Source organism: Ochotona princeps, chromosome 3 (genome assembly GCF_030435755.1).
Source record: "Ochotona princeps isolate mOchPri1 chromosome 3, mOchPri1.hap1, whole genome shotgun sequence".
Classification (NCBI taxonomy): Eukaryota; Metazoa; Chordata; class Mammalia; order Lagomorpha; family Ochotonidae; genus Ochotona; species Ochotona princeps.
Window position 1 is genome coordinate 115,683,798 of NC_080834.1, and position 72,089 is coordinate 115,755,886.

Genomic DNA, 72,089 nt, shown 5'->3' on the forward strand with positions numbered 1-72,089 from the left:
CAAGAACCACAATAGGGAGCAGCCCAGACCAAGCCAGGGAAACGTGCCCACTGGCATATATCTGGTGGTGAACTAGGCTGGGCCAATTCATATCATCCAATGGCAAACCTGAGCACCAGAATGAAGTGTGGGTCAAGCTGGGTTGAGCCTCAACACAAGCCGGGACTGGAGGCCAGCTGGGTTGGAGGCCACCAGTGCGAGCTGGAATTGGGGGTGGGCCAGGCCCAGCCAGGATACAGCACCTACTGGCAAATGCCAAGGTGAGAAGGGCTGTGCCAAACTGAGCCACAGCGCCCAACCAGCACACGTGAGATGCAAGGGGGAGGGGGAAAACCTGGTGGGGGGGTTGTGTAGGGCTCCCTGCTGGACAACTACTCCCACTGGTGAGCACAAGAACTGGGAAGGAGGCAGACCAGGCCAGGTTGGGCTACATGTGAGTTGGATCAGGGGAAAGCCAGGCTGGGTTGACTGTTCCTACTGGTGCAAGCTAAGCCAGAATGGGTGGGGTTGGTTGGGCTTTGCTGCAGAATCGGTGAGCAGATGCTGGCATAGGGAACAAATTCTGTCAAGCTAAACTGTAGAACCACCTGGAGAATGCAGGATCCAGGAGTGGGAGTGGGCCCAGTTGGGAAATAGTGGGCACTTCCCTCTTGGGTTGCCACTGCAACTGGTGAGCATGAGAACCAGGACTGGGGCAGGTGTGGCTAGACAGAGAATGGCACCCATCATCAGGTTTGTGGGCTGGATAGTGGATCTGGTTGGGTTGAACTAGGCTTCAATGCCCATTGACATGTATGAGAGCTGAGTGGGATGTGGGACAGATTGGACCAGTCTGCATATTGGCATGGGAACCAGGACAGGGGGTGGGCCTGGTAAGTGTAATTATGGGTCACTCCAACTAGGCTACAGCTCCCACTGGTTTGCATGAGGGACGAGTGTGTGTTTGGCAGGATCAGGCTGGGCTCCAACACCCTTGTGTAGAAGACAGTGCTGGAGACAGAATTGACCCACCAGTTGCAACCACCGGCATGTGCATAAGCTGAAGGGGGCAACAGACTGTGCCAGACCCTGTATTGGCAGGCACACAGAAGAACCAGGTCTGGGGGCCCAGTGCAATGGCCTAGTGGCCAAAGTCCTTGCCTTGCTTATGCTCTGATCCCATATGAGTGCCAGTTCCAATCCTGGCGGCCCCACTCCCCATCCAGCTCCCTGCTTGTGGCCTGGGAAAACAGTCGAGAATGGCCCAAAACCTTGGGACCCTGCACCCACGGTGGAGACCCGGATGGAGCTCCAGGCTCCTGGCTTCAGATTGGCTCCTGGCTTCGGCCATTGCAGCCACTTGGAAAGTGAATCAACAGACGAAAGATCTTTCTGCCCCTCCTCCTCTTTGTATATATGACTTAGCAATAATAAATAAATAAATAAATCTTAAAAAAAGAATCAGGTCTGGGATCACCTCAGATGAAGTTTCTTTGGGGATCCCTTCAACTGTGTCACTAGACTCAGAACCCCAACCATGGCAAAAATTGCAAGTTTCATGTTCTGATCATGGAATGCATACATCAGAGCTGGCCTCCTCAGTGACTTAGATGGAGCAGTGAACAGCATATCCAAATACACATGGAAGATACAGCAGTACATTGCAGTCTGCAGAGGACACCTGGTACCCAAACAGAGGACAGAACAAATTGATCAACTATCCCATCCAAGTGTTGGCAGTGAATATCAGGGGAAAAGGAGACTCTAAGGTGGACTATGTCAACCAGCGGATTCTGGAGAGATTTCATCATGCTTGAAGTGGTGAGATTGGCAGTAATTCAGAACTGTTGAACTATCAAAACCACTTAAGCAGGACCGTTAGAGCACTACATTGGGGACCCTGGCATGGTGTCGGGTGGATGTCCTTCACCCCAGAGTACAGAGACATTTGGGAGGCTGGGTGTGGCTTCTCAACTTATCCTCCCCTTCCCCCAGATACATGAAGAAAAAAAAAAAAAAACGAATGTAGAAATAATGGTCTCACCCATCTTTGTTGGGGTCCATGCAGTGGATGTGGGGGACACGAAGGTGTGAAGAGTATTGTTCCATTGCAGGCAGGGACGCAAGGAACTTCCCGCTGTATGGCAGGGCCCAGCGGATATCTCTACAACCACCTGAACACAGCTCCACCTTCCTTTGCATGGACACCGGACCATCCTGTGGAAGAATTCTAATCCATTCAGGCATTGTTTGCTACTGTGGAGCTGGCCTTTTACTCAATGTGAGCTTGGAGGTTAATGTCAATAATAACGTCTTGCAAAAGGGCCTTCTATTATTCGTATTGTCTTGGCTGTCCCCATTGACCTTATGCTAATCAAGGGAACTATATTCAGGGTTTCATTCTTTCCTCCATCTTTAGGTTCTCCTTTTCTTTGTGATATAAGATTAAGTTGTAGAGTAAGAATTGTAGTAGGAACTTCTATTGTTTTTAGGTAAAACAATGGCAGAATTATCCTTAGAATTATCCTTAGAAACACCCACTTGACCATGACTCTGAGCCAGAGTTTGACTGTTTCTGTATAAATAAGGCGGACAGCTTTCTCGAATTGTCCATTGTGATCATGAAATTGTAGTGGTCCATGTCTTTCCTCTTTACGCCTCATCCACGCACCCTTCTCGCGTTTCGAACTCAGCTGGAGCTGGACTCTGGCACCCACCCCCACTACAAATCCCCCAGCCAGATCCAGGTCCAAGCATGACCACCTCAGCCACTATAGCTTCTCCAGTGGAAGGAAAAGACATCCAGAGGAACTTAAGCTTTGCCACCAAAGATACCACAACATGCCAGCACTGAAGAGTTCTACAGCAGGAGTCCCCAAAGATCTCTTCAATTTTCATCAATGACAGCCTTAGCTGACAAAGCTACAGGCTACAGACTCACCAGCCGTAGCTGGTGCCGGGACTGCTACACCTTCAAACCACTTCAGAGGGGCTGGCTGGCATTGTGGTGTTGCAGCTTAAACCACTAGCGTGTGACACCAGCATCCTGTATGGGTGTCGGTTGAATCCTACCTGCTCCACTTCTAATCCAGCTCCCTGCTAAAGCACCTGGAAAAGCACTGGAAGATGCTTCAAGTACTTAGGCCCCTACTACCAACATGGGAAACCTGAAAGGAGTTCCCCAAGCTCACGGCTTCAGTCTAGCCCAGCCACAGCCATTATGGCCACTTGAGGAGTAAACCAGCTGATAAAAGTGCTCTCTCTCTCTCGGATTTAAATAAATAAATCCCATAGGATAAGGCGCTTCCGTTTAAAAAAAAAAAAAAAACTAGTCCATAAAGTTTCCAAGAAGTGATAGATATACCAAAAGCATACATGTGAACATTAGGCAACAGAAAACCATTAAGGTCAAAAAAATACACCACCACCACCACAGAAACAACAACCTCCCAGGAACTGACAAAATAGAAATACATGAGCTGCTTGATAAAAAAAAAAATTCAAAATAATGGTTTAGAGAAGTTTAGGAAACTTGGAGAGAATACAGAGCAACAATTCAGCGGAATCAGGAAAACAATAAATGACTAAAATAATACATTTTGCAGAAATCATAAATTTATTTATTTTTTTTAATTATTTATTATTTAACTTCATTAATTACATTGTATTATGTGACACAGTTACATAGATACTTGGGTTCTCCCCACCCCTCCCCAAACCCTCCCACCATGGTGGATTCCTCCACCTTGTTGCATAACCACAGCTCAAGTTCAGTTGAGATTCCCCCATTGCAAGCGTATACCAAACATAGAGTCCAACATCTTATTGTCCAGTCAAGTTCAACGGCTTCTTAGGTATACCCTCTCTGGTCTGAAGACAGAGCCAGCAGAGTATCATCCCAGTCAATTGAAAGCTCCAACATACCATCAGCAAAAATTTACATCATTATGGAATTAATTGACATAGTAATGAGTAACCAACATGTTGAAAGTAAATGCGAGTTCCCAGCCACCTTCTGTGACCACCTCACCTATACTTCAATTTTAGTTTATACACAACATATAACATTCAAAACATAACATGTTATACATGACATCATATCATCTTAAATTAAGGCAAACATGTGGTATTTAACCTTTTGGGATTGGCTCATTTCCCTTAGCATTATGGTTTCCAGTTTGGCCCATTTGGCCACAAAGAACTGCATTTTGCTTTTTTTAATAGCTGAGTAGTATTCCATGGAGTAGATGAACCATAGCTTTCTTATCCAATCCTCTGTTGATGGGCATTTTGGTTGCTTCCATGTTTTTGCAATTACTGATTGTGCTGCTATGAGCATAGGAGTGCATGTTGATTTCTCATAAAACAATTGTTCTGGATATATTCCTAGGAGTGCTATTGCTGGATCATACGGTATGTTGAATTTGAGTTGTTTGAATATTCTCCATACTGATTTCCATAGAGGCTGTACCAGCCTGCAGCCCCACCAGCAGTGGAGTAGGGATCCCTTTTCCCCGCAACCTCGCCAACAAGTGTTGTTGGTGCTTTTATTCATGTGGGCCAGTCTTACTGGCGTTAGGTGGTACCTCATTGATGTTTTAATTTGGATTTCCCTTATTGCCAGGGAACTTGAGCATTTTTTCATATGTTTATTTGCCATTTGGGTTTGTTCCTTTGTGAAATGTTTGCCCATTTCCCGTGCCCATTTCTTGAGTGGCTTGTTTGTTTTGACATTTTGGTTGTTTTGTAGCTCTTTATATATTCTGGAGATCAGCCCTCTATCACCTATGTCGTGTGCAAAGATCTTCTCCCATTCTGTGGGTTGCCTTTTTACTTTGTTGATTGTTTCTCTAGCTGTACAGAAGCTTCTTAGTTTGATGAGGTCCCAATTGTTTATTTTGGTCTCGATTTCTACTGCGTTTGGAGTCTTTTTTAGGAAGTGAGGGCCTACCCCTAAGTGTTCCAGTGTGTTTCCAACATTTTCTTCCAAAAGTTTGAAGGTTTCTGGATGTAGGTTTAGATCTGTTATCCATTTAGATCTGATCTTAGTGTATGGTGAGAGATGTGGATCTATTTTTTTGTTTCTGCAGGCTATTAACCAGTTGTCCCAACAGCATTTATTGAACAGACCTTCCCATTTGCCTGGATTGTCGTTTGTCTTTTTGTCAAAGATTATTTGGCTGTATCTGTGTGGGTTTCCTTCTGGTGTTTCTATTCTGCTCCATTGATCTTCCTCTCTATCTTTGTGCCAGTACCACGCTGTTTTGATAACCACTGCCCTATAGTATGTCCAGAGGTCCGGAACTGTGATTCCCCCTGCTAACTTCCTGTTCTTCAGGATGGTTCTAGCCATCCATGGTTTTTTGTGCTTCCAGATGAACCTTTGGATCATTGTTTCCAGTTCCATGAAGAATGTTTTGGGCAATTTGACTGGGATTGCGTTGAATATATATATTGCTTTTGGCAGTATAGACATTTTAATGATATTGATTTTACCTATCCAGGAGCATGGGATGTTACTCCATCTTTTGAGGTCTTGTTCAATTTCTTTTTTAAGTAGTTTGTAGTTTTCTTCAAATAAGTCTCCTACATTTTTGGTTAGATTTATTCCCAGATATTTCATACTTTTCTCTGTTATTTTGAATGGCATCTTGCTGGTTAAGTCTTTTTCCATCTTGGGGCTGTTCGCATACACTATGGCTGTTGATTTTTGTTCATTTATTTTGTACCCTGCCACTCTACCAAACTCTCGTACAAGTTCTAGCAGTCTCTGTATTGAGTCTCTTGGCTCTTCTACATAAAGAATCATATCATCTGCATATAGTGAGAGTTTGACTTCTTCGTTTCCCATTTGGATTCCTCTGATTTCTTTTTCTTGTCTTATGGCCTCAGCGAGTACCTCTAGGACTATGTTGAATAGTAGTGGAGAAAGTGGACATCCCTGTCTTGTTCCAGATCTCAGTGGGAAGGGTTCCAGCTTTTCTCCATTCAGTATGATGCTGGTGTTGGGCTTTTCATATATGGCTTTAATTATGTTGTGGATTTTTCCATCTATGCCTACCTTGGTTAGGGTTTTTAGTAGGAAGTGGTGTTGGATTTTGTCGAAAGCTTTTTCTGCATCTATTGATACTATCATGTGATTCTTGTTTTTCAGTTTTTGGATGTAGTGTATCACATTTATGGATTTGCGAATGTTGAACCATCCCTGCATTCCAGGGATGAATCCTACTTGATCTGGATGAACGATCTGTCTGATGTGTTTTTGAATTCTGTTGGCTAGGATTTTGTTGAGAATCTTAGCATCAATGTTCATCAAAGAGATAGGTCTGTAGTTTTCCTTCTCTGTTAGTTCTCTGGTTTTGGGATTAAGGTAATGTTGGCTTCATAGAATGAGTTTGGAAGGGTTGCCTCTTTTTCTATTGTTTTGAAGAGTTTGTAGAGGATTGGGGTCAGTTCTGTTCGGAATGTTTTGTAGAATTCTGGAGTGAAGCCGTCTGGGCCTGGGCTTTTCTTTGTTGGGAGGTCTTTAATCACTGATTCAATCTCTACTTCAGTTATGGGTTTGTTCAGGTCGTTTGTTGCCTCTGGGCTAAGTTTTGGCAGGTGGTAGAAGTCTAAGAACTTTTCCATTTCTTGGTGATCTTCTGATTTGTTGGAGTACAGTGCTTTGTAGTAATTTCTAATTATGGCCTTAATGGATGCGGTGTCTGTTGTTATGTTGCCTTTTTCATCTTTGATGCTGTTAATTCTTGCCTTCTCTTGTTTTTTCTTTGTCAGTCGGGCCAGTGGGGTGTCTATCTTGTTTATCTTCTCAAAAAACCAGCTTTTTGATTCATTGATTTTGTGTATGTTTTTTTTTATTTCTATCTGGTTGATTTCCTCCCTTGTTTTGATGATTTCTTGTTTCCTATTGTGTGTGGGGCTCTTCTGCTGTTGTTTTTCCAATTTTTGGAGTTGTGTGTTTAGTTCCTGTATTTGGCGCCTCTCTTGGGCCTTGACATGAGCTCCAATTGCGATGAGTTTACCCCGTAGCACTGCTTTGGCAGTGTCCCACAAATTTTGGAATGTTGTGTCAGAGTTTTCATTGGTTTCCATAAATTTTTTGATCTCATCTTTAATTTCTTCTCTGATCCATTGTTCGTTTAATAGCATATTGTTCAGCCTCCAAGAGTTTCTGTATTTCCTGGGGCATTTTGAATTGCTGATTTCCAGCTTCATTCCGTGGTGGTCTGAGAGGGTACATGGTATGATTCCTATCTTTTTGAAGTTATTTAGGTTTGCTTTGTGTCCTATCATGTGGTCGATCCTGGAGAAGGTGCCATGCACTGCTGAAAAAAATGTATAATCTGTGGCCTTAGGGTAAAAAATTCTATAAATGTCAACCAAGTCCAGTTGTTCTATTGTTTGTATGAGCTCTGTTGTTTCTTTGTTGAGTTTTTGTTTTGTTGATCTGTCTATTGTTGTTAGTGGGGTGTTAAGATCACCCACTATTATTGTGTGCATATCTATGTCTCCCCTTAAGTCCGTGAGTAATTGCTTCACGTAGCTAGGTGCGTTTGAATTTGGTGCATATATGTTCACAATGGTAATTACTTCCTGATGGATCAGTCCCTTCACCAATATATAATGTCCTTCCCTGTCATTTTTGATGTGTGTCAGATTGAAGTCCACATCATCTGAAATTAAGACAGCTACCCCAGCCTTTTTTTCTCGTCATAAATTTATTTTAAAAATTCCAGGGGCCCATGTTGTGGCATACTGAGTGAAGCCACCACAAGCAGTGTTGTAACCCAAAGCAGGCTTACATCGTAAGTTCTGGCTGCTCCACTTTCAATCCAGCTCCCTGCTGGTACACCTGGAATAGCAATGGAAAATGGCATGGGTGCTTGGGCTCCTGGCATGCACGTGGGAGACCCCAACCAAGTTCCTGGCTGCTGGCCTTAGCCTGGTCCACTCCTTGCCACTGTGGCCAGTTCAGGAATGAGCCAAGCAATGGAAGATCGATCTGTGTGTGTGTGTGTGTGTGTGTGTGTGTGTGTGGTGTGGTGTGTCTCTGTCTCTCTCTGTAACTCTTCTGAATAAATAAGTCTTCAAAAAAAGAAAATCTGAAAAATACAACAAAGTCCAAAACTGATCAAGAAAAGAATGAATCTGTGAACGTGAAGACAAGTTATTTGAAAACATACAATCATGGGCCCGGCACAATAGTGTAGTGGCTAAAGCCCTCACCTTGAACGTGCTGGGATCCCACATAGGCGCCGGTTCTAATCCTGGCAGCCCCAGTTCCCATCCCTGCTTGTGGCCTGGGAAAGCAGTCGAGAAAGGCCCAAAGCCTTGGGACCCTGCACCTGCGTGGGAGACCCAAAAGAGCTCCTGGCTCCTGGCTTCAGATTGGCTCAGCCCTGGCCGTCACGGACACTTGGGGAGTGAACCATTGGACGGAAGATGATCTTCTCTATCTCTCCTCCTCTCTGTATATCTTCCTTTCCAATAAAAATTCAAAAAAAAATCAGAAAAAAAGAATAAAAAAGGTAGGCAGGAAACCTAGAGGATTTATGAAGCAGCGCCAAAGGAGCAGCTACATGGCTCAATGGCGTTCAAGCAGCAGAGAGGCCCACGCTGGCAGCTGCCCACATGGGCAGGCAGCGGGAGCTCAATGAGTAAATGAGGTGGGGCTGAGCCCAGCCGTGGGCCCGAAGGGGTTGGGTCGCAGATGGAGGACGGGCTGTCCAGTGAGTGAAGTGAACCAAAAGAAGATGGCCCTGAGGCTGTCTGCTTGGAGGAGGACCGTGGCCACAATCTGTAGCGGACCACGGCCAACACCATCCCGTCCACCATAGTCATTGCCAAGCCCACCAGAAATGTACAGACACAGGACTCCTCCCAGGGAGGATGCCAGGCCACTGCTGGTACTGCCAAGCAGCAGGACCAGCTGTCTCGGAGCCTGTCCCGCATCATCCAGAAGCCCTGGGCTGATGCCTCTGGCTGGAGGGACCACATCTCCACCTGGCAGGATGTGGAGACCAAGAGGAAAGCAGCTGCGCTTCACTTTCAAACCCTGCTATGTGATGCTAGGCGATAGAAATCAGTGCCAGTGGAGGATACACTGCCCCAGGGCCTCAGAGCCCTAGGGCGTAGCCTGGGGTGCCCAGGACCCAGCGCAAGCTGAAAGAGCTGAGAGCGCGCGCGCGCGGAGCTGTTGCTCAGCAACTGTTGTCATGTGATTGCTGGACACGTCCATCTCTTCCTCTTCCTCCTCCTCAAGAAGCACCTGCTGAGCGGTAGCCTGCAGTCAGCTGTGTCAGAGCGTCACAAAGTCGCCAAGGAGATCCATACATCCGGAAGGGCCCCCACCGACGCCAAGAACTTGCCACTCTCGTGTGATGCCATCACTGATGTCACTAGGACATCCTGAAGGACTGCGGACTCTTCTGAGGGGCAGCGGGTCTGGTACAAATGGCCACCAGGACCCTGCTCCCCGGCGCCCCTGACCCCTGAGGACATTGGTGGGGCCAAGAAGACCATGTTCCCCAACCCAGGTACCTTTCTGCTCGTCTTTCTCTCTTCTCAGCTCCTCCATGTCTGTCCACAGCTCCAGACGTGGGGGAGGGCCTGCCAGAGGTCTCCTCATTTGAAGCTGGCTCTCCTGTGAGGTGCCCACAGTGGCCACAGGACCCCTTTCTAGGCAATAGCTCTAGCTTCTTCTCCGTTGCTTTATTCTGTGGTGAAGAGGTCAAAACTGAGTCCCCCCGAAAACCTGTGTCTGCAGCTGTGCCCACTTATCCAGCCTGGACCCCTGGGTCCACCCAGCATCTGCCCCTGACCAAGCCCATGTCCAAATAGTACGAGGATTGTCCTGTCCTCACTGCTTAAAGGTCCCAAAGGAAAAAACACAGGAGGTCTGAGATGTCATTCCTCGAGGCCACAGTGAGCCTGCTCATTCTAGAAGCCTTTCCCGGGGTAGGGTGAGCAGAGTTGGAAGTAAAAGAAAATGGTGAGCCTAGAGAGGACTTGAAACTGACCAGTCCTGGCCAGCACCACACATGCCCCTGCAGTGACCCCGTGCCTTGAGTGTCTACCTGCTCACACCTGACTCTCTGCTGGGTGCCTCCAGTGTTGAGGGTCCCTCACCCCCACCCTACCCTCCACAGATCTGAGCACCCAGACAACTGCCAATCACCCAAAGCCCGCCCACCATCCCTGGGCCCAGGCTCCACTAACCTAAACACAGCTCTTTTAACACTATCTAATTAACTACTGATGTATGTTGGAGGACCCAGCCCCATAAACCTCCTGCATTTCAGTGTTCAATACTTCCTTTTTTTTTTTAACATGTTTTATAGGATTTGTTTCACCTGTTTTGAAATAATCGAATGTAGAAAAATAAAAAAGAAGGGAGTCAAGGAAGATAAAAGGATAAGAAGATTGTTTTCTTTAAAATGATAGAACATCTTCCAAACCTGGAGAGAAATAAAAATACTTAGATACTGGAGGGTCAGTCTTGAATCAGGTTCAGTCCAAATAAGACTACCCATGACATAATCAAAGCGACCAAGATCAAAGACAAAGAGGATTCTCAAAGCAGTCAGAGCAAAGAAACAAATCACAGGTCTTGGAGCAGACTCTCAGCAGAAACCTCAACACCAGGAAAGTCAGGGAAAGGAAGACAACCGCCAACCAAGAACGTTTCACTCAGCAAAGCTGTGCTTAGGAAGCAGAGATGAAGACTTCCCAGACAAAATGCCAAGGAGTTCCTGGTCATCAGACCAAATTCCAGAAAATGCCAAGGTTCTTCAAGCCAACAGAAAAGGACTATAATGAATAATACTAAAAACACATAAAAGTATAAAACTCACAGGAAAAAGTGAATTCAGTCAAATTCAAAATACTGTACTACTATAAAGATGGTGTGTAAATCACATCAGGTTATCAAAGCTAAAAGACAAAAATATTAAAAATAACAGTTATGAAACTTTGGTATATACACCATAGGGAAATAAGTAAATAATGAAATCAGAAAAGTATATGGGAGGAGTAAAGGTTGCAGTTATTTTATGAGACTAAGGCTAAATCATTATCAGGTCAAAATACGTTGTAACTGCATGACATAAGCCTCATATAACCATAAATCAAAAATTACTATGGACATTAATCAGGAACCAAAGCATATCCTTTGAAAAAATCACCTAGAAATAAAACAAGGGAGGAAGAAAGGAACAAAGAAGCTACAAAACAAAGAATAACTAATAAAATGACAACAAACCCTTATCAACAATTACCTTGTATTTAAACACTGTAAGTTCTACAATCAAAAGACATACATATTGAAGTGCCCAGGTTCAGTGTCTGGCTCTGACTTTCCACTCCAGCTTCCTGCTAAGGCATACACCAAGAACCAGCACTCACAGCTTTGCTGATTGAACTCCTGCCACTCCATGAGAATTCCTGGTTCCCAGCCCAGCCCAGAGTCTAGGTATTTGGGTTGCAAACCAGCAAATGGGAAGCATTTTTTTTGTCTCTCAAATCAATTATTTTTAAACTAAAAACCTCTCAATAAAAATATCAAGATCCCACTATGTGACATTTTCAACCTTCTGGAAAGATTCCATGCACATAGAAACCACGTAGAGATCTATACTTTTATAGAAAAAAACTGTAAATGCAAGGATTATTTACTATATAATGATAAAGGGTTAATAAAAAGATACATAATTGTAAATATTTGTGCACTCAATATTAAATACCTAATGCAAATATTAATAAACCTGAAGACAACGACTGCAATAGAGATTAATTAGCAACTTCAGTGCCCCACTTGCAATAATGAACAGGCCATCCACACAAAATTAATAAGGGAGCATCACAGTTGAGCAACACTTTAGACCAAATACTTGTAACACTAATATATAGAAGATTCTACTTGAAAGCAGAGTACCCATTCTTCTTAAGAGGTCATGGAACATTCTTCAGCATAGATCATTTGTGAGACCACAAAACAAGTTTTAATAAGTTTAAGAAGACTGGAATCAAGTGTCTTTTCTGACCATAATTGTATGACATCAGAAATTAACAATAGCAGAAATTTTAGAAAACTCACAATAGACAGAATCAAGCAACATACTCCTGAACAACCAATGGGTCAAAGAAAAACTTTAAAAGGAATTTTACAACTGCCTTGAGGCAAACAAAAAGGAAAACATAGCATGCCAAAACGTACAGTAATCAGCCAAACTGGCGCTAGGAGGAAGCTTATAGTAATGAACACAGACATAAAAAAATAAATAAATAAATAAATAAATAAATAAAACCAGCTCATACTCAACCTAATATTATGCCTCAAGGAACTAGGAAAAGGACAAACTGAGCCCAAAGTTAGCAAGAGTGAAAATAATAAACATCAGAGCAGGGGGGAAAAAAAGAAAATAGGGATGAGAAAAATAATATGAAATAATTCACAAAATTAAGAATTGTTTTTTTGAAATGATCAACACAATCAACAACACATTAGCTAGACTAAGGGGAAGTGGGGATATTCACAAAAATAAAAGCAGACATAAAAAATACATTGCAACTGATACAACAAAAATACAAGAATCTGGGGCCTGCACTACAGCATAGCAAGCAAAGCCACAGTGCCGGCATCCCATATGGGCTTAGGTTCAAGTCCTGGCTGCTCGGCTTCCCATCCAGCTCCCTGTTAATGCACCTGAAAAAGCAGCCAAGGATGACCCAGATACTCGGGGCCATGAACTCATGTGGGAGACCCAGATGGAGACTCCTGGTTCCACTGCAATCTGGCCCAGCCCTGGCTGTTGTGGCCATCTGGGAAGTGAACCAGTGAATGGAAGGCATCTCTGTAACTCTTCCAAATAAATAAATAAATAAATCTCTTTAATAAAAATTCTCAGATACCTATAACCAATTAAGGTGAAATTCTCAAGTTATAGAAAATCTGAACAGACCAATGAGTAAGGAGACTAAATCAATTTAAAAATCTTTCATCAAAGATAAGGCCAGGGGCTAGAAGAGTAGCATCGCACACAGGCCTTGGCCTGTGGCAGCAACATCTCATACGGTGCAGGTTCAAGTCCCATCTGCTCCACTTTTGATACAGTTCCCTGGTCATGGCTCAGGAAAGCAGCAGCTGATGGCTCACTTGCCTGGTCCCCTGCACCCAGGTTGGAGACCCAGAAGAAGCTTGTGACTCCTGGCTTCAACCTAGCCCAGCCCTGGCCATTGCAGCCATTTGCAGAGAGAACCATGGATAGAAAATCTCTGTCTCTCCTTTTCTCTCAGTAACTCTAGTTTTCAAATAAAAATGAATCAATCTCAAAAAAAAAAAAAAAGAGGCCAGAATCTGATGGCTTTACTCTTGAATATGAGTAAATATTGGCAGCATAATACCAATCCATCTCACACTCTTTGTACTGACTTTGAATCTATATTAACCAAAACAGTGTGGTACTAGCATAAAAACACCAATGAACAGTGAAATAGACAGAGGTCCTGGGAGTAAATTCATGCATTTAGTCATTTGATTTTCAACAAAGATGCAAAGAACACATTGATGGGGGAAGGGCAGGCTTTGATGTCTGGACAAGCAGGCACACACATGCTGAAAATCAGTATGACCCTTTCTGGACAGCACATAACTACCAACAACCCAAGAGGAATTATATCCTTGACTATAAAACCTGAAACCATTAAACTACTAAACGAAAGTGCAGGAAAGCCATGGTCTGAGTCATGATTTCTTTAAATATGGACCAAAAATACCAGCAACAAAAGCAGAAATAGGCAAATGTGAATCATGAAGCTAAAAAGCCTTAACACATCCAAGCAAAGAACAACAGAGTAGACAACCTGTGAAATGGGAGCAATGACTTGCAAACCACACCCTGATATAGGATTACTACCCAAAATATGAATGGAACTCAACTCAAAAGTATGAAAACAACCAACCACTAAAAGGTACACAACTAAATGGCTTCAACTTGTGAAGTCTACCAAAAACTTAAGGAATATCAATCCTTAACTACTTCTTCCAAAAAATTTAACTCTTTCTATGAGGCTATGGTTTCCACAATCGCAAGGTCAGAGAATTCGACAAGATGTTTACTTAACCATTCCTATCTTCACATAATATTAGAAAGTATATGGGGCCAGCATGGTGGCTCAACAGATTAATCCTCCACCTGCAAGCATTGGCATCCCATATGGGTGCCAGTTCACATCGTGGCTGCTCCATGTGTGCTTCAGCACTCTGTGACCTGAGGGAGTAGTGGGAAGTGAACTAACAGATGGAAGTTCTGTCTCTTTCTCTATGTAAGTCTGACTTTCAAATATTATAACAAAATAAAATCTTTTTTTTAATGGATGAATTTCAAAGATTCAAACTTGTTTTCAAAATATACTACAAAGCTACAGTCGTTTGTGTGTACTAGCACAGGACAGATTCAAATGGAATAAAATAGAAAGCCCAAAAATAAACTCTCACACATACAACCAATGGTTCCACCAACAGTGCCAAAACCATTGAATGGGGACAGTCTTTTCAATAAATAATGCTGGGTAAGCTGGGTATCATACGTGAAACACTAATGTAGACTTTACCTCATACCATACACTAAACTTAAGTCAAAAATCTACAATGTTTAAGAGCTAAAAATGTTTAACTCTTAATAGAAACTTAAAAACTTCATGACATAGGATTTGGCAATGATTTCCTGGATACGACTCCAAAACCACAGGCAACATAAGGAAAAATAAATTGGATTATATCAAAATTTAAAACTTCCATGCACCAGAAGGCACTGATTATGAAGGGTAAAACGGCAAACTGCAGAATGAGAGAAAATATTCTGATATGTGCAGTATTCAGAACATTTTAAAAACTTGTAACAAAAAAAAACAATTTTTAAAATTGGCAGTGTACTTGAATATTTCTCTGAAGTACATACAGGAATAAAACAGCCAATGAGCACACAGAAAGGTGTTTACTTTCACATCACAAACACAATGAAGTAAACACTAGTGAACACTCATTAGGACCGTCATTTCCAGTAAGACACACTGAAGAGTAACATGTTTGTGAGGACGTGGGAAATGAACCTTTGTACATTTCTGGTGGGAATGTAAATTACAGCACCCATGAAACACAGCAGTCTTCAAAAGTATAAATGCAGAATTAGCATATGACTCTGCAAGTTACGCCTAGGAATCTACCCCCAAAGAACTGAAAGCAGAAATCTGAATATTGTAAGTCGCCATAATCCAGCATTCACAGCGTTATTCACAGTAAGTATAAAGCTGCATAGACTACGTGGCCATAAAAATGGAACTCAAGCATGTCAATGCTGTTTGGAAATACACTAGGTCAGGTCCAGTGCAATGGCTCAACAGCTAGATCCACAACTTTGCAAGTGCCAACATCCCATACAGGAACTGGTTTGTGTTCTGGTTGCTCCACTTCCCATCCAACTTCCTGCTTCCGGGCTGGGAAGGCAATTGAGGATAGCCCAAAGCCTGAGTCCTGCACCTGCGTGTAGACCCAGAAGAAACTCGTGACTCTTCAGATCAGCTTGGCTCCAGCCGTTACGGCTGTTGTGGGAGTGAACCAGCGAAACAGAGGATCTTTCTCTGTCCTCACCATAAATCTGATCTGCCTTTCCAATATGTATATTGAATATATATATATATATATATGATGAAATATATATATATATATGGTGAAATAAGCTAGACACAGGGACAAATGTTTTGATCCTGTTTAGATACTCTCCAGAATTGGCAAATTCATAGAATAGAGGTTATCCCAGGGTAAAGGGGAAAGGAAACAGTGAGTTGTTGAAGAGGTACTGAGCTTCTATCAGACAAAAAACCTCTTGAAATAAGAAGTTGTGGAACACTGCGAATGATGCAATTAATGCCATACATCCACACTTTAAAACTGATTTAAATGGTAAGTATGTTACCACACACACAAAAAATTAAAGTTTACAGGCTATTATAGCCAGACTCTAAGTTGACCTCTATGGTCTCCACATTCTGATATTCATACTTCACATAATTGTCTCCTGTGGCACGTGAGCTGGGGTAGTCGCTCTCTTCTAATAAACAGAATGAGGCAGAAATCCCCGTGTGACCTAAGCATCTAGGTCATAAAGATACTGCGGCATCACAGAGTGGGCTTAGTTGTAGATAACCCTGGTGATAGGTCCACACCATGACAACAGCCACAGGACAACTTAGAAGCAGATCTTGCAACTCAGATGCTCATATGACTTTGTGCTGGCCATATCCTAATTACACTCTTGGAAGACTGAAATTCTGAACACCAGTAACCTGAGCAAGGTATTTGTTTTAGATTGCTAAATTTTGGGTAACTGTACTATGCAACAGAAGGCAACACATTCAGTGTGGAAGTAAACAGGACTCCAAGTATCAGGAAAAAGAACAGTATCAGGAAAAGAACACCTTCCAAGTATCAGAAAAAAGATGCTGCTATTGCTATTACCTGGAATTTTACATAAAATTTCACATCTTATAAACGGTTTTTCAAATAATGAAATAGTTTGTAATGAGTAACAGCCATTGAAGGAATGAAAGGATAAAAATATCGATTATAGGTCAAGAGAAAGTTAACCTCACACAGGATATTGAGATGAATCAAATATCATTGACATTGAAAGTTTTTATTTGGAATCTGATCCACAATCTATACAAGTTATTTACAAGCCATGAAAATGGAAAACAGCACAAAATACAGTTGAGGTATAAGCTAAGAGCACAGTATGTCATGTTTCAATAAATATAATTCCAAATTTATAAACTAAATGACCAGATAATGAGTCTTATTTTTTAGTAAAATCATATAAAATATTTATTTCACGTGAGGTAGAGGACAGTTTTGTGTGTCATGTAATGCAACCAACCACAGCAATTTTATTCATAAAACTGTACATCATTGGCAAAATTCTTAATTGAGTCGTGGTCAATAGTTAACAACTTGCACAACAGTTGCAGAATCTCACAGATTAAGTATGGAAATGTTGGCTTAAAATTATCAAGATAAACAAATAGTACTATCAGGAAGGCTTAAAGCAAGAATATTTTAATTCTCACAAACTCTAAATCTGCAAAAAAATGTCCTAGGTTTAGCAATTCTTTTAGTAAGATGTTTTTACCAGTACTACTACTTTCAATAGGCTGTGCTTTTTTTTCAAGTGAGGTATCTATACTGAAGAAAAAAAAAAAAACCTGATAAATTTCTTTTATATTAAACTAACAATATACTATTTTGTTTTATGGGCTTAATTTTTAGATTGTTTTTACATTTGATCATTTTCTAGCTCAAAAACAGTAGCGCTACAGAAGATTCCATGGTTATACGAAGCAGGCTCCAAATTGTATTAGTTTAGAAGCCATTCAAATGAAAAGATTCTACCAAAGAGAGGGAGAGAAAGAGAGGAAGATATTTTTTAATCAAGATGCAATATAAAATACCCATACACTTTTCTTCCAATACTGAAAGGGTCCTATAATAGAACGAAATATTTAGGCTGTTTAAATAATTCAATTCCACAACATATATTACAGCAGTTCAATGTCCCTTATTGCTGAGAATTGCCACATGAATGAACAAGTAGTTCTAAGCACATACACAGATGTACAGTATAAGCACAATTTTTCATTACATTAACTGTTAATGTCCTGCCATATGCATACTGAATCCATAGAGGGCAAAGAAAAATGAGGATTCTCCCTAAATAATCCAAGCACAAGTCTTAACTTGAGAAGAAAATTTCTGTTGATTAAAAAGCTTCATAGCAGTTTCAGTTTTAGAGAAGTATCTTCAGCATGTTCCGTGGTACTTGAATTTCCTTATCATCTACTCTCCTTATTGGTGTATAAACAAACTGGTTGTTCCGTCATTCTAAGATAGGAACAACTTCTAAGTATAGTACTCAATACATTTTACCTACTTTAGTAACTGTTTTATAATTCAATATATACAAATGATTTTATATCTAAATGGGGAATACATTAGATGTCAGAAAATTAGTCCAAGAAGCATAAAACATACTAGTTTCCATGACACAGAAATTCAAACAAAAGAATATGCTTCACAAAATCTAAGCATAAGCCAAACTTAAATTGTAGGTCAAATCTTTTCATAGTGGTACAAGTTGAAGAAATGAAGGTGTTTTAACAGTTTCCTCAATGATAGCAGAAAGTTTTACATGGACTACTTTCAAAGATTTGGTACATTTTTCTCATAAAGTATCGACTATATAACTATCACCAACCAAATTAAACCACCTAGTATGCTACTTTCCTTTCTTCCTTCTACAAAATGGGCATACAAATAAATGTTACTAGAGTAAGACATTTTAGCAGAGGCCATTTTAAAGTATTAAAAACTCTACATTGTTTTTAAGCTGTGTGTTACAATATAACTTCAAGTTACTTTTAACAGTAATAGATGTAATATCTATAATCCATTGAAAAATTATTCCCCACAAAGTCAGAAAGCTATGGCACATTAATGTACCTTCCAGAAATGAAAAGTACCACATAGCAAGTTTCATTAAGTGAAGAACTACAAAAATAGTCTGTAATAATTTGATGGTTTTTAGACATAGCTTACAATTTTACAATAATATATTTCAAAGATTAAGCAATTTATTTCAGAAGCTTTGAGTTGACACAAGTAAATTTATCACTTAATAAGTAACATGAATGATAAGCCAGCTTATCATTTAATAAGTAAATAAGCAGAACTTATCATTTAATAAGTAACATAAGCGAATCAGAAAACTAAATGAAATTATAGGTGCTTGAGCTTGCCTTCTAAAAAACTGAGTTACTGTACAAGTTCATCAGTGAAGTAGATAAATATCATAAATGCCTGCGATTTTTGTTTTGCCAGGTCTAATAAATTTTATCAGGGAATACACATTCATTCCATGTTGAGGACTTTCCAATAAATCAACAAATTAAATTACAGGGTAACCATAGTAAACTGAAAAAAAAAATAGAAAAAAAAACAATTTCAGACCACACCCTATTAAACAATCTGAAAATAACTGGTTAAATGATAAACTAAGTGATTTTTTTAACTTCTACAACATAAAGTATCTACCTTTTACACTGGACACAGTATGTAACTTTGATTCTAGCTCACTTGTTTTAAAAATAAACTTAACTCTGTTCAACAATTTCATATAGAACATTGTAAGAATGCATGGAAAACAAAATCCATGGGGTAAACTAATGGTGATTTCATGAAATTTCCTTTAAAAAATGGCATACTAATATCTTTTCATTTATCTTTTAAGCCAAAAATAGGAAAAGAAAATTTGTCTTTGAAGAATGAAACTTTTCTGTGCAAAAAATTTTTTAAAAAGTGCAGAAAATGTTGCCTGGCCCCAAAGTATGATTCCTTCGTCAACTAAAACTCATCTAAAAGCCTTTGTAGCAGGTAACTAAACTCCGAATCTATCACACACTATCAGCTGACTGCAAAGTCCCGGTTTTGACACTAAGTAGTAATGGAAAATGGTCCATTCGTGCAAATTTTTGGTAAGACTTAACATCTAAACATACAAAAGTCCAAAAGAACCTCCAAGATGTTTAATATCTTACAATTTAAAGAAAACAAATCCATTATACAAATTTCATTCAGATCCATTAGCTACATACAAAGCCTGTACAGAAGGATTGTGGACTGAATACAAACCGATTTACATTTGTAAAAGTTCTTCTCAAGAACATTATTGTTTTCACACCACTATCAACAACATAAACAAAAGTTCAGAAATCATTTTTCTAAAGTTGCTGCATAAAAAAAATTGTCTAAATATAACCACATTTAAACTGAAAAACAAATTACAACCACTTCTTTATGTTTAGCAGCACTGCACAACAAAGCATGTTACTCTTTCCAATTACATCCATAGGTTATGCCACTCCTTCATTCGCAAAATCCCTCCCAAGAGACATTTAGAAAAGCACTGTGGACGGAGGAAACTCATTCCACAATCTAAACATGAAAGCATTTATGTATAATAATAAAAACACTACACCATCCTACAAAGGAGATTGTGTTAATGAGAAAAACGGAGATTCAACTCCTTGAGTAGTTCTATATTATATATGTGAAAGACAATGCCACCATAGTATCTAAAATTGAATCTGAAATATGGATAACAAAACTGTCCACAGCTATTTTCCACCATATAATGCAGCTTTTACAAAGTGTACAATTGCTAAGTTTACATAAGAAATATAGGAGGATGTCTACTACTTAAAATTCTGTATTGTTACTAAACTGAAGGAAAAAAAAGTACAAAGAAACATACATTTTCATTCATTTGGAAAATGTAAAAAAAATGTGTACTGATATATCATCTCTTCACTTTCTGCAATCTACAAATGAACAGAATGCCTAGCTACTGTCATGCAGAAAAGTTGCACAGAATTCAATTACTAAATCAAGCAATAAACAGACAAAAGCCCCGTCAGTAATACACAGACGACCTCTTTAACAGCTTCTATTCTTTAGCAGCCTTCGATGATTTCAAAATTTGCAGCTTCAGCTCTTTGATCATCATCTCTAACTTCTGTCTCGCCTCCCGCTCCTGTCTGAGTTCGTCTTGGAGTTCTTGCCTATCAGCCTCAGCAAGGTCCAGTCGCTGTCTCAGTTCGGCCAACTGTGTGATTTAAAAGGTTCGGTCAGTTTGCATTCCATTTTGTTTTTTCCATGAATCTCATACTATCAGCAAACACCTACTTTCAAATTACATTTTACAAAAAAGAACTATTTCATGCATGTCACAATCCCCTAAGTGTGTAATACCATTACTCTAGCATTGGACAAGGCATTCAACTGAGTTAAAGCTAAGGATAAAGAAAAACACACCTATAGCACTTTCATTATTTTCTATACATTACTAGACATCCTGTAACAGCCTGTTCATGCTAGTTTTGTGTCTCTTCCCTCAACTGTGAGCAACTATCAGTGTAAGGAATTTGCTTATTTTTGATTCAGTACTTTTCAACGTCAGGCAACAGTTACTACTGGTTATTATGTTGATGTGAAAGCCCTTATTAAAATCTTCAATCATCAGAGAGATAGACTGGCAATTTAGGTCACTAAATTACAGGCACTCGATAAAAATTTAAGGCAATAAAGGCCAGAAAATCATCTTCAACAAAATAATACAAGCTCGGTTTAACAATATTATCCATCTTGAAATCTAGCCTAGTGAATGAGCTTTAACACAGCAGTAATATTTTCCATTTCCATGTTGAAAGGGTACATTATACAAACTGAGTAATTCTTACCTGTGCTGCATATTCGGCCTCTTTGTCTTTCTCTAAATTTGAGTCACAGGTACATTTCTGCTTCATGACCTGCTCTAATTTTTTCTCTAAGTCCTTCTGCTCAACATAGAACTCTTCCATTCTCTGAGCATGTTCACTCTGTAACGACTCCAGTTCCTTCTGCAGATTCTGCTGTTCTTCAGTGAGTTCCCTCATCGCTTTTGAACTACTCAACATTTCCACTTCCTGTAAGGAAAAAAAAATCACAATACAGTTTTTACTTCATTTCCATCACGTTAAAAATTTCAGTTCAGAAAAAATAAGTCAGAAAATATCTAAAATTCAGCTGTTCTTTTTTGTTTATAAAATTACAGAGTATATTAAAAATACATGGAAATCGTTTTTAAAATTTACTGTATGGGTGAAATTTGCTATATATGGGTTTTGTTCAAGGAAGAAACAAAAAATGACAATGAAAAAGAATGAGGCTGGACTGCACATTGTATATAAATTCGATTACTGTTTCCAGTTGTCATCTATATTCCTTGTAAACCAGACTTTTTCCGCATTTAACTTGTCAAACCTTTTATCCAATGAAGTATTTAATGTTTTTACTATAAATTCAAAATATATCATCATAACAAAAAAGAAAGAAGGAGGTGGAAGGGAGAAAGGGAGAGACGGGAACCAAAGAATTATAGCTATAACTTCAACTACAAATTAGACTGAGTCTGTGAACTAATTAAAAATTAAAATAAAGTTTTTAAGTACATTACAATTGGCTATCAGTATGACACTGAATAATGAATAAGCATTTGCAATATATCAACTTGACTTCTCTTACAAGGAATATCTAAAAGTATCTTTTCATAATGAACCATCATTTAAATAACAATTTACCATCTGAAGTTGTTGCTTCTTTTGCAAAATTGAGTTCAGTTTTTCCTGTTGTTTTACATAAGTTCTCATTACTTCTTCCATGATTTTTCCTTTATCATCTTCACAAGTGACATCTTTGACAAGAAGCAGGGATGAGGCTGTAGCATCACGGTCAACTCCCACGTTGCTTGTGTCTCTGACTAAGTTGCAAGTGGCAGAGTCAGATTTCTTCTTATTCGGAGAACTATTTAAGATTGATCGATCTTTGGGGGGCAATCAAGTACAACATATGAATACCACTGTTAAAAATTCATTAGAATACTACAGCAATGACATTAACAAGACAATTCAGTTCACACAGTAAACAATAAATACAATACTTGGATAATATTATCCCCCAAATTGATACACATGTTCAGTTCAATCTCTACGAAAATCCCAACTGGATTTTTGGTAGGTATTGATAAACTGATTCTAAAACTCATATGGAAATACAAAATATCCAAAATAGATAGAATAATCGTGAAAAAGAACAATTTCCAGTTTCAAAGCTTACTACAGATACCAAGACCATGTGTGGAACTGACATAAATAAAAACATACAGATCAGTGGGGGAAGAGCTCAAAATCCAGAAACAACTCATAGTTGCACAGGCAACTATTTTTTTAGAAGAGTGCCAAGACAATTCAATCAGGATAGGATAATCTCTCAACAAACGGACAACTGTATCTACATCCAAAAGGATGAGACTTGGCGGGGGAAGGGTCCGAGATCTGGTGCAGTGGGTTAAACTACCCCTCGGGACACCCACATCCCTCATCAGAGAGCCTGTTGCCAGTCCTTGCTGCTCTGCTGACCACCCGAACGGGAGACCAAGATGTATTCCTAGCTCTGATTTCACCCTGGGTCACCATGATTTCTGCAGACAACTGGGAGTAAACCAGCTTATGGAAGATCTCCACCACTCTTTTAAAAATAAAATTAAAATTAAATCTTTTTTTAAAAAACAGGCTAGACCTCACAGTGTACATAAACGATAACTTAAAACTAGCTAAATTTTAGACCTAAATGTTAGATAGTAAAACCAATTAGTGTAAATCTTTCTGATCCTAAATAAGAAACATAGATGTAAGAAACCATAGAAGAGCAATCAAAAAACTTACAATTCATAAAAGCCTAAAAAACATTAGTGTTTCAAAAGACATTCAACACAGAAGTGAAGACAACTGAAAGAACAACCTATCACATTCCTGCATAAGGAACTAGTATCAAAAATTTATAAAGAACTCAGACAATTCAATAGTAAAGAGACAACCCAATTTACAAATGGGCATTTTGGTGTAGTGAGTAAAGCCACCACCTCTGGTACCTGTATCCCATATGGGTGCTGGTTCAAGACTCAGTTGCTCCACTTTCAATCCAGCTCCCTACTAAAGTGACTGGGAAAGCAGCAGAGGATGGCCCAACTGTTTGGGCCCCTGAACTCACTTGGGAGACATGGATGAAGCTGTTGTCCAGTTCTAGCCATTTTGGCCATTAAAGGAATGAACCAACAGATGGAAAATCTGACTCCCCCCTCTCTTTTTTTTTAAAGATTTATTCACTTTTTATTACAAAGTCAGATATACAGAGAGGAGAGACAGAAGGGAAGATCCTCTGTCCGATGATTCGCTCCCCAAGTAACTGCAACGGCCGGTGCTGAGCCAATCTGAAGCCGGGAACAGGGAACCTCTTCCAGGTCTCCCACACAGGTGCAGGATCCCAAAGCTTTGGGCCATCCTCGACTGCTTTCCCAGGCCACAAGCAGGGAGCTGGATGGGAAGTGGAACTGGTGGGAGTAGAACCAGCGCCCGCAGGGGATCCCAGGACGTTCAAGGCGAGGACTTTAGCCGCTAGGCCAAGCTGCCGGGCCGGACTCCCCCCTCTCTTAAACATTGCCTTTCAAATAAATAAATAAACCTTTAAAAAAATAAGCAAAAAATCTGAACAGAACTTCTTCAAAGATATGCAATATCCAAAAAAAAAAAAAAACAAAAAAAAACAAGTCAGCGTTGTGGCACGGTAGCTCAGGCCACTGCCTACACTGCCATCATCCCCTATCAAAGAGTGCTCGCTTGAGTCCTAGCTGTTCCACTTCCAGTCCAGCTTTCCATGGCAGAGTAGTGGGAGACAGCCCAAGTGTCTGGGTTCCCATAACCCAAGTAAGAAACATGGATGGCATTCCAGACACCTGGCTTAACCTGGCCCAGACCTGACCAGCGGCCATTTGGGGGATGAATCAACAGATGAAATATTTCTTTATCTGTCACTCTGCCTTTCAAATAGATTAGATAAACAAATTCAAATAATTTTTTAAAGTATGATATGTGAATTTTGTTTTTAAAAATTTAGAATTTAAGAAATAAAATATCATGTAAATATGGCATAAGACACATTAATTACTATTTATCATATTTGCATCCAAAGAAAACTAAGTTTTAAAAAAATCTCAAAATTAGAGTCCCAGAATGTCTACATTCACTAAAACATGCTGCAATGGTTGCAAGGCAGCCACACTGCCCAAGGCCTGAGCGCAGCAGTGCACCGTGCTGCAGGAGGCAACAGGCCACACTTGAGGACAGCTGTTGGGTCTACTGTCCACTCATCAAGATGACCAGTCAACATGCTGCACTCACATCAACGGCCCAGCTCCCAGGGTTTTCATGGTTGCTTTATTTCATGACTAAGTTTCCCTGAATTCTACATCTTACTCTACTCTTACCCCTTATTATTAATAAAATGATTATCTCAGCTCACAGCAATTTTAAAAATAAGGATCTACTAAATAAAAGACAGGAAAAATGACCCCCCCAAAATTGCTTGCAATGTGAAGTCATAAAGACTATTCTCTCTCTCTTTCTCTCTCTCTCTGTCACACACACACACACACACACACACACACACACACAATCTATAGCTACTGCCATTTTATTAAAGTGCAGCAATTTGAAGATGGGGGAAAAAATCATTCTGAAAGGTAGCATCTTCTAGTGAAATGAGTGAAAACTCAAAGTGTTTTCTGAAAAATGTGCTAAAACAGAAATCCTCTGAAAACACTGAATAAACTGTGTTTATTAAAGATTTGATCTTAAAAAAATAATTACCAGAACTGTGGTGTATCAGAGTAAGCCACTGCCTGTCACGCCAGTATCCCATACGGGCAAGGGTTCATGTCCTAGCTATTCCACTTCCAATCCAGATCTCCGCTAGCACGTCTAACAAAGCAGAAGACGGACCAAGTACGTGGGTCAATGTACTCCCATGAGAGACCCAGGAACACTAGCTCCTGCCCAGCCCTGGCCTTTGCAACCATCTAGGGAGCGAAACAGTAGATGGAAGATCTTTCTCTCTCTCTCTCTCTCTCTCTCTCTCTCTCTCTTTAGATGGAAGATCGATCTCTCTCTCTCTTTCAAAAAAATCTTAAAAAAAAAAAAAAAACAAATTTTCTCACCACTTACCTGAACGACCATATAATTCTCGGTTTATTTTCAAATCCATCTTCTCCTGTTCCTCAAGTGAGACATCGGGATAAGACGCTGGTTTTTGAGGTTTCCCACCAGCGTGCTGTTTCTCTGGCAGTCGTGATGCAGTCTTACTTGCCTCTGTCTTTGCAACCTCTTTGGACTGGGATACAGCAGAAGTAAGCGACACATTGGGGGCAACCACTTTATCACACATGTATAAATAGTAGCTGCAAATAAATAAAAGTAAAGTAAGACACTTAACACATTTCGATAAAAACATCAAAATATGTGGGGAAACATCAAAATAATATTACACATTTCCATGCATAAATCCAATATTTTTCCAGACTACGACACAGGGCTCACAAAACAGATCCTTAGGGAAAATGAACAACTGAGAGGTGTTTGTTACTCTGCAAATTTCGAAGCATTAAAATGTGTCCACACTCCCTCAAAATCACTTGAGAACTACGAGGAAACACTTTTATAGGGCGGCCTAGCAGCCTTGAGTAGATTAATTCCAGAAAGAGGACAAATCCCATGCCACTTTCCAGGCCTGTTTTCTCACTCACTGCCCCTCCGAGGCCAGCTGTGCTCGCTCTGCTGGGGTGAGGCTGCAGCAGGATAGACCCAGGGCGGAGTCCCCAAGGCCCAGCTCACCTGAATGCTGCAGCCCAGCTACCAGACAGTTCTACTTGTACCAGATGCTACAGAACACTCTTCTTACAACAGTTTGGTTCTTCCTACTTACTTCATTAAATGGCAGTAACAAAACGCATGAAATTAAGATTGATACGGTAACTACTAATTTTATTCAAAGTTCACAAAAAAATGTTCAGATCACCTTAGAGGTTCACAAAACCAATGCGAACTCAGTATTGAAGCAATGTTGTTTTGAAATACAACCTGAGGAATCTGAAGAGACAACCATTTAAGCTAAAACTTCATCCTCTAAACTTCAATCTCTTCATATCAATTTTTAAGTATATAGAACAAATGAATGCTAGGACTGAAATCTCAACAAAACTACGCTAAAACCAAAACAAAACAAAAACCACATCAACCTGAAAGATGCACAAAAGACTTCTTTCAAAATGCAATAGTATGATAGTGATTATGCAAATACAAATGATAAGGCTAAGACTCTTCTATCCCCATGCTTAGGGGTAAGATTTACAGAAACAGATCAAATCTGGGACTTGAAAACGCTGCACAGTCTACACAAGCAGAAAATTCTCACAGGAAAACTGAAAATATAAAATAACTCTAAATAACCTTATTTAAAATATTAATAACTCTAAGTTCCAGAAATGTTTTTTAAGTATCAAAAAATTGCACACCAAATTCTGAAAGAATTAGTTTCTCTCTTAAGAAGAGCGAAATCAAAGACCCTTAATTTATTTATTTGAAGAAAGAAATGACCAATTCCTAGAAAAAACTTAGAAACATCAAGTAAAAGTTACCACAAATATGTAATACAATTAATGATTCACTTCACTTTAGATTATGCCTCTGAATTTTTTTCCTACTAAGAATGACCAGGCGGGCCCGGCGGCGTGGCCTAGCGGCTAAAGTCCTCGCCTTGAAAGCCCCGGGATCCCATATGGGCGCCAGTTCTAATCCCGGCAGCTCCACTTCCCATCCAGCTCCCTGCCTGTGGCCTGGGAAAGCAGTCGAGGACGGCCCAATGCATTGGGACCCTGCACCCGAGTGGGAGACCCGGAAGAGGTTCCTGGTTCCCGGCATCGGATCTGCGCGCACCGGCCCGTTGCGGCTCACTTGGGGAGTGAATCATCGGACGGAAGATCTTCCTCTCTGTCTCTCCTCCTCTGTGCATATCTGGCTGTACTAAAATGAATAAAATCTTTAAAAAAAAAAAAAAGAATGACCAGGCAATATAATTCTCCTATAATCTCCCTATGATGATAAAGAAAATAGGAAATCTTGGGCCCCGCGGCGTGGCCTCGCGGCTAATGTCCTCGCCTTGAACATGCCGGCATCCCATATGGGCGCCAGTTCTATTCCCGGCAGCTCCACTTCCCATCCAGCTCCCTGCTTGTGGCCTGGGAAAGCAGTCGAGGACGGCCCAATGCATTGGGACCCTGCACCCGCGTGGGAGACCAGGAAGAGGTTCCAGGTTCCTGGCTTCAGATCGACTCAGCACCGTCCATTGCGCTCACTTGGGGAGTGAATCATCGGACAGAGGATCTTCCTCTGTGTCTCTCCTCCTCTCTGTATATCTGACTTTGTAATAAAAAGTGAATAAATCTTTAAAAAAAAAAAAAAAAGAGAAAGAAAATAGGAAATCTCAACGTACTTTTTTAACAACAACTTTGATTATGACGTTCACATCCCAGCTCCAGCGTTATTACCATCCTCCTGCTCGTGAGGGTCCAGGCACTGGGTCCCCGTCACCCACACAGAAGACCTGCAGTGAGTTCCTGTCTCCCAGCATAACCCTGCCCAGCCCCAGCCATTATAGACATTTAGGGAGCAAACCAGCACATACAAATTCTTTCTGTCCATCTCTGTTTTCTTTCTCTGTCTCTCAAATACCAATTAAATTTTTTTTCCAAAGATAATGTATTAACAAACAAGTTTGAAATTAAATAATGAACTCTTATCATCATACAGCTAGCGGTTAAACAAATGAGCAAATACATAAATGAGTATCTACTCACCTGGGATGTAGAAATGAATGTGTCGGAGAAACATGGTCACCTTCCTGCTTTATAACAGGATACCATGACTGTAATTCCATTCCTGATGGCGCATCTGCCTATAAAAAAACATGTGGAAGAGGAAAGTTTACTGAGAGGGAATATCGAGGTGGGAAATCTGATGGCTAATTTCACGCGTCAGGTTAACAGGGTCACTGCATAAAAAAGAGTTTCATTATTTAAGAATTATAATAAGTCAGTATTTCCTTAAGGCAGAGATACAGAACTTTTCTTCTGCCAAGAAACATGCAGATATTTATAACATTATTCACAGGCCAAACAATATTATCAACTTAAAAATTAGCCTGCTAGTTGAGGGGGGAATCGGGTGCGATCCTGACAACCTCTTAACAGGAGGTCATGTGCGTGGAGCAGGAGGGCACTCCAGGGTGGAGCAGGTGGTAAGGAGGAATCTTGGAACCCAACCACGAAGACTCCAGACCTCCACCACCAACTATTAATACGAGCAACAAGGACTATCTCCCAACTGCCAAGGAGGCCACAGGGAATTGGATGCCCTCGGAGGCCGAGTACTCACCCACCCCCAACCGGAGCTTCCGCAGGGGATGGAAGAAGTCCAAACACTACCGTGCAGAAACCAACCTCATCGGAAAGACAACCAGAAGCCCTGAGCGGTCCGCAGAAACAGAAGAACAATAAATGTCCTTCGGGACCAGGGAGGAGAGCTTTCTCTGGTCCGAGCCTGGCTCCACCTCTGGACCCCCGCCCTCCCTCGCAATGACCATCGGGATCGCTTCGAAAACCCCTCACAGCAAACAATCAATCATACAAACTAAAAAAACCTAAAATAAATAGACAAACAACAGAAAAAAAAAATTAGCGTGCTAGAGATGTGTTGAATTGCAAGTACGGCCTGCAGGTGCTGGGGCAGGGCCAGACCAGAGGACTTCACAGGCTGATGTGCAGAAGGAACGGTCTCCATGTCGCTTTACAGTCACATCTGGTCACTCGGAACTCAAGGAGACTACTACGTGAACTCGGCCAAGTACAGTGTCAGTACGCATGTTAACACAATTACCAGAAACAATTTCACACCCATTTCTTCCTCTGCTGTGGTTTAAATAACAGTGTTCTCCAGCCTTGGGACCCTACACCCACGTGAGAGACCCGGAAGAGGCTCTGGGCTCCTGCCTTCATTCAGATCAGCTCAGCTCACCTCTGGCCACATGGCCGTATGGGGAGTGAATCATTAAAGGAAAGATCTTCCTCACTGTCTCTCCTGCTCTCTGTATATCTGCCTTTCCAACAAAAATAAATAAACCTTTAAAAACAAAATAGTGTTCTCCAAAAGCATAGCAGTAAGAGGTTCTAATTCTATTTTTACTGCTATCATCAACCAGAGTTTCTTCCATTTGTACATTATTTCATCGCATATTAGCCTAATAACATTCTATAGCAATAAATGCTTTGTCAAAATTTAAATTCAATTTAAATTGTTTGTGTTGTTTTTTAAAGATAGATTTTATTTTTATTTGAAAGGGAGGTTTACAGAAAGGAGAAACAAATATCTTCTAGCCATAGTTCACTCCCCAAAGTGGCTGTTAACAGCCTGAGCTGGGCTGATCTGAAGCCAAGAGCCAAGAGCTTTTGCTGAGTCTCCCATGCTGGTGCAAGGATCACAACCCTTAAGCCAACCTCCACTGCTTTCCCAGGTCGTAAACGGAGAGTTGGATTGGAAGTGGGGCAACCGGGCACAAACTGGTGTCCATATGGGATGCTGGTACCACAGATGGAGGCACCCACTCCAATGACTTTAAAATAATAATAATAGTAGTAGTAGTAATAATAATTGTCAGGAGGGCCTGGAGAGAGAGCTTAGTAGCTAAATTTTCCCCTTGCATCTGCCAGGATCCCATATGGCTGCTGGTTTGTGTCCCAGATGTTCTGCTTTTCATTGCAGCTCCCTGCTTGAGCCCTAGGAAAGCAGCAGCAGATGGCTTAAAGCCTTGAGACCCTGTACCTGCGTGCGAGACCCAGAAGCTCCTGGCTCTTGGTTTGAGATTGGCTTAGCTCCAGCCATTGCAGTGACCTGGGGAGTGAACCAGAGGGCGGAATCTACCTCTCCTTCTCTCTATAAAATCTGCCTTTCCAATAAAAATAATAAATAAATCTTTTTTAAAAAATTGTCAGCAAACAGTGCTTCCTGATGAAAAAGGAAAGTTGGGTAGTTTTATTTGGTTTTTTTGTTTTGTTTTTTAGTGAAGGATGAATTGTACCTGCAAGTAAAGGAAATAAACTACCTGCTGAAAACTTCAGTGCTAATAAATACACATTAAGTAAGCATCATTATGTTTCACAGATTAAGACAAATGCAAAAAATTGAGAGAAAATAGAATATATACTTTTCTCTTTCTTGCCTGTTACCTCCATAAACACATTACCTTACAAATTACAGTAATTACCCTAGTCTTAGAAGAGAAAACCTATTATTCATTCTTAACTATTTTATTTCCAAGGCAAAGAGAAACATACATGTAAGATGGGCAGAAATCTTTTTTTTTAAAGATTTATTCATTTTATTACAGCCAGATATACACAGAGGAGGAGAGACAGAGAGGAAGATCTTCTGTCCGATGATTCACTCCCCAAGTGAGCCGCAATGGGCCGGTGCTGAGTCGATCCGATGCCGGGAACCAGGAACCTCTTCCGGGTCTCCCACGCGGGTACAGGGTCCCAATGCATTGGGCCGTCCTCGACTGCTTTCCTAGGCCACAAGCAGGGAGCTGGATGGGAAGTGGAGCTGCCAGGATTAGAACCGGCGCCCATATGGGATCCCGGCATGTTCAAGGCGAGGACTTTAGCCGCTAGGCCACGCCGCCGGGCCCAATGGGCAGAAATCTTATACTCAATGGCTTCATTTCCTAAATGCCGGCAACAACAGAGCCGGGCCCGACTGAAGCCAGAGGTTGGGAATTCAAATTGGGCCTTGACTATAAGGTGGCAGGGACCTGCTATTTCATAGTGGACACACAGCCTGGAATGCAACCAAAACTTGAACCTAGGAACTCTATCATGGAATACAGGTGTTTCAAATGGCACCTTAGCTGCTGTATCAACCGCTTACTCAAGAAAAGACCACCTTTAAAGAGAGGGACTAGCTTACTGGCACAAGGTGGACAGAAGACCATACATAAGAACTGAACGTTTTTCCAAACCCTCAACTCTGATGAAATATTCTGAACCAAATATGTATTCAGTCACAATTCTGACCTAATATTCATGATTTGGGCAAATTTAGTTGCTTATTAATAGGCAAAATAAATCACATTTAGTTTTTCAGCCTATTTAGTTTCCCAGTTTATTTCTGACTGTAAATCAGAAACCTATTTCTGGCAAGAGAAATAGTAAATGACAAGTGCTACCTGAGAGCCTAAGGAGAGAATTACAAGATGCAAACTGAAAAACTGCTTCAAAAAGCGAACAGGGGTGGGTATGGCGGCACGCCCACACTGGAGTGCCTGGGCTCAAGTTCCACCTCCTCCACGTACAACTTCGTTTCTTGCTAACGCATCCAATAGGCAGCACTTGGTGTCCCAAGTCCTTGGATCTCTACCATCCTTGTGGGAAACCTCAGTGAAATTCCTTGCTCTTGGCTTTGTCTGGCACAGCCCTGGCTGTTGCAGACAGTTTGGGAATGAACCAGTGGATGGAAAAGCAGTCTCACTACCTCAACCTGCATCTTTCTCTCTCTCCAACTTCCCATCACTCTGTCTTTTACGTAAGTCAGTCTTTTTTTTTTTTTTTTAAACTTTGGGCCGTCCTTGACTGCTTTCCCAGGCCACAAGCAGGGAGCTGGATAGGAAGTGGAGCTGCCGGGATTAGGACCAGCGCCCATATGGGATCCCGGGGCTTTCAAGGCGAGGACTTTAGCCACTAGTCCACGCCGCCGGGCCCGTAAGTCAGTCTTAATTTTAAAAGAGACAAGACAGTCTGAGAACTTCAAATTCAGATAAAACAAATAATTAAACATATCTGTTTCCCCTACTTATCCCTAACTCAACAGAGTGTTACTGATTTTAAGAAATCTTCAGTTAATGTAACATAGTTTCAGTATATTCTGTATACCCAAATAGATTTAGAATTATTTAAAACACCTTAGGTTAAATTGTTTGTTTGCTTGGTTGTTTTTAAGTGCTTTCAAAAGTAACTTAACGGGCAGGAAGATACTTTGTACCTCAACCCTATAGGACAAGAGAACTATTAATGGAGCTGGTTAACCTGCAAGTGCAATGCCTACACCCCATGTGGTGCCAATTTCTGCTCCAGCTGCTCCAACTTCCCACCCAGCTCCCTGCTAATGCCCCCCGGGCAGCAGCAAGAGATGGCTTAAGTCCTTGGCTCCCTAGGCCCACAGCGGATACCCACACGCAACTTCTGACTCCTGGCTTTGGCCACGACAGCCTTCTGAGCAATTAACATCTCTCTAGCACTTCTAAGTTTGCCTTTCAAATAAGGTTGTTAATGAGCACAGATAAGCGCATTCTAACAAATCAATGATATCTAAGATCATATTAACTTATTTTTAAGAAGTCATCTGTTAAACTTACTATTTATTTACAAAGCTCCTCTTCATATCTGAACTAATTCTAGATGTACTATACAAGAAATCAATTGTCTCCAGATTTAATTAAAAGTACTGAAATTGATTTACACAAATACAAGCTTTCCTAGTAAGCATACTGCAATCTCAACTCTTTAGGAAGAATAACGAAGCTCTAAACATCTTCAAAGATCTCAACTAGAACGCTTAATTCAGTTTTGATCGCAAAGTTAATTTCAAAATTCTACATTTAGGGCCCGGCGGCGTGGCCTAGCGGCTAAAGTCCTCGCCTTGAAAGCCCCGGGATCCCATATGGGCGCCGGTTCTAATCCCAGCAGCTCCACTTCCCATCCAGCTCCCTGCTTGTAGCCTGGGAAAGCAGTTGAGGACGGCCCAAAGCCTTGGGACCCTGCACCCGCGTGGGAGACCTGGAAGAGCTTCCTGGTTCCTGGCATCGGATCGGCACGCACCGGCCCGTTGCAGCTCACTTGGGGAGTGAATCATCGGACAGAGGATCTTCCTCTCTGTCTCTCCTCCTATATCTGACTTTGTAATAAAATAAATCTTTAAAAAAAAAAATACTAGGGCTCGGCAGCTTGGCCTAGTGGCTAAAATCCTCGCCTTGAATGCCCCGGGATCCCATATGGGCGCCGGTTCTAATCCTGGCAGCTCCACTTCCCATCCAGCTCCCTGCTTGTGGCCTGGGAAAGCAGTCGAGGACGGCCCAAAGCTTTGGGACCCTGCACCCGAGTGGGAGACCCGGAAGAGGTTCCAGGTTCCCAGCATCAGATCGGCGCACCGGCCCGTTGCAGCTCACTTGGGGAGTGAAACATCGGATTTAAGATCTTCCTCTCTGTTTCTTCTCCTCTCTGTATATCTGGCTTTCCAATAATAATAAATCTTAAAAAAAAAAAAATTCTGCATTTAACTTGTGCTTATTTTTATTCCTGATACAAACTTCTCTTTACTTCTGATGTCATCTATTTCTGTATCTCAAAAACTACCTTGAATAATCACTAGTACATTCATTCCACAGTCTTTATTCTTTATTTTCAATTTTCATAGTAACTCACCAACAGTCACAGACTTTAAACATTTCCTTAAGAAAATCTTGCCCTAAAGCTCACCGATGGGTGCCAACACTGTGTCATGACCGCAGGCAGCTACTTGCAGTTCTGCATCTGATGTGGGTGCCTGTTTGAGTACCAGCTGTTCCACTTTCAATCGAGCTCCCTGCTAATGCGCCTGGAAAATCAGTGGAGGATGGCCCAAGCACATGGTCCCCTGCATTTAAATGAGACCTGAAAGAAGCTCCTGCCTCAAGCCTGGGGCCATTTGGGGAATAAAACATCAGACAAAGATTTTTTTTTTTCTGTATCTCTCCTCCACCTCTCCCTCTGTGTATATCTCTCCTCCACCTCTCCCTCTGTGTAACTCTGCCTTTCAAATAAATTCTTCAAAAAAAATCAGTCAGGGCCTGGCACCATAGCTTAGAATCCCATATAGATGCTGGTTCACATCCCAGCTGCTCCACTTCCCTTCCAGCTTGTTGCTTGTGACCTGGGAAAGCAGTGGAGGATGGCCCAAAGCTTGGAACCCTGCTCCTGGCTCCTGGCTTTGGTTCGCCTCAGCTCTGGCCATTGCGGCCACTTGAAGAGTGAACTAGTTGATGGAAGATCTTTCTGTCTCTCCTTTCTGTAAATATGCCTTTCCAATAAAAGTGAATAAATCTTAAAAACAATTAATTGGGTGCTGGGACTGTGGCGCAGGAGGCAGAGCTTCTGCCTGCTGCGCTGGCATCCCATGGGGCAACTGTTCAAGTCCCAACTGCTCCATTTGCAAAATAGCTCCCTGCTTATGGCCCAGAAAAGTGGCAGAGGTAAGGCCCTGCCCTTACATGAGACCCAGAAGCTCCTGGCTCCTGGCTTCAGATTGGCTCAGCTCCAGCAGCTGCAGCTGTGTAAGGAGTGAACCAGGGAATGGAAGACTGTCTCTGTCTCTCCTCTTTGCATCTCTGCCTTTCAAATAAAAACATTTTTTAAAACTTTAGGATTACCTATTATAGTCCCCTGACCAGGTCTTCTTGAACATCAGCTAAAGGTCAAGAACCGCCCTATTTGGCATTTCCAGTACCTAAACATGCAGCAGGGAGTCGGGAACTATCTCAACGATGGCATAGCTCACTACTTCCCTGGGCTGCTATTTAAAAGGCTACTCTGCTACCACAAACCTCACGTGACAAGTCTCTTTCCTGTCTGCCATTCTTCTATTCCAGCAGCCCAAAGAAGCCCAACTGTGTCTATGGAGCATTTCATCAGATAAACAAATTAAATCATGCATATTATAGAGAAATACACAACACTAACCTTAGTAAAATGTTACAAGTTAATTTTACCTTCTATGCTGTGGCAGGCCATAAACACACTTATAACAAATTATCCTAACTGCATGCTAAAAACAATTAAGGAAAACACATATTATACGACAAAACATTCACAGACATGCCAGATTTTCTCATCTATTCTGCATTTGTGTCAACATACAAATTAGGTTTTCAAAAAAAGAACAATATAATTAAATGGCACAGCAGTAATGTGACTGATGAGGAATAAAAATTAGATTCTGAAACGTATGCATCTAATGCCTTTTTTCCTTACCTTTCAACAAGGCGGTAATTTACTTCTTTGTATACTTAAACACTGAAATAAAATATATTACTTGGCAGAGAGAGAAGTAGATCATTTAGTGCTTAAATTAGAGCCTTAACATTTTAAAATGTCTTTATCATCCACCTTCCCTACCATTATCTACTCTAACATGAACAGATGGTATCTTCGTCCTAAAAACACAAGCACAATTTCAGGCATTATTTCACTCCAAAGGTTCTTGTCTCTAAGTCATAAAACTATGAGGCAAAAATCTAACGATCCCAATATCTAAACAACAAAAGATAACTTAACATAAATAAAAATTAGCAAATGTCTTAGGAAACTTTGTCTCAATTCCCGCACCTTGCTGTGGTTATTTTGTATGCACACTCTTTTAATAATCAGACTTCCCAGTAAAGAACCATTGTATTTTGGTGATACAATGTTTAGTAGTTTCATAATAGAAATAATTTAGAGCTAGATTTAACCTACCAAAAAAACCTGGCAATATAATTACACAGCACAGCCATTTCTAATACAAAAGCAATTCCTCCTACTCAGCACTATTCATATACAAATATTCTAATCTGTACTTAAAATCTCTAGATTTTTAATAATAAACTGTTTTAGTTGGCACTCCAGTTCTTGCTTACAGCATTAGAGCAATACATTTTTCAATTAATAGCAATGACTAACACTGACGAACTAAAATCAGAACACTGCCTCCAAAAAAAAAAGGGTGCAATTTCCAAAACCGTAACAAAAATGAGAATTTAGCTTTTTAAACCTGTGTGTGAAAGTTCAGCAGTCAGGAGACACAGTTTGGGATACTCACACCCCACAGCACAGTTCCATTCCTAACTCCAGTCTCCTGCCAACATGCCTGGGGAACGTGGGTCCCCGTCACCCATGCCGGAGCCTATAACTGGTTCTGGGCTCCTGGCTTAGGCCTGAGCCAGTGCTAACTGGTGCAGTCAACTGGGGAGTGAACTAGCAGACAGAAGATCTCTCTCCACCTTTCAAGTAGTTTTTTTAAGCGCTATAAATGTTAAACAATTAATTCTTAAATTTCTATATAGATAAGAACAGGTTAGTAAACGATCCTCTGAATGGTGTGTTTACGTAAGACATAAAATGGTACGCATAATAAATTCACGCAAGTTTGTATTAGCCCAACGTAAATTAACAATCTTACTAACCAAATACATAGCTTGGAAATGACTTCTTAGATAAAAAATAATACCTGCCAGGACCTTTCTATTGTGTGTAATACACAATAGAATCCAGAAATATACAAAATGAATGAATGAATCCAGAAATAGACAAAAGACGCCCTATCACAGCTGCCACTACTCTACCTTAAAGAAACCCAGCAACTCTGGACAGGATCAGGTTTCTTCAGTAAGTCTAGCATTCTGTGAATGAGTTTGGACAAATGAAAGAGAACAATGCTACAAGGTTGCAAATGCAATGGCTACTATGAGATTTTAAGGCCTAAGCTTGCATCCTGTTTTATTCGATCACTAGAATTAATCAACCCCATGCAAAACTGACCTTCTGCAAGAACTTCGCCAAGACAAATCTTCAAAAGGCACATCAATGCCTACTGCTCTAACCAACTAGAAAAGGCATATGCACCACCCAGTCTCACAAAGCTCATTTTAGGTTTGAACTGCTTAAAAACACAGAAAAACTAAACACTTGAATTCTTATAAAGAATGTGCAACTATTAATATTTTATGTGAAATGGGCAGTATATCACTCCATTGCATAAATAACCCAAGGAAAATGAAACCAACTGATTTTAAAAAATTCTGGAAATTAACAAAATAAAATCTTTTTAAAATTTCTTTTCCTTTTATATTTAGTATATAAGAGACTGTGGTTATCTCCCCAAATGCCCACAACAGGCTGTGCCAGGTCAAAGCCAGGAGCCCACTCAATCCAGGTGTTCTATGAGTGTGGCAGAAAACCAAGAACTTTGAGCCATCACCTCCTGCCCTCTTCCAGTTAGCAAGAATCTAGAATCAGAAGCACAGCCATGGCTTGAACATTCTTAAAAGCAACCATATCCGGAGTAAACAGTTTTTACATTGGAATTCTGTAGTGTTTAATCCACTTAATATTACAAGCAGCTGGCAATCTCCATGCCCAACACATATTTTTACTGAAACAGTTGTCAAAAATTACAGCCAATACAAGCTTAGGCTTTACGTGTCTAATTTCAGCATACATTGCTAAAAAATTATGGCTGTGGATTATTTTGGCTTCCAAATCATACAGATAGACAGGATCAAATCAGAGACTGGGAGTGAGCCCTGGAATGCCTAGGCCTCACATCAGAGTGCCTGCCATCAATCAAGGTCACTCCTACCTCCTGATCCAGCCTCCTGCGACAGCAGAGCCTGGAAGGCAACAGTGACGGTTACAGGGGCTCACTCACACCAGGAACCTGGGTTAAGGCCTGCAGGCCTCAGGCCTTTGGGGAGGGAGTCAAAAATGTTAAAAATACTTTAATTTAAAAAGCCTTCTAAGCAGAGATTAATCTTACCATTACAATGTACTCTATTTTGTTTTGCACTATATCATGTATCTTTTTAAAAATGCGACTGGTCCTCTAAATTCACTGCATGACCCCACTGATCTTTTTTTTCAACTGGGTTCTCAAGAGAACAGAAAATGCCCCAAATCACCCATAGTATATAATGAATTCATTTCTCTCCAAAGCACCCAGAAAGATCCCAACTTTGGGAGAACAGACAAAAAAAAAAATCAGATTACTAATACTTTTTCAGAATCTCATTTGAGAAAGGTTACATGGATAATAAACTAATGTGACAAGAAACTTAGACCAAAAGGACATATTTCTAAGTTTTTATCATAAGCTTTTTAAAAAGAATGGTAATGACTTCATCGTTTAGTAGCAGCTAGGAACAGGCTGCATTTCTTAAACAACAGGGGGTACTACTTCCAAATTATAGATTTCACAAAAATGCCAGGAAGACAGGGTCCACAAATCTTGCTATTAACAGAATAAGTTCCAAAATCTTAAATTACTCTGAACTCATTACAAGGGTCAAGAAACAAGAAATGTATTCTAAACTCGAAACCAATTAAAACAGGCCTGTTAGTGTCCATCATCCAAAACCTTAATGTCATTTTAGCCACGCAATCACCACGGGTAGTACCTCTAAAACAAGTAATTGTATCTCTTCAGGTCTCAACCTAACATAATAAGTCAGAAAATATTTTGCATTTCTTCTAACAAGTTTCATCATCTTGCAAGTAAACAGATACTCAACTCACATACTCACTGTGTGTACAAACAACTACAAGGCAACTGCATACTCCAGTTACCTGTCTTAGAAATACCTTCACCACACTCTAGATGTCAAGATAGTTGACGTATCATAAAGACTCAACTCCCAAACTGTTTTTCTCATTCTTTCATGTGATGAGTTATAATAATAGAATACATGCAAATTAAATATGTATGTAAAGGTTAGAGTATCATTTTTCAAAATAAAACATTCAAGCGCTGCAGAGGCTGAGAAGGCTGCAGAAGAAGCAGTTCAACTACCTGAGGTCCTGGAAGTCCATGAACTCCAGGACGGGGTTGCCGCCCCGGCGAGAGCCTGGCCCAGACCTGGTTATCACAGTCATTTAGGGAGTGAACCTGCAAATGTAAGTTTCTCTTTCTGCTGCTCAATCCTTTGAAATTAACAAGATCTCCTTAAGTATCTTTCACAAGCTAGGCTCCTGAACACTTCCAACAGGGAAGAAAATTTCATATGTTTATTTCAATGACCACTGCAGAAATGAAGAAGTACAATACATGTGGTCAGGGAAAAGTTTTTTTTAAGTTGACATCTTTAGGTCACCTACTTGCATCACAGATAGGTTTTTTCCCCGCTACACAGAGAAAAATTACATTGTTTTGCCTACCTAATAGTACCCAATCTAGATCTTAACATAAGGTTATAAAATCCAGTCTTTCACTTAGTAGGGACTACTAACTGAAGAATCACCTATAATTGTCATCTCATTGACTATAAAGGACCTTCTCTAATGTGCTTAAACATCATCATAAGTGAACACCATCTTTCAAATTTATTTACAGACTATGACTTGACTTGGCACCCTTTTCTCCTGACAGAAATTTAATGCAGTCTTTGCCAAAAATGATCACTAGTGACATTGTTGTATATGTTTGGGCATCACAAAATACAATAACCATTTTTTCTAATGAAAATGAACAAGTATTTGGCATAGCAGTTTAAGCATCCTCTGGATAGCCACACCCCATACCAGAGTGGTTGAATTCAAGTTCTGGCTCTACCTCCAAATCCTACTAACAAGCACTCAGAGGCAGCAGGTAAGGACTGTAACTGGGTCCATACCATCCAGACAGGAGACTCAGACCAAGTTCCAGGCTCCCAGCATTGCCCTGCCCAGCCCTGACTGTTGTGAAACAGTAGGCAGAAGTTCTCTACTTCTCTGTCGTCCAAAGTGAAACTGCCCTGGTGGGTGTGGTCATTTAGGGAGTGAACCAGCAGATGATTTCTCTCTCTTACTTTGAAGTAAATAGATCTTTAACAGTTCATCAGAGTTGGGTGATATTCTTGTAAGAATTTAACTTTTATTTATTCAAAAGCCAGAGAAAGATATCACCCATCTACTAGTTCATTCTCAAATGTTTACAAAAGGCCGGGGCTGGCCCAAACCAAAGCCAAGGGCGCAAATCTCAATCCAGGTCTCTCATAACAGTGGCAGGAACCCAAGTTCACAGGGATGCCATGGTGACTCAACAGGCACCCCATACAGGTGCCAAATGGTATCCAAGCTTCTCCACTTAAAACCCAGCCCCCTGCTTGTCACCTGGAATGCAGGGCAGGATGCTCCCAGACCTTGGTCACCTGAAGCCACATGGGAGACCTGGAGGAAACACCCAGCTCCTGCCTTCACCCTGGCCCAGCCATCTGGGGAGTGAGCCAACAGATGGAAGATCTTTCTCTCTGTCTCTCCTTTTCTCTAACTCTCAAATTAACAAATTAGAATAATAATAATAAATAAAAATAATAAATCAGCGTGTCAAATTATATTATTACACTATTCATACAGTTCTTTACATAACAGATTCATATACTCGTGACAATCTTTATTTTAAAAAGTCTGATTTAGGAGGGGCAGTACAACAGCCCAACTGGCTAACCCTCTACGTGCAAGCACCAGCATCCCGTATGAAGATGTATCCCAGCTGCTCCACGGCCCATCCAGCTCCCTGCTTGTGGCCTAAGAAAGCAGTCTGAGGACGGTCCAAAACCCTTGGGACCCTGCACCGGTGTGGTAGACCAGGAAGAGGCTCCTGGCTTCAGAGCAGATCAGCTCCGGCTGCTGTGGCCACTTGGAAAGTGAATCATCGGACGGAAGATCTTCCTCTCTGTATATCTGACTTACCAATAAAAAATAAATCTTTAAAAAAACGTTGTTTCAAAATCCAGGTTGGTTTTTACTTTGACTGTTTCAGGGTAAAGGAGTGAAAATTGCTAGACTTCAACTCAGAGGACCTGCAATCAATTTGTGACTCTTCCATCTACCAATTACACAAGAAGGAGCATGTGACCCATTTGGGACTGATTGCTCAGTAAGAAAAATACTCCAGTTTGTCTTTCTTACAGTTTCAGAGACCTGACTCACAATGTTCCGAGGAGCGAATTGTTAAATTGTACAGTGGCGAGTCATAAGAAAACAACCACTAAGTCATGTATTAAATGTAAGTCCAGATTGTAGAGTGTTAAGTGATCGCTTTCCCTAAAATCTCTTATCTGTGTGCTGATTCAAGCCAACCGCTCTGCTTCCAATCCAGCTTCCTGCTAGTGTGCCTGGGAGGCCTCAGAGACAGAGGATGTCAGTATCGGGCCCCTACCACACAGCTGGAAGATCCAGATGGAATTCCAGGCTCTTGGTTTCAGCCTAGCCCAGCACTTATTGTTGCAGTCATTGAGAAGTGAAGACAGAAAATCAATCCCTGAGGAGTCATCGTGGGGCCATCTAGAGCACCAACAATCCCATATGGGCACCATTTTGAGTCCCAGCAGCTCCACTTCTGATCCAGCTCCAACTAATGGCCTGGGAAAGCACTGAGGACAGCCCAAGTCCTGGGGCCCCTACACCCACATGGCAGATCCAGAGGAAGACTTCCTCCTTCTGCCATCCCTAATAACTCTCTCAAGTAAATACATCATTTTAGAAATATTGCCTTTTTCTGAATTTCCTTAAATTCCACTAAAATTACCTCAGCTTACGCAGAACTGAAAGCAATAACAAAATACAGTGGGAAAAAAAATGTAACAGAAGTAAAAGCAAGGGAAAATGTAAAATTTAACACTTTCCCAAAATAAAAAAATGTTTAAATTAATAAAGCCCGACACGATAAGGGACCATACCCCTTGTGAAAGGAGGGTTTCAATCTGAGCATATTACTTTTCAGTTAAGCAAATTCATTCATTTACTTCTTTAACCTTTATCATGGCTCCCATGTTTTTGCCACACAAAGAACCAAAAATTCAGGCAAAGAAGTTTATCCCAAAAATGTTGTCAGAGTAACAGATAAGAGAAAGAATACATTGCAAGTTAGGGGGCTACCGATGGACCAGTATAGACCAAGACCCTAGTACCACAACAATCTAAAGGGCCATTCCACATTTGGAGCATATGGATCACCTCTGAACATAGACCTCAGCTCTAGACAAGCTCACTATAACTCAGTTGCACACTTTGAGGCCTGATTCAAGTCATTCCTGCTTTTAAATCAGTTAATAACTGAAGAACAAATTTAACTGGCTAACAGTGGCAAGGAACCCTATGCAACTTTGGAAGCAGCAAGCCATAAACTACTCTAATGAGAGTGTCAAATTATCTTCATTGAACTTAGAAGCAAATCATCACCTTAACTCTACATCACTTAATTTTCCTTAAGATTTTAAAAATACCGTTAACAAAGAGCAAGACACCAAATCTTAGCATCTTGTCAAAAGTTTGTTGTAAATAACTTTAACTTATTCATTCAGTTCTTCTGTAAAAACAGAAGCAGAGACACTTCAAGAAATCAAAACCAAATATTGCAAAAACTACAATTTCAACAAAACATAGCCAGCCTTTTGTTGTCATTAAAATATACATAAAAAACTGCATAAGAACAGTGTTTGTTACATTTTAAATACTTAGTGTTAATTACACATCCATTTTGATAAAGCAAATACACAGACCTGCAAGGGAGTATTTAAAAACCCAATTCTTGTCAATTTCTCAAGCTTAGTTAGAATGAAAGTTTAGGTTAATTCTTCACATACTGCTATGGAGGGAAAAAAAGAGGTAATGATCTTTTTGCTGATAGCTTTTCATAACCCTAGTCAAAAACAACATTTGTCTTAGCTCTGTCACAATTTTTTAATTATTCCTTTCTTGCAAACAAAGTTTTGGCAAACAGAATCTCAAGACCACGGTTGCACCATGGAAAGTGGCCTTAAGACCACACCACCAGAAGAGTGTGGCTGGCCATTATCCTTTCTGTACAGGGAAAGAAACACCAAAGTGTAAAATTCTCTTTAGTCCTAGGAAAGCAACAGACCTATCTTCAAGAAGTAGAATGTGTGAAAAAGAAAGGAGGAGCACGTCCCAACTGATCCACTCTCTGGATAGCTAATTTTGGAAGGGCCAATGCCCTTCAGCTTCATTCACTTCATCTGTAAAATGGGAATAACCTTACTTCACTCACAACATCGTAATGTCAAATGAGAAAACACACAGGAAGAAGTCTAGAAACTGCAATAGCAACCCATCACACTGATCAATGTCCTGTTGCTGCAATCAGTTTCATGACAGCTTGTCACACTCTTAAAAACAAAAATCCCACTTCAAAGTAAACCATTTCCGTCATGCAACATTGCGAGTTATAACACACACTTGCCTTAGGTTGAGTTCTCTTCCCATTTCTCATGCTGAATTTCTCCTTCATTTCTTCTAAAATTATTTTCAGCTTCTTTTCTTCAGGTGTCCCCAAGTACTTTTGGTTCACATGAAGATAACAGTGCCATTTGGCTGATTCAAAACCCCAGTGGCAAGTTCTTTTGTCAGGTGATCTGTGAGAATGCATCACAAACGTTTGAGGTGCAAACATCCCACAGCACTCCAGACACTGAATACACGGAGCGTCAGGCTGCACATAGAACTGGGGTGCAAACAGGCCCTGACATTTGCCCAAGCATTCATGTTCCACTTCAAAGGCACTGCCAGTTTCCTTTAACTGGGCCAATGAATGCTTAGCAGGAAGCAGGCTGCCATTTTGAGGAAAAGTTCTTGGCCGCAAAAGGGCATTACACAGTCTTTGTGCATCCGTTAACGTGATCAGCCCACAGGATGGGGCGTTGAATGGAAGAATTCCCAGGACCTTTAAGATATGAAGCTGGTCTGAAGTACACCTTGAACAATATATGTACAATTCGTCACACACCGTGTTTATTTGCTGAAGTGAAAACTCTCGGAGAACAGAATTTAAGACTTGGGGCAAACAGAGTCTCTTTTCTCCTCCAACTTGAAAACAAGAAATTGACTCGCCTTCCAACACAGTCTGGGTGAGTTCTGTGGAGCTATCTGAAGGGATGAGCAGTGGGCCAGGAAGAACCTGAGGTGATGGCAGAGGCAAAAATACTGTAGGTGACATGCTCTCTTGGGCATAACGAGCAGAAAAGGCTGCCGGGCCACCCAGAGAGCTCTGACTACTTAAATGGAATTGTGCCAACGTGTGTTTCAAACTTGGATTGAGGTTTAAAGACTCAGGCATGGAAGCACAGGTTCGCTTGCCCTGCTCGCCCGCCTCTGTCTCCATCGCTGCCTCTCCACACTCCTCCAGGTGCTCCTTCTTCACCTTGCTCATCAGTTTCCCATTTGCATGAATGTCCGTCAACATCTTCTTCACGGGGGGGCTGCCATCATCTGCCATCCCATTCAGTTTTTTATTTGAGCCCTGAACCGGGGGGAAGTTTGTCCGTAGGTTTTCCATGGAGACACAATCGAGTTAAAAAAGGAAGTCTGAGATTTGCATTGTTAATTAATTGCTTATTTGGAGAAAAGTAATGTTCACAAATACTGATGGTAACCAACAGGAAAATTTCCACAGCGATCGCCTCACTCTACAAATCCTGTGACTTTGGCCTTAGTCTGCTTAAACCATGGTGTGATTTCACTACCAATGCTATAAAATTTTTTTTGCCTCTAATAACAAAGAATTGTGAGAGGTATACGTCTGAGGAAGCCTTTCTTTTCTTCAGTTCTTCACGTAACATCTAACAAGATAAGGTTATCAATTTCTCAATCCAAGATATCCAGGTTCAACACAACTGTCTAGTTTGGTTCTTTTAGTAAAACACATGGGCCATTACTTTGCTATTAAAATCTACAATCACAAGTCAAAACGATACAAGTTGATTTAATTTTGCCACTGACACCAATAAAGTGTTGAGGGATATCATGGCCTCTAAAATGATGGTATCAGTCTGTGCTGGCAAACTGAAGACTTGTCCGAATCCTCACACCAGCGAGAAGAGCCTTCGATTTCACCTGAACTTCTATAATCAAAACTGATACTTAAGGAAAAATTGCCCAGTTATCTTCAAGGATTATAGTTTGTTCTTCTTTTAATGAATCTGAAAAAAGAGAAGGGGAATTGGGCAGAGTTAAATTTGGATTTGCTCCAGAGGCCAAAGGGTCAGGTTGAAACTAGTTTCTTAACCTTAAACTGAATTCACTTTACCAAAGGCTGACACTTATTTAACTAGAAGAACCCTAGTTTCGAACACAAAGCCAACGTGAGAAGTAGGGAGAGAAGCAACAACATCCCTCAGAAAAACGAAAGGCTACTCAAAATCAGAATACAAAGAACCTAAAACACCTCATCCCATCGAAAACTCAGTACCAGATGCTTTCTCGGCTGCATCATTTAATTCCAAAATAATTCATTACTTCTAATCCGAAAAAAAAAAAAAAGCAGCTCCATCTGAAAAATTCATATACAAGTCACCCTATCTACCATATGCAACTAAGTTACAATTTTAAGTGCATTAATTCATCTAGTGAGGGTATACTATCTCTCGGGAATTAACTGCAGGCAAAAATTAACTTCTCCCTTTAAAGGTTAGCGAATTCGCTTAATGGAAGCCAAAAGCTACAGTCTTCAAACCTGGGAATCTCCATCCTTGAACAAGACTAATCCGGGACAAAAAGCACCAGGCAGACAGCCCTTACAAAGAATGCAAATGGAGGAGGAGGGGAAAAAGGAAAGATTCTTCCTCCACTTCCTCCTGGAGAGAAAAATCCACCAAAAAAAAAAAAAATCCAAAAAGCAGAAAAATCTGCTTCCCAAACTCCCTACAATTAAAACAGACTCAAAGGATTAAGGACGAAAGCTGCTAGCCAGCCCTCCTACCGACAGGGACACCACAGGGACACCTCAGCCAACCCTGCTGGAGAGGGCAGGAGGCACGACCTAGACCCGGGAGCCCCTAACACCCTGTCGGTCCTCGCCCACGCAGCGCCACCCACCTCTCACCTGGAGTGGGGGAGGAAAGACAAGAGACCCAGGGACCCAGAACGCCCTGGGGTGCGCGAGGGCATGGAAGGAAGTGGAGGGAGGAGTCCCCCACCCCCACCCGCGAATGGAGGGTAACCCCAAGTGCCTCCTCCCAACACCGCCCCACCGCGGGGGCCGCAGGCAAGATGCTGGAAATCCCCCGCGCGCCCTCTCCCCGGGAAGTTCTGGGGTGTTACCCCGGCGTCCCCAAGCTGCGCCTCACCCCCACCCCCCGTCCGCCCCGGGTCAGGGGGAAGAGGGGACGGCGGGGCAGGTCAGGCGCCAAGCTCGGAGCCGCGCGCCGCCAGGCGCTGACCGCCCGGGTCGAGCGCAGGGCATCCCCGCCGGGCGCGGACAGACGGGGCGGGGGGTGGGGGTGATGTGGTGACGGGCGACCCGATCGCCGGGGTTCCGACGGTCCAGGTCAAGTGCAGAGCCCTTCCCCTGCCCCGCGGTCCGAGGTGAGTGAGGCGCAATCCGCCCCGGGACCACCCCCGGACCCCGCTCTGGCTCCGACCCCACCCGGGACCCGCGCATCCGGACCCCTGACTCTGGCCTCCTAGCCTCGGGGAGCTCGGCCGGCTCTGCGAACTCCTCACAACCCTGTCGCTTCGTCCGACTCCCCTCCCGGGGGCCGCGCGCCCCTCGCCTCCCACAGCGTGCCCCCCGCTAGCCGCCGCCGCACCTGTGCCCGCCGCCGCCGCCGCCGCTCGCCCGCTCCCTCCGGCTGTGCCGGCGCCGCTCCGAACCCCACACACGGCGCTACACACAGCCCTCTGACGTCACCGAGCCCTCGGCCCGCCCACGTCACTGCGGAGACACTCGGCTTCCCGCAGACGCCGCCGCCGTCTCCGGCCGCCCGGGGGAGAGCGAGGGCGGCGGGGACTGAGGGGGAAGGGCGCGGCGCCGGCGGCGGCGGCGGCTCCGGGGCGCGCGGGCCCGCGGCTGCCGACACCCCGCCCCCCGCGCCGGGGACGCGCGCGCCGTCTGGCCTAGTGTGGCTCCTCGGCGTCCCCCGGCGGCGCGCGCCCGGGACGCCGGGCCTGGCGCGCCGTCTGGACGGCTGGCGCGCGGCGCTGTCTGCGGTGCACCCGGCGCAGACAGGATGTTCCCTCCCCGCCCCGCCCCCTCCCTTCCTCGAGTCGCCCAGCCGGCTGTCTGAGGCCGCCAGCGCCCCGCCCCCGCCGCAGCCGCTGCTCCGTGGGGACGGGCCAGACCCGGGGGCGCCCTGGCGCTCGACCGCCGCCGCCGCCGCCGCGCGCTGCACTGTGCGCGACCCCAGCAGGCGGCCGGGCGGAGGCGAGGTCAGGCCCGGCGACCCTCCTCCGCCTCCGCCGCCTCCCCCGCGGGCCGCAGCTGCGCCGGCCGCCCCGCCCCGGAGGTGGCCGCCCTGAGGCGCCCCTCGCGCTGGCCCTGCTCCCGCCCCCGCGGGGCCTCCCGCCCTGGCCGGCCGCCTCCGCCCCCGCGGGGGCCTCCCGCCCGAAGGCCGCCCCGCCAGCTGCCCGCGCTCCGCCCTGGCTCGGCGGCCCCGAGCCTCGCCCCGCCCGGGCGGCCTCCGCCCAGACGCTTTCCCCGGGCTGACCTCCCTCTGGCACCCGGGCCGGGTGGGACGGGGTGGCTGAAGTTCTGGCAAGAGCGAGAGGAAACATTTCTGAACCTACTTCACAGCCTCCTGCACCGCCCCACCAGAATATGCTCTCGGTTTCAGAAGGGAGCTATAAATTACGTGGGTTTTTTTCTTTTTGTTTTTTTTTTTTTTTTTACAGTTTTACTGAGAGTTGGCGGGTGGGGAGACAAGGTGGGGCAGATCCCGGGCTGTGGCCTTCGCGGGCGTGCGGGGTGGTCTGCCTGGTGCGCGTTTCCCCGCGCCAGCCTCTTAGCATGTGGAACTCTGCCGAGAAATCCCCTTTTCTTCACCCCACCGCAAGATCAGGAACTGAAATGGGCCGCCGGGGAGGAGACTTCGGCTTGTCCCCCTCCTACACCCCGCCCCCATCTTCTGTCCATTTTTCCTAGCTTTTCCCGGCTCTGGCCTGCCCACCTGGGGTACCACGTTTGGCGTCAGCCGCCTGGGAATACTACTGCCACACTCCTACGTCTTTCTATCGCCTCTTCCTCAGGCCAGATCCTTCAGAGGCTCCTAAGATCCCCATCCTTGCCCCCTCCCGCAATCTAGGCTCCCATCATGACGCCCCCACTGCGGGGCTGCCAGGTCGTGCCCCCTCTTCCAACCCCCACCTTTGCTTCCTCCTCGCCCGCCTCCTTTTCTGAACATGAATAATTCCACAGCACTTCCCATCTGTTATTGCCATAGAGACAGAAGCTCGGCAAAGATAATGATGTTCTGTGCAAAGCCAGTGGGGGGAGAGCAGCATCTGCGAGTCTGGGGGGAATTTATTTTTCTAGCCGCAAGAACATTCGGAAGGCCTGCGGGAAGAGCCAGAAAGAAAGACTGGGGCAGCCCTGAGACGTGGCTCTGGACTCCTGTGCCTAGCGAGAAGAATTTTTAGAAACCAGGATGCCTGGTTGAGAAAAAAAAAAATAAGTAATTTATAAACTGCAGCTAAGGCTAAATGTCTAGTGGTCCTCATCGGCCGTAGAAATTGTGACTGGCCAGTATATCCAAAGCAGTGTATGCAATGCAAGTTGAGCAGGAAATAGACTTTAGAGAGATCAAACCCTTGTCTCCTTTCTGTGTTTCTTCTGATAGGCTTTCCCCCAGGAGCCTCTTTGAGGCAAGGAGCTTTTGTGTCTGTGATTTTATGTATGATGGTTTGACACCCAATAAAAGACAAATGTGGCTGGAACCAATCACTTTGAGGGCATTCAAAATAGTAAATGTACCAAATTAAAATTCATTTTGCCTTTGACATGCTGAAGTACTGGCCGCCAAGGTGCAGGTTTGGACACAAGTGAAACTGAGCAGGTTGCATTTGCATAGATCTGAAGCAGGTGCAAAGCCCTCACCAAACCACATTTTCAGGAATGATCGGTTAAACGATTGTACAATATGAAAATAAGTGAGTAATGGTCCTTTATCCAAGCACAGAGAAAACATGGGCTTTAGAAAACATAAGCACTACGAGGAAATGGATGTTCTGCTTCCATATACTCATGGCTTTTCTCAGTGCATTGCTGGGAATAGCTACTAGATGGCTTCGGGATGGCCACGTGCGTCATGTTCATGGCTGAGAGTGTGGGCCTGTGCAAGCATTCCAAACGTGGAGGGCCACCTTGACATATCTTTTTCCATTCAGTCAGAGTAGGCAAAGAAGCAAAATTTATTGGTATTCAGAAGTCTAGAATTCCTCCTGCATAGAAACTGAGAATTTAGAGGCTACAGATTCAAAGGCCAATTCTGTCCAGTGACCTGACAAATAGTTGGGGTCAAGTGCTTCTCTTTGTCTCTATTTATTGATCTATTGATAATGAGCTGCTAATACTAATTGCAAAGATTAGTAAAATAAGGGATATGGTAAAATGAGAAAATCTAAAAAAGTTGTGCGTAGGAAGCAAGAGGAACAAACCACAAATGCTAATTGAGCTGAGTTGTGTTTTTCTTTCTTGTGACACTTCTCCAAAGAAACCGCTTTAGCACCTGGTACCGTAGCCTAGGGGCTAAAGTCCTTGCCTTGCACATGCCAGCATCCCATATGGGCTCCGGTTTGTGTCATGGCCACCCTGATTCCCATCCAGCTTCCTGCTGTGGCCTGGGAAAGCAGTCGAGGACAGCCCAAAGCCTTAGGACCCTGCGCCCAAGTGGGGGACCAGGAAGAAGCTCCTGGCTTCGAATCAGCCCAGCTCTGGCCATTGCAGCTACTTAGGGAGTGAATCAGTGGATGGAAGATACTTCTCTCTGTCTTTCCTCTGTATATCTGGCGTTTCAATGAAAATAAATGAGTCTTAAAAAAAAGAAAGAAAGAAACCACTTACAGCTTGAGCTTCTGCCTTTTTTATCTTCCTTGATCCTTAACAACAACAAAACTTTGGATTTTAGTAATTTTTTTTCAGCAAGCTAAATGGTTGATTACTCAGTTTCACAAGACAATCGCAGCCACTTCATTTTCCATCTCCTTTTTTTCCTGCAGCTTTTCACTTATTTCTGTTTGTCAGGATAATGACGATCATGATGATGTCCTTTCATATGTTCAGAGTATCACAGCACTTTAGTCCTTTTTAAAATTTATCGTAAAGTAGATTTGCAGAGAAAAGAAGAGACAAAGATCTTCCATCTGCTGGTTCACTCCCCAGGTGGCCACAATGGCCAGTGCTGAACCGATTCAAAACCAGGAGTCAGGAGCTTCTTTCAGGTCTCCTGTGCAGGTCCAGGGACCCAAGGCTTTGGACCATCCTCCACTGCTTTCCCAGGCCACAAGCAGAGAGCTGGATGGGAAGTGGAACAGCCTGGATACAAACTGGAATCCTGGTGCTGCAGTCTGTGGATTAACCGGTTGAGCTATTGCAGTAGCCCCAGCACTTTAATCTTTCCTGTCTGTCCTCTTCCTTCTGTGCCCTGGTGTTTGTTAGGTGCTCCAGGTCCCTGCCAGCGTGGAAAGTCCCCTGCGCTCACTAAGGAGGGCTGCTCCTCAGTGTACTACTTTTCCTCTGATCTGCCAAGCCATATTGGATCTTCCAGGTTCCAGTTCCCATTTTCATTGCTTTAAGATGAAAACCAGATGCTTAAAAACTATTAAATCTCTCCTCCCTAAACTGTGTCACACAGCACTTTTTTTTTCCGGATTTCAATTTAGTTCTGTGAAATTGGAAGGGAAAGAAAGCAGAGGAATAACTAGAAAAGGTAGAAAAGTTTGAATTTTTCTCATTTAAATTGGAAAAAAAGCAGGGGCCCCTAGTGGCTAACATTATTGCCTTGCATGAGCCGGGATCCCTTGTGGCCACAAATTTGTGTCCCGGCCACCCTGCTTTCCATCCATCTCCCTACTTGTGGCCTGGGAAAGCAGCTGAGGACAACCCAAAGCCTTGGGACCCTGCACTTGCACTCACGTGAGAGACCTGGAAGAAGTTCCTGGCTCCTGGGTTTGCATCAGCTCAGGTCTGGCTGTGGCAGCCATTTGGGGAGTGTATCAGTGCTGGGGTCCGTGCAGTAGGTGTGGATGACACGAGGGTGTGAAGAGAACAGCTCCCCTGTGTAGCAAGGCCCGGGGGAGCTTCCAGCTGTTAGGCAAGGCCCGGTGGAAGTCTCTCTGACCACCTTGACACAGTCTCACCACTTTTTTGCATGCACCCTACTAAGAATTCTGTGGTCTATTGAGGCATTGTTTGCCCCTGTGAGATGGCTTTTGCCACCAATGTGAGCTTTAGAGTTAATGTTATTGATAATGTCTTGATGAGTGGGCCTTTAACTGTGCACAGGAGTACAATTAAACCCATGCCATTTCTGGACACCTTATTGTGTACCTACCCATTGCCCTGAAATCGGGCCTAGACATATAGCGCGCCTTCTGGGAAATGGCTTAATAAGAATTTTACAAAGTAATGGAAGTGATGGGAGTGAGAGCTGAAACTGCTATAGCAAAAAAATATAGTTATTGTTATCTCAAAGGCTAGCCTGTCTTTGCAATTTTTTGGAGCACAGAAAATGTAACTGTTTTAGCCACTTTTATAATTTTTAGCTAGAGGAGTTAAGGATGCTTTTATTAAAGAAAAATGCTTTTGATTATTGTTTCATTGTTTACGGGGTTGTAGAGTTTGTAGTTGTAGGGGGATTTAACTAACATTTGAAATTTCTGTTTTGGATTTTAGGTTTTTTTCCCTTGTAACCTATTTTTCCATTAAATAATGGGCAAATTGTAGAAATAGAAATGTGGTAGGAATGTACTACTAATTAGCAGGTAATCGCATGTGCCTTGGCCTTGGAGTCCTGGCTGTCGCTCCATGGCTACTGTGAAAGAATGAATAATGGCTTGCTTTGAAGAATATGAATACAGGGCTCAGCAGCGTGACCTAGTGGCTAAGGTCCTCGCCTTGATCCCATATGGCCTCTGGTTCTAATCCCGGCAGCTCCACTTCCTCTCTACCTCTCCTCCTCTCAGTACATCTGACTTTGCAATAAAAATAAAATAAATCTTAAAAAAAAAAGAAAGAATATGAATACAGTATTTTAAAGAATTATCTTTAGATGCACCTGCTTAGCCCTGAAGTGCAGACGGAATGACCAAATGTCTGTACGTGCCCCTTAGTCTTGAAGTAAAAATAGAATAATTAGTTACGTGTGCAGAAGCTTGTGAGGTGTCTGAGCAAATAAAAAGGACAGCTTTTTCTTGAGCTGTTGTGAGAGCGCACCAAGTGACAGTGTCTGTGTCTTTTTTTTTTAAATAAAATTTTAATCGCCTGTGAATAAAGTACTCAAAGTAGTAAAGACTCTTCCAGATAACTTTCGTTTTTTTTAGTAAAATGAAATATGTGTTATCGATTTGATAAATGATCATTACATGATAAAGGTAAAAATTTCAAATTATAGCTCTTAAAATGACCTGTTTTTCCACTGGAGCCTATTGCTATTAATACTATCATTTATTCCCGTTTTTCACCTTTCAAAATAGAAATTTTGAGTGATAGTATTGGTTAAATATTTTGGCATATTCTGTTTATTTGCTTTGAGATAAGACAACCATGCACTTCTGGTATTAATTCCACTTCACTATGGCATATTATTCCTTTTATATGTTGAGGATTCAGATGGTCAATATTTTTTTAAAGACTTTCAAATTTTTTTTATTGCAAAGTCAGATATACAGAGAGGAGGAAAGATAGACAGGGAGATCTTCCAATGATTCACTCCCCAAGTGGCTGCAACGGCCAGAGCTGTGTAGATCCGAAGCCAGGCGCCTGCAGCCTCTTTTGGGTCTCCCATGTGGGTTTAGGATCCCAAGGCTTTGGGCTGTGTCTTTCTTTATCGCCGATTCCACGCACCCTTCCCGAGCTCCGAACTCGGCTGGAGCTGGACTCTGGCATATCAGTAGATGAAAGACCTAGAAGAAGCTTTTGGCTCCTGGCTTTGGACTGGCTCAGCTCTAGCTCTGCTCTGAACCAGTGGACAGATCTTTCTATTTCTCCTTCTTTGTGTAAATCTGCATTTTAATAAAAATAAATAAATCTTTTTTTAAGTTCTTTTTATTATTATTATTTATTTTAATTACAAAGTCAGATATACAGAGAGGAGGAGAGACAGAGAGGAAGATCCTCTGTCCGATGATTCACTCCCCAAGTGAGCTGCAACGGCCGGTGCTGCACTGATCCGAAGCCGAGAACCAGAAACCTTTTCCAGGTCTCCCACACGGGTACAGGGTCCCAAAGCTTTGGGCCGTCCTCGACTGCTTTCCCAGGCCACAAGCAGGGAGCTGGATGGGAAGTGGAACTGCCGGGATTAGAACTGGTGCCCATATGGGATCCCTGTGCATTCAAGGCAAGGACTTTAGCCGCTAGGCCATGCCGCCGGGCCCAAAATAAATAAATCTTAAAAAAAAAAAAAGAAATAGGATATCAGCGTTTATGTTCTATGATTTGAGGGTCACTGAAAATTGTATTTTTCTCGTTGCATTATGACATAGTGTTTGAAACTGAAAATGTGTTAGCTGGAAGAGAGATAAGCATTATTGTCACTAACTTAGTTTTTAGCTTCCAAATTTCACAACAGTGCTGCAAGGTAGACAATATTATTTCCATTTATCAAATGAGAAAACTAATAGTCTGGTTGTTGTCAATGTTAGATTAGTTCGTAACGTAACAGATACATCAAACAGTCTAATGTCACTCAAGGTAAAGAAACGTCGCGTAGCGGATGCTGTAGCAATAGAGTAGAAGCATGGTAGAACTGAGGCAAGGAAAGCTAAGGTGAAAGGCCAGAGTGACAAGTACTAGGTCACCAAGTGGGAGAGAGGACTTGAGAACTCTAGTGGTTTTGCAGAGGATTGGCCACCTAACCCCCATGTCCTTGCCCTGTCCCGTGAATCACAAGTCACAGCGGTAGATCTCACACAACTCTGTTTTAGCCTGTCTCTAGTCACAGCCTGTTGGATCAGGAATAGGCTCCTGGGCCAAGCCAGGTCACTGAGCGTTTTCCCAAAGATGTTAAGAATGAACGGGCACTGAAAGAGTCTAGCGTTGGCCTGACTGGTGCATTGATCAGAGAAAAATTTTATCTAGGAACCTTTGGTGACCGTGCTTGTCTGTGTTGTAGCATGGAAAAAATAGTATAAACCGGTGTGCAGAGAGAAAGAAACCAAGTTGAGGCACATGCCAGAGAGGAACAGATACATGGTTGATAAGACTTGAGTCTTAAGTTCCAGTTAGTTCCAGCTGTATGCCTGTCCCTAGATGCTCCTGTAGCCTTGGGTTGAACCTCTTTTTTTTTTTTTTGCTTTGGCTTTAGGTAGTCAGAGTGGGATTTTGTTACAGATAGTCAGGAGAATCCTGCTAATTGAAGGGTGAGAGTCTCTGAGGATGAAGTGGAAAGATACGGCAGTGATAGCAAAGATCCTCCCACTTCAATTTTCTGTATCACTGGACTTAATTACAACTGCTAAATCTCAGCAGCGTTAGATTCCTTGAACCAAAAATTAAAGTATCTACTTTTTTGCCTTTACTATAGAATGTAAAATAATTAAGGATCTCCATGCTTTTTATAAAGGTAGGAGACTCTAGACCAAAGCAATCTAACAGAACTTTGCTCACTGATAGATACCTTCAGTAATCGTGTTGTCCATAAAGGATATTACAGCTACATGTGATTGTTGAGAACTTGTAATGTGACTAGTGTAAGTCACAAACAGAATTTTTATTGGTTCTAAATAACAAATTTAGATAGGCACACGTGGCTAATTGGCTACTATAATAAACAACAAAGCATTCTGACAGTTGAAAATACAATTTCGGGGGTCTTTCCTCTGTTTGAGCCCCGCTCCTGATACTGCACAGGAGGTTTCCCCTCTTTAATATCTTTAGTAAATCTCGCTTCACACACTGAAAAAATATTTCTTCTGTAACAAGAAGGAAAAAGTAAAGTTGATTCCCAGGGACTCAAAAGAAAACTGGAACCGAGTATTTCAGAAACAGCAGGGAACAGTTGTGAAGCACCTAACCCGGTAACTGGAAGCTGTGTGTCTCCCTTCCTCTCCATCAGTAAGCTGGGAGCAAGATTTTAAAATGTCTTCCTAAGAATTAAACTGGGTTTGTTTCTTTTTTAAAGAAGGGGCAAAACAAGAGAACCTTGCTTATAAAAGATGTTTTTTACAGATTTGTTTTATTTCTTTGAAAGGCACAGCGATAGAGAAAGAGGAAACAGTGAGAGAGATCTTTCTTCTGCTGGTGCACTCCCAAAATGGCCCCCAAGCCAGGGAACTGAGCCAGGCTGAAGCCAGGAGCTTGCTCCAGGTCTCCCACATTGATGCAGGGACCCAAGAACTTGGGCCATTTTCCACTGCTTTCCCAGTTGCATTAGCAGGGTGCTGGATTGGAAGGGAGCAGCTGGTCCTTGAACCAGCATCTACATGGGATGCTGGCATTGCAGCTGGCAGCTTAACTTGCTACACCACAACGCCCGCTGACCCCAGGAAGAATTTTTTTTATCTCACTTGAAAAAGATGAAATGGCTCAGAATTAAATTTATCTGATGGCATTCACAAATATGCAAAACAAGTATAGCCCTCAAAGGAGTAACCATTCAGGAAGATTAGCAAGTTATGCCAATTGTGGAGATGAATCAATCAACCTCAAGGTATTCAGAATACAAATTATATATTTGACTTCCAAAAGCTTTCATTTAAAAAAAAATTTATTTACTTGAAAGAGTTACACCAAGGGAGAGGCAGACAGAACACTCCCCAGAGAGCTGCACCAGCCGCCATTGGGCCAAGCCAAAACCAGGAACCAGGAGCTTCTTGCAGCTCTCGCACATGGGAGGCAGGGGCCCAAAGACCTGGGCCATCTTTGGCTACTGCTACTAGGCCACTCACAGGGAACTGGATGGGAAGAGGAGTAGCCAGGACAGAAACCGGTGTCCATATGGGATGCCAGTATCACAGGCAGTGACTTTATCCACTGTCACAATGCAGGCCTCTCCATTTTTCATTATTATAATGAAATATATGAGAGACACTAATTTTGTGGTGAGGAGATTTATTTAGCTCACAATTTTAGAGGTACAAGGGCATGATGCCAGCATCCGCTCAGTCCTGGCAATGGACTTCTTGTTGGCAGGTGCCCAAGAAAGCACATAATATCACATGGCAAGACAGGGAGCTGCATGTCTGTGTCTGGACTCTGTCCTTCTAAAGCCACCTCAGTTCAATAATAGGGGCTCCACCAAAATGACTTTATCTAAATGCAATCATTTCCCCGAGGCCTCACCCTTCAACTTCACAGTCAAATAAATTCCCGCTCTCTTAATACCATTAAGCTAAGACTTTGGGGATTGAACTTCAGTATGAGCTGGGAGGCCAAACTATAGCCCCTGCCTTACTCTGATTTCTTCCCCAAGGAGCCACTTCCTGCTTTTAATGGGACTTCCCAAATCACTTCCCTGCTGGGAGATCTGTTCTGAAGCAAATGTTCCAGTTCCTTTAGTAAGTGTTGACAGGTATCAGGCTTTCTGCTGTGTGAGTCTGGTGAATGTGAATTTCCATACAGATCCATTCCAGTCCTTTTTGTTGACAAAATCAGGTGTCTGAAGCTTCAAGGCAAAGAGCCAAGTTCTAATTAACCCATATAGTATCAGCTCAGTCAGGACCCTGGCAGCCAGCCAAGTTGAGCTCCCCACCCTGTCCCAGGGACGTGGCTTCAAAATATTATTTCCTGAAGTGGGATCAGGAGGAACTTGAGAGATCCGCAATGGAGTCTGTGTTATGGCCTGATAAGAGCAGAAGAACCGGAAGAGTAAGAAATGCAGGTCTAAGACACAAATGAATTTATTCAAAAGGATATTATTGAGTGCTAGTATTTGACATGGTGGTGAAGATACATCTCACAATGGAATACATAGGTTTCATCCCTGGCTCAGGCTCTTGATTCAAGTTTCCAACTAATGCAGGCCCTGGCAGCATCGAAAACTCAAATAACGATGTTCTGCCAACCACTTGAGATCCCTAGATTCATTTCCTGGTTCCCAGTGTCAGCCTGACCCTGTCCTGGCCATTGAGAGCAGTTGGAGGGTGTACCAGAAAATGGAAGTTGTCTGTCTCTCTTTCTCTCACAAACTATTTAAAAGGGGATTTGGTTGCTGGAGGAAAACAAAAGGGCTGGACGTTCTTGTCTTAGAAGTGATGGGGAAGATTCTGGGCAATAGCCTCATGGCTAAATCCTTACCTTGCATGTGCTAGGATCCCACATGGGCGCTGGTTCAAGACCCAGCTGATCCACTTCCCTTCCAGCTCCCTGCCTGTGGCCTGGGAAAGCAGTTCAGGACAGCCCAAAGCCTTGGGACCCTGGACCCACGTGGGAGACGTAGGAGAAGCTCCTGCGTCCTGATTTCACATCAGCTCAACCATGGCCATTGTGGCCATTTGGAGAGTGAACCAGTGGATAGAAGATCTTTCTCTCTGTTGTTAATTCTCTTTGTAAATCTGACTTTCCAGGTTCGGGCTTTGGGGTTGGGAGCAAAAGCAGCTACGTGCAGTGTGGCGGCTGTGGGCGGGGGCACTGCTGCCGGGCCACACCAAATGCTGGGGACTCAGGCCAAAGTCAAGTCCTTGACTTTCTCCAAGCCCAAGAGAGCTCTTCCCTCAGGGTAAGTACACCATGAAGGGAGCTTGGGAACTGGATTAAGATCCTAGCTCAGCCTTGCCACTAACATCTTGTGGCAGGACGAGTTTGGGAGGGGTTCAGGCCTTGGGGTTGGGGGCAAGAGCAGCTCCTGACAGTGTGGTGGCTGTGGGGGGTGCCCCTGCCAACAGGAACCAATGCTGGAAACTCAGTCCAAAGCCACTGCTGAAAGGCAGTGACCGAGTCCTTGGCTTTGGACCAGTGCACCCAGTGCAGTGCAGCCAGTCTCTGCCTGCTGGCCGCCCAGTGACAAACTCTGGGGTTTTTAGGATATGTAATTGCTGCCTAGAGACATCCATGAATAAGGCTAGTTTCAGAGTAGGAGAGAGATGAATTCTGGGTGATTCCCAGTAACAGGGTCATGAAAGTTTCAGCCAAGTGTGGGGACTGAGACCTGATGGTTTGGAGGGGAATGTCCATAATATCTATTTGGGCCAGCCTGATTCACCAGCCAAATTAGGAATCCTGAGATGGGCTGTTAGCATAGAGCATCACTAACTGCCACACACCAGTCCACACCAAAGCTATGGATGGGGGCCTGTCTGGCAGGGCTAGGTACCAGTACCTGAATCGGTGGTGAAATAGTGAATGGGACACTTAGCAGGGCCAAGACACTCACCAGCTCGTGACAGAACTTGGTCCGGAGGTAGACTCTGTGGGGGAAGTGTGGGCCCAACCCTGTGGAAACACTAGTCCCACAGGTTAGCTCACGAGTTAGGGTGGTGATGGGCTGAGCTAGGTGTGACCATGGAGCCTGCCATCACTAATGGGTAAAGGAACTGACAACAGTCTGAGCAGGTCAAGGCAGCAGCAACCAAAAGTGCATCCTAAAATCTGATGTGGGGTGGGATGAGCTGCAACTGGAAGGGGGCAGAATGGGCAGGGCCAAGCAAAACTCAACTCACAAAGCAGAGAAGAAATCAGGATGGAGCACATGTCATGCTGATATAGGCTCTTACACCACTGGTCTGCAAAAGCAAGGGATACTACGGCACAGCATTGAAGGCAAAGGCTTAGACAGGTGAGGAGCTAAGCCAACTAGGTCAGAGCAACCACTGGCATGTGCACAATCTAGGGCTGGGAATAGACTTGGTTGGGAAGCTGTGAGAGTACACCCTTGCTGGGTTGGGGTTTCCGTGGGAGGGTGTGGGGGCTGGAGTGGGGCTGCGTTCTAGTCTGGATATGGCTGCAATCTCCCTTGGCACAAGTGTGGACTGGGGTTTGGCACACCGAGCCAGGCTAGATGCCAGCACCATCTGGTGCTCTGGAGAACCTGGGCAGATGTAGGACAGACTAGGCTGGGTCTCTGCCCCTGCTGAGTCATGTGTGAGCAATGTCTGGGAATGGACAAGCCTTGACGGGGGTGAATCATCCAACACCAAGAACTGGAATGGATTGAAGGCCAGCAATGAGGGCTGGCCCATGGAACCACCAGTACGTGCAAGATCTGACATAGGGAGAGGTTCTGAAGGAGAGCCTGGGAAACTCCTCTGTCGGAACACAGACCCTAAAGGTGAGGGCAAGAGCCACTATAGGTAGCAACCCAGACCAAGCCAGAGGAAGATCCCCTCTGGCATACATATAGCATAGGTGGGGTACAGACCAGGCTGAACCTGTTCACATCAACCGCTGGCAAATCTGAGCACCAGCATGGAGTGTGGGTCGAGCCAGGTTGGGCACCAGACCAGGCAGGGCTACCACACCTATGGGTCTCATGTGAGCTAGATCAGGAAAGGGCTAGGTTGGACTGACTGTTCCGACTGGTGCGAGCAAAAATTTAGAGTGGGTTGGGTTGGTTGGGCTTTGCCATAGCATCAGATGGCAGAGGCTGACACTGGGGGCTAATTCTGTCAAATTAAATGCCAAAACCACCTGGAGAGCACATAATCTGGGAGTGGGAGTGGCCTAGTAGGGAGACAGTGGGCACCTCCCTCTTGGGTTACCACTCCCATTGGAGAGCACTAAAATCAGGACAGGAGCAGACGTGGCTAGACAGAAGAGCACCTGCCAGTATGTGTGTGGGCTGCATAGTAGGTTGGTTGGGTTTGAACTAGGCTTCAATGCCCATTGACATGAACAAGAACTAAATGGGATGTGGGACAGACTGGAGCAGTCTGGTGTACATACTGGCAAGCATGGGAACCAGGGCAGGGGGCAGACCTGGTGGGGGTTATAGGGAGTAGCCCCAACTAGGCTTCAGCTCCCACTGGTTTGCGTGAGGACTGAGTATGAAGTGGGTAGAAGAGAACTGGACTACAATACCCATTGGTTCACGTGGAAGACATGACTGGGAACAAAACTGACCCAGCAATTGCAACGACCAGCATGTGCATAAGCTGGTTGGGCTACGGACTGTATGGGACCCTATACTGGCACGCACACACAGGAATCAGGTTTGGAATCACCTCAAATGAAGTTTCTTTGGAGATCCCTCCAACCAAACTGCTGATCTCAGAACCCCAACCATGAAGAGACTATGTCAGCCAGTGGATTCTGAATAGGTTTCATCGTGCTTGGAATGGCGAGATTGGCAGCAATTCAGAACTGGTGAACTATCAAAACCACTTGAGCAAGACCCTCGGAGCATGCCCCCCATCAGGGACCTGGGGTGGATGGGAGACTGGATGGGGCTTCTCCCTTAAAATCCCCCTATACCTCAGATATATGAAGGAAACAATATGGAAATAATAGTCTTACCCACTCATTTTCCTGTAGCCCTTGAACCTTTTTACCCTAAGTTACTATGTAAAGATTGTCAAAAATATAACTAAAAATGGAAAAAGTTTAAAAACAGAAACAAAAAAACAAATAAAGACCTGTTGAACTATCAAAACTGCCTGAGCAGGACCCTCGGAGCATGCCTTACATCGGGGACCTGGGATGGGTGGGAGGCTGGATGGGACTTTTCCTTTTGTTTCTCCCCTGGCCCCAGATATAGGGAAAAAATGATGATATTAGTGTGGAAACAATGGTATTACCCACTTTCCTGTAGCCCTTGACCCTTTGTGCCCTAATCAACTAAGTAAGATTACTAAAAAATAATAAAAATAAAAAATATATTTCACATCCAAAAAAATTCTGACTTTCCTTTAAACCTAAGCTGTTGACATATGTCTTGTTAGAGTTATAAAGAAGTTTAGACTACCCGAAAAACTGCTAGTTTCAGCAAAATTATGCTTCAACACTATAAACTCCTAAATACTAAAATGAAAATAGACACGAGACAACTGAATAGTACCCTATAGCCATTTTAAGGTGTATTAAAGCTGGTTGTATATAAACTAAAATTAAAATGTCAATGAAGTAATCACAGGATGTGGTTAAGAACTTGCATTTTTTTTTAACATATTGGTTACTCAATACTATGTCAATTAATTCCATAATGTTGTAAATTGTTGTTGATGTTAAACTGGGGCTTTTAATTGATTGGGATGATATTCTGCCAGCTCTACTTTCAGACCAGAGATGGTCTACCCAAGAAACCATTGAATTTATCTGGACAATAAGATGCCTGACTCTATGCTTGGTATATGCTTGCAAAGAAAGAATCTTGACTGAATTTGAAATGTAATACTGCAACAAGGTGGAGGAATCCACCAAGGGGGGGGAGGGGTTGGGGAGGGGGGGAGGGAATCCCAGAGCCTATGAAACTGTGTCACATAATGCAATGTAATTAATAAATAAATAATAATAATAATAAAATAAAAAATATATTTCACATCCAAAAAAATCTGACATTCCAATAACAGTAAATAAATCTTTAAAAACAAAAGGTGCTGGGAAAATTAAAACTCACTTAATGAGACCCAGAACTGACTGATTGAAACAGTGGCATAACCAGTGTTTCTAAAAGGAAAACTTTCCTTTCAATTTCCTCCCCCACAAAAAGTATACATCAAGTCTGAAAGCAATTCTTCCCAAAGTGCTAAGCACTTACCCCAGAATCATCTCAGGATCTCATTAAAAAGAGGAATTCTTGGGTCCCAGCACTACCACATCAGAATCTCAGGGGTCGCAAGGTGGATTCCTGCTTTTCAAACAAGCTCCTGGGTGTTTCTGTATGCCCTCAAGTGTGAGGAGCCGTCTCCAGGGGAAGTGTGGTGTGAAGGAAAGACCGAGAAGAGTTCTGCCTGCTGTGAAACAAGCACCATCAACCCAGCTTTGCCAGATCCATCTGCTCTTCCACCATCCTGACGATGGCTGGCTTTTTAAAATTGTTCTACAAAACTGACTATATCAGCCAGTGGATTCTGGAGAGATTTCATTGGATATGGAGTGGCAAGATCAGAAGCAATTTGGAACTGTTGAACTATCAAAACCACTTAAGCAAGCCTCGCAGAGCAGGCCCCACATTGGGGACCCTGGGATGTTTGGGAGGCTGGGTGTAGCTTCTCCCCTTATCTCTCCCCTCCCCCCAGATGCAGGAAGGAAAAAAGAAAATGTGGAAACAATGGTTTCACCCACTTTCCTAAAGTCATTGACCCTTTGTACCTTAATCAAAAATGTAAAAAGTATCAAAAATAAAATTTAGAAAATAAAAAATGATTCTACAAACCTGGCAAGAATAACTTAAAAAAAAAATACCTAAAATATGCCCCCCTCCTCTAAGAATCTAACTTCTCTTGCAGCAGTCAAGCTGTCCTGACCTTTTCTAGAGGTAAACTCCATTTGGAGCTTATGGTTATTTCCCAAATAACATTGAAATTCTTTCATAAAAAACTTCAAAGACATGAAACAGAAACAGGTGTAAAACTCCAATGCTGCTTGTGAGCCAATAGCAAAAGAGGAACTTTTTCTTCTTATACGTATCCACACATGAAAAAGAGCAAATATCGTACTTATGGCATGTGTACGTAAGTGAAACACAAAAAGAAGAGAACTAGAAAAAAATTACAGTATCAAAATTAAACTCAGGCATGGTGGTACAATGAGTCAAGCTGTTACCTGGGTTGCCCATGTCAATATCAGAGGGCCAATTTACATTTTGACTACCCTGTGTTACCTTCAGCTCCCTGATGATACAGGAAACAGTAGGTAACTGCTCAAGGGCTTGGGCCTCTGCCACCCATCTGGAATACTAAGATGGACTTCCCTGCTGCTGACTTCAACCTGGCCTCGAGTTGCCTATTGTGGTCATTTGGAGCATAGAATAGAAGGGGTATCTCTGGATCTCTCTCTTTCTCTCTCTCTTTCTCTCTCTTTCTCTCTCTCTTTCTCTCTCATGTGTATGTGTATCTTCTCTCTCTGGCTTTCAAATAAATAAATCTTTGAAAAATTAAACAGAAAGAATCAAGATGGCAGAATAGGATTAGGACACATAAGCAGATGGAGAATCATTAGCCAGGAGGAAGCAGAGGGCACATTCCAGGAAATAGGAGAGGACAGACAGACGGAAGAGGGATACCTGAAGATTGACAAACACAGGAAAGCGGTGAAGACAACAGTGTGGTGCTGCAATGACCAGATACCCCAGTGGCAGTCAGCAAGCAACAATCTGAGCTCCACCAATGGCAGAAGCTCCACCAACAGCCAGGTGAAAAGGCGAGTTCACTGGGAGCTCAGCAGGTGAACCCAGGCAATGAATTGTCCATCCTGCAGATTTATTTGATTCAACCAGGAGCAGAGACTGAGCAGCAGACCCCAAACAAGAGTGTGAGAACAGCATGGATTTCACCTACCAGAGCCAAATCAGGCGACATTTTGTGAAAGGAGGTAAAAGCTATGGGACAGGACTGTGCATGCAGTAAGCTGGGAGCAAACTCATTTCTGGTCCAGTGCATTGCACCAATGTGGCATCCTACAGGTTGCAACAAAATAGGTTTGGGTAGCCCTGAGACCTAACATCTACCACATCCAGGACTCCCCCAGTGGCATCATCAGGTGCCATCTTGTACAATATAGCAAAGGCTGGAGAATAAACGGTGAGCTACAATTGCACTGAGCTGGGAGTAAATGGCCAACAGGTTCTGGCAAGATTAGCACCACCAACAACCTAGTTATTTAGGATATCTGGTGTCTCCCTATTCCAGGAAACTGCTTGAACTGAAGTTGGAGAAAGGGTGTACAGACAATGATGCAGCCACAGCACAGGATCACAGGAGGTTTAGACTGGTAAGCTACAGAGACCATGGTGGAAGTCTAACACTAGAGTCCAGACCTGAAACTTGCTGGAGGGAGTGGCACAAGTGACTGCAAACAAAGAACTGGGTACCAACTATAATAAGTAGAATCAAACTGTAGACCTGTGGGTGACACAGCTTAGAAGCCTGCTCAAGGGAGAAGAATTTGCTAACCAAAAGTATAATGACCAAGAGCAAAAAAGAGACAAAGGCACAATGAATGTTACTCCCCAGTAAAGCAGCAAAAGCCTTTGCCAACCTCAGAGTTCACTGAGGAAGACATCGAGAAAATGGGGGAACAGAATTCAAAACATTTGTTATAAAGCTTTTTTATCAACAACGAGGAGCACATGCAGGTATTTAGCAAATATGTCACACTGGAAATAGCAACACTGAAACAAAATCATGCAGAGTTATTAGAAATGAAGGACCCAGTAAAGCAAATTAAAAATTCACTGGAAATTTTCAGTAATAGAAAAAAATGAAGCAGGAGAGTATCAGAATTGAAAGATATTTCTTGTCACAATGGGGAAATAATAAAAAAAACTGGAAGCAGAACTGGCTCAAGCTAAAAAAATATTTAAGAATTAAGAGACACTATCAAAAGGACAAATATAAGAGTTATGGAAGTTTTGAAGGTACAGAAAGAAAAGCTGGATTTACAAATGTTTTCAATTAAATAATAAGGGAAAACTTCCCTAATCTGGAGAAAGAATTGGGAAACAACCTCCAGGAGGAGCAAAGAACTCCCAGCAGGGCTGACCAAAAGCGATCTTCATCATGACACATGGTAATCTGGCTCTCCTCAATCGAACATAAGAATCCTTAATTGTGCACATGATAAAAATCAGTTGGCATATAAAGGAATGCCAATTAAATTCACAGCTAACCTGTCACAGGAAACTCTACAGGTCAGTAGAGAAATGCGACATATTCCAGATTCTAAAAGCAAAAAATCATCGGCCCAGGATAACATACCCAGCAAAGCTTTCTTTTGTCTTTAAAAATGAAATAAAATTCTTCCACAGTAAAGAAAAACTCAAAGAATACACCTCTTCCAAACCTGCCCTAAAACAGATACTCAAAAATGTTCTCTTGACAGAGGAGTAGCACCCACCAAAACCAAAGGCAAATGTAAAGAACATCACAGTAAAATAACAACAGAAGACTCAATCAAACAATGAACAACCCATCGCTAAAATGACAGAACCAAATTACCACCTATTCATATTAACCCTTAATGTAAATGGCTTAACCTCATTAATCTAATGACATGGCTTAACCTCATTAATCTAATGACACATACTAGTAGACTGGATTAAAAAACAAAATCCATCTATCTGTTGCCTACAGGAGACACAGCTCACCTACAAAGATCAGCACAGAAACTATATCTCACAGATTTTGATGTTTTTGCTTTCATTTTCGTTTCTGCAAAAGAGTTTTTTTGGGTCCAGCAGGTAGTGTACCAATTAAAATCCTCACCTTGAATGTGCCAACAATTCATATAGACACTTGTTCTAATTCCGGCAGCCCCACTTCCCATCCAGCTCCCTGCTTGTGGCCAGGGAAAACAGTCGAGAACTGCGCAAAGCCTTGGGATCCTACACCTTTCCTCGAAGACCCGGAGGAAGTTCCTGGCTCCTAGCTTTAGATAGACTTTTCTGACCGTTATGGTCACTTGAGGAATGAATCATTGGACGGAAGATCTTCCTCTCTGTCCCTCCTCCTCTCTGTATCTGCCTTTCCAATAAAAATAAATAAATTAAAAGTTTTTTTTCTCATATTAAATTCTTCTCTGACTCATAGGTCATGTAGTAGCACCATTTCCTCAAGAAGTTTCTTGATTTTCATTTCTTCACCAACACATTAGTCATTCAGTAGCATGTCATTTAACTTCATGGTGTTTTTAAATTCTTCTTTTCTTCCTGTTGCTGATCTTGTTTTGTGACTTTTCATTTAATGGGATGTAACTGTATAATGGAGACTACCATATCTAGCAACATGTTATTTAACTTCATGGCATCTTCATTTTCTATTTTTCTTCCTGTTGTTGATTTTGTATTGTGGCTTTCCATTTAAAGGGATGTAGAATTACTATGTAATGGAGACTAAAATATCCAGATATTAGAATACAATGCAGTATGCATCTCTACTTCCAGATGCAAGATGGACTCTCAATGAAACTGTTAAATATATTTTGACATCCGATGCTGGACTCTGCCATTGTCCATGTCCGCAATGATGGACATATGAACTGTTTATGAAGAACTACACTATTGTAATAATACAAGGGAAACATTTGGGGTGGGATGGAAGGGGATTTGGGGAGGGGGAAAGGGAAATCCCAGAGCCTATGGAATTATATGATAAAATAATAATAATAAAAAAATGGAAACTGAAAATTTAAAAACTAAAATTTTTCAGACCCTCTAGTTCAACAATTACTCATCAAAAATTTTCTTTGCAAAGTTCATGGACGAATGCCAAGAGATATGTAACAATGGTATATATCAGTGTCATTTTCCACACAGAAAATTCAGAAACTTTCTAATGTATAACACATCATTCCTGATAAATTTTCCCCTAAGGTAAAGCGCTCAAAGTTCCTGACTGTGGCTTAAGACTGTCCCATAGGCAAAAGATGGTCATTCCATTGGTAAGGAGCAGAGAACTGCACTGTGACCTGGGCAAAAACCCCAACTTAGCCTGATTCAAAAAGCCTGGCCCAGAGGGTTGGTCCTCCCTTTATGGCTTAACTGTAAAAGATAGCCAATTGGAGTGGACATATGTAGTTTCCTTTAGAAATAAATTATATATTAAAACCTCAGGCAAATATGCCTCTTGAATAAGTAAGAAAGATTTTTTTTCTTAGGAGAATTTTAGCAGCAATATTTTATCCATCAATCTCTACAATTTGCCCAGTTAAACTAGTTCCAGTGGGTAGTCAATACAGTCTTTAAATTGACAGCACAGGAAAGAAGTGTTGATAATGGAGTCTGATACTCACAAAGTAACTATCCTGGATTTCCAAATTGTTAGAACTCTGTTGGAAATGAGTGTTGGTTTTGTTACTCAAATCAGAGTCCGGATTTCTAATGAATAGGTTTTGTTTACACAGATAATACAGATTAAAAAGAAGAAAGCCATGTGGACTCATTAAAGCTTTACACAAATATGAAATTACTGTTCTGAAGTTCCATCACCCATTTTGATTTTTAAATAAATTGGCTTGTCAAATACAGCTCTTTTCAAATATTTTCTTTTTTATAATTATTTGATTATGATAATCTTTACATAGTTGATTAGGACACAAAGGATCAAGGGCTATAGGAAAGTGGGTAAGACCATTGTTTCCACACTAATATCCTTAATATATATATATATATGTTTCTAGATCTGAGGTAAAGGGAGAATAAAGGGAGAAGCCCCACCCAGCCTCCCACCCATCCCAGGGTCCCTGATGTGGGGCATGCTCTGAGGGTCCTGCTCAAGTGGGCTTGATAGTCCAACAGTTCTGAATTGCTGCCAATCTCACCTTTCCAAACATAATGAAATCTCTCCAGAATCCACTGGCTGACACAGTCTACCTTAGAGTCTGCATTTGCCCAGATTTTCACTGCCTACACATAGCTGGGTTTAGCTGATTGACTGTTCTGTCCTCCATCCTCTGTTGTAGTACAAGCTGTCCTCTGCAGGTTCCAATAGACTGCCTTATCCTCCATGTGTACCTGGGTATGCTGTCTACTGCTCCATCTGAGTCTCTGAGGAGGTTCAGCTTTGACACTTGCACTCCATGGTGAGACCCTGGAACCTGCACTTCCTTTCATGGTTGGGGTTCTGGGATCAGCAGTTCAGTTGGAGGGATCCCCAAAGAAACTTCATCTGAGATGATCCCAGACCTGACTCTTACGTGTGTGTATGCCAGTACAGGATCCGGCAGGGTCCGGCAGGGTCCGTCGCCTCTATCAGTTTATGTATATGCTGGTGGTTGCAATTGCTGGGTCAATTCTGTTTCCAGCCCTGTCTTCCACATGAACCAATGGATGTCACAGTCCAGCCTGATTCTGTCCACCACACACTTAGCCCTCAAACAAACCAGTTGGAACTGCAGGCTAGTCAGGGTGACTCTCTATAACCCCCACCAGGTCCACCCCCTGCCCTGGTTCCCATTCTTGCCAGTATGTACATCAGACTGCTCCAGTCTGTCCCACATCCCATTCAGTTCTTATACATGTCAATGGGCATTGAAGCCTAGTTCAAACACAACCAACTCCACTATCCAGCCCACACACATGCTGGTGAGTGCCATTCTGTCCAGCTATGTCTGCCCTAGTCCTAGTTTTCATGCTGTCCTGTGGGAGTGGTAGCCCAAGTGGGAGGTGCCTACTATTTCCCTCCTGTGCCCACTCCCAGAACCTGCACTCACTGGAACCTGGCCCTGCTCCGTCTGCTCTCCTACCAGTCTCATGCAATCTGGTATGTGTGACAGCCAAGCTGAACTTGACCTGTGTTCAAGCCTGGTTTCTTGCCCTTACTGGTAAAATAAGATTAGCTCGGCCCTGCCCCGTTGCTCTCCTCCAAAGCCAAACCACACATTAGCCAACAGTTGGAGTTACCCTGCTCAGGCTACCCAACACGTAGGCCTGAAACACGTGCTCACTAGCGCGAGCTGTGACTCCCAATTAGGTTCTCCAGATTCCCAGTTTCCCCCACTCGGTCCACTCCCCGACCCAGAGCTCACATGCCCCAGCAGGAGCCGGGTCCTTGCCCAGCATTGCCTGCCACTCCATCTTAGCCTTTGTATGGATGGAAGATATTGTGGCCCAGCCTGCGTTACATCCTGTGATAGGATGCACGTTCAGGTGTTGCAGCCTGGACCTGCCCATGCTGTTACCACCCCCAGCATCCGTAACTGTCGGTGGGTTCCATAGCTGTTCCTAGATCAGCCTATTTCCACCCCAACTCTTAAGCTAACCAGTGGGACTTGTATTTCCACAGGGTTGGGCCTGTTTATCCCCAAGAGAATCTACCCCAACCTGGTACTCTCACATGCTGGTTTGTGTCATGATCCTTCCTAATGTGACTCACCCCTGTTCGGACACTCAGTCAGGTACTGGGGTCCAACCCTGCCAGACAGGCCCTCAGGTGTAGCTTTCATGTGGACTGGCATGTGGCAGTCAGCGATGCTCTATGTTAACAGCCTATCTCAGGACTCCCATATGGGTTGATGAATCAGTGTGACCTATCTAAACAGATCATATCAACTCTCCCCTCCAAATGGCCAGGTCTCAGTCCCCACACTTGTCAGCAAGTTCAGTGACCCCGACATTGGGAGTCATACAGGATTCACCCCTCACCTACATTCACATTGACCTTATCCATTGATGTCTTTAGGCACCAATTATATACCCAAAGAACCCTAGAGCTTATTGCTGGCTGGCCGGCAGGCAGAACCTGGCACCCAAGGGTGCGCTGGACTCACAACATCCAGGACTCACTCACTGTGTGGTGATGGAGTCCATGGGCTGAGTTCCAGGCATTGGGTCCAACCTGGCTCAGGTACTCTCTACAAGCAAGCCACCACACTGCAGAGGGCTGCTGTCACCAGAGCCATCAAGGTCGAACCTCAAATATTGTCCTTATGGTTTTAGTCAATTTTGCTTGGGTGGACAAGGACCAGTCATTTAGTATCACATATTTAAATATTTTACATATTTTAAATAGATTAAATAAATGCAATATTACCATAATTTTAGCAAAATGGAGAACAACTTGCTAATAAATGCAACAAAATGATTTTTTTTAAAGATTTATTTATTTTTATTACGAAGTCAGATATACAGAGAGGAGGAGAGACAGAGAGGAAGATTTTCCATCCAATGTTTCACTCCCCAAGTGAGCTGCAACGGGCCGGTGCGCGCCGATCCGAAGCCGGGAACCAGGAACCTCCTCTGGGTCTCCCACGCGGGTGCAATGTCCCAATGCATTGGGCCGTTCTCGACTGCTTTCCCAGGCCACAAGCAGGGAGCTGGATGGGAAGTGCAGCTGCTGGGATTAGAACTGGCGCCCATATGGGATCCCGGGGCATTCAAGGCTAGGCCACGCCGCCGGGCCCAACAAAGCGATTTTTTTGTGGACAGTCATTGACACTGAGGGAGACTCTTTGGGCAGTCCTTGAAATGTACCCTGCAGAGGCGATGGTGGGCCACAACCAGGGCACGTGTGCCCATGTGAGCTTACCAGCCAAGCCCCCTGCTCACATGCTCCGCTCAGTCGTACAACTGAACCGGAAGGTCTCCTGGTGTCATCTTTCAGGTTTTGCTCCTTGCTTCCAGAAAATGATGTCAACCACAATGTCTGCTCCATTCATTGTCCAAATATTGAAATGTCAGAAACAGGTACCTCTTGCTAATTGGCTGTGTTGGATTTCTGCCCTTCAGGATATAAGCTCTCTGTCCTTTAATGCTTTTAAAAGCACAGAAATAAGAAATGCTATTCATCAAAGATTGCTTGGAGAATTGCAGGCTACACACTCTTCTGGGCTCGTTAGGCTTTTTTCCTCCTGGAATTTTTCTTCTGCCCAAGTCACTCCCACAGGATTGTTCACGCTTAAAACATGGAGCATTCCCTTCCTAAAGAGGATGTTGGCATTAGGTTCTGCATCTGTGTGAAGAATTTTTTTAGAGATTTTTTTTATTTATTTGAAAGCCAGAACGGCAGAGAAAACAAGAGACAGAGAGCTTCCACCTGTTGGTTCAGTATCCACATGGCCACAACAGTTTGGGGTGGGTCATGCCAACACCAGATGCTTAGAACTCTATCTGTATCCTGCACATTGGTAGCAGAATCCAAGCACTTGGGCTATCTTCTGCTGCTTTCCCAGGAATATTAATTAGCAGGGAGCTGGATCAGAAATGGAGTACGGGAACTCAAACTGGCACTCATACGGGATGCCAGCATTGCAGTAACTATGCATTCTGCATCACAATGCCACCTATTATTTTCTCAGAAAAAAGCCACTAGTAATTTGTTGATTGAGGGTGATCCATATGCCTCCATGAAGACCACAAAAAAGATTCCGTTAGACCTGATTTGCTTTATGCACAATGCTAAAAACAAACAAACAAACAAACAAAAACAGCCAACCAACCATCCAAAAAAAAAAAAAAAACCCACCCCAAAACCAAACAAAACAACAACAACAACAACAAAACACTGCTGTTCCTCCTGCTTCCCAGGTCCTTAAAAGCTCTCAAGTGCATTTGCATACCACCTCTGACTACAGCTGTGTATCGATGCTAATACACATTGATTGGCTTGTATTTCTGACTTCAATTTCTCATTACTCTCACTTTATACATTAGAGAAGAAAGAGAAGCAGAAAGGGAGGGAAGAGACAGAAGTCCCAGGTAAGCAAAAGAAGTTGGAAGTTCTGGTTAATATATCATTTATTGCTTCCTCTTGCATACAAATGTAAGGGCAATGTCCACCTTATAAATACTGAAATGGCTTTTAAGGCGTTTGCAGTAAGAGGCACTCAGAACCAAGACAGAGCTGAAAACCCCACTGGGATATTATAGTTTAATCAGATCATTTTGTTTAAGGACACAGATCCATGCTGTTTACTTGGAGTTCTTTAGATGTGAAGCATTATACAGAGATCTATAACTGAACCAGAAGACCTCACACTCCAAAGTCACTTAGTACCTCCTTCTTCAACATGAGTTCTTTCCATGTTCCTGCAATTAAATTGTCAATGAGGCCTGGTGCAATGGCCCGAGTGGCTAAACTTCCTACAAGCACCAGCATCCATATGGGCAATGGTTCTAATCCCAGCAGCCTGGGCTTCTTAACCAGCTCCCTACTTGTGGCCTAGAAAAGTAGTGGAGGATGGCCCAAAGCCTTAGGACCCTGCACCCCAGTGGGAGACCTGGAAGAAGCTCC

The 72,089-nt window shown here is 42.9% G+C and overlaps 1 protein-coding gene across 3 annotated transcripts; it reads right to left on the minus strand.

The window, feature by feature from the left end:
- Positions 1-19,865: 19,865 nt before the first annotated feature.
- Positions 19,866-47,220, minus strand: SKIL (SKI like proto-oncogene). Of its 3 annotated transcripts, none has more exons than XM_058661126.1 (7): positions 46,931-47,220; positions 43,584-45,322; positions 28,371-28,464; positions 25,684-25,916; positions 22,207-22,448; positions 21,397-21,552; positions 19,866-20,693 (listed from the first exon to the last, which is right to left on the minus strand). In XM_058661126.1, exons 2-7 carry the CDS (start codon positions 44,677-44,679, stop codon positions 20,535-20,537), a joined length of 1,980 nt encoding a protein of 659 aa, XP_058517109.1. In that variant the 5' UTR covers positions 44,680-45,322; positions 46,931-47,220; the 3' UTR covers positions 19,866-20,534. The 3 variants fall into 3 exon arrangements, with proteins under 3 accessions (XP_058517109.1, XP_058517107.1, XP_058517108.1); XM_058661124.1 differs by having other exon boundaries at positions 19,869-20,693; positions 21,328-21,552; positions 46,931-47,216; XM_058661125.1 differs by lacking the exon at positions 46,931-47,220 and having other exon boundaries at positions 19,869-20,693; positions 21,328-21,552; positions 43,584-46,246.
- Positions 47,221-72,089: the final 24,869 nt, after the last annotated feature.

What these genes read in the sequence shown, in the direction of transcription:
- SKIL (XM_058661124.1), bottom strand. Translation starts at nt 44,679, where the DNA reads ATGGAAAACCTACGGACAAACTTCCCCCCGGTTCAGGGCTCAAATAAA. An exon ending in CATTCATTTCTACATCCCAG is followed by an intron (nt 25,917 to 28,370) that starts GTGAGTAGATAC and finishes ATTTATTTGCAG; the next exon opens with CTACTATTTATACATGTGTG. An exon ending in AGAAGCAACAACTTCAGATG is followed by an intron (nt 21,553 to 22,206) that starts GTAAATTGTTAT and finishes TTTTCCTTACAG; the next exon opens with GAAGTGGAAATGTTGAGTAG.